The sequence below is a fragment of the Perognathus longimembris genome, chromosome 2 (assembly GCF_023159225.1).
Source record: "Perognathus longimembris pacificus isolate PPM17 chromosome 2, ASM2315922v1, whole genome shotgun sequence".
NCBI lineage: Eukaryota > Metazoa > Chordata > Mammalia > Rodentia > Heteromyidae > Perognathus > Perognathus longimembris.
Window position 1 is genome coordinate 79,426,588 of NC_063162.1, and position 72,089 is coordinate 79,498,676.

Here is a 72,089-nt window from a genome sequence, read left to right on the forward strand (position 1 = left end):
AACTTCAACACAGAAGATAAAATTTAAAGAGAATGTTGATTCTGGCTTTTAAGAAGAAAAGATTATTCAGCTAGGTGCTGGTGGCTTACACCTGTAATCCTAGGTACTCGTGGTTGAGATCTGAGGATCATGGTTCAAAGCCAGCCAAGGCAGGAAAATCTGTGAGGCACTTATCTCCAATTAACCACCAGAAAACTAGAAGTGGTGCTGTGGCTCAAAATGATAGAGCACTAGCTTTTAGTAAAAGAGCTCAGGGACTAAGTCCAAGCCTCAAGTTCAAGCCCCAAGTTCAAGCCCTAAGAGCTCAGGGACAAAGTCCAAGCCTCAAGTTCAAGCCCAATACTGTGTGTGTGTGTGTGTGTGTGTGTGTGTGTGTGTGTGTGTGTGTGAGAGAGAGAGAGAGAGAGAGAGACAGACAGAGACAGAGAGACAGACAGAAAGAGACAGAAAGTCAGACACAGAGAGAGAGAGATTATGAAAAAATATCTTTTCTTTTTTTTCTCTTGCCTGTCCTGGGGCTTGAACTCAGAGCCTAAGCATTGTCCCTAGCTTCTTTTTGCTCAAGACTAGCACTCTCTTAAGCTACCTCTTAAGCCGCCGTGCCACTTCTGGCTGCTGAGGAATCAAACCCAGGGCCTCATGTATATAAGGCAAGCACTCTACCACTAGGCCAGACTTCCAGCCCTCTGAAAAAAGTATCTTATAAAATTAAAATCATGGACGATAGGCAATGTGGTACATGCCTGTAATCCCTCCTCTCAGGAGGCTAAGACATAATGGTAAAACCTTGTCTCCGAAAAAAAAAAAAAAAAAGAAAGAGAGAGAGAAAGAGGGAAGGAAGGAAGGAAGGAATAAAGGGTGAATGCAGTAGTGGTACTCACTAGACTCTGTTAAAAATGAACTGTACAACTTGTGTGTGGGATGAGAGGGAAAAACGGGAGAGAGCAAGGGAGGAAGTGACAGTTTCGAAAAAGAAATATACTTATTACCTGATTTAGATAATTGTAATGCCTCTGTGTATCATCTTTATAATAACAATAAAAGGAAGGAAAAAATTTTAAAAAAGAAAGAAGGAAGAAAGAATAAATAAGACAAAACAAAACAAAATGCCTTTATTATCAATGATATATAACTACACTGGTACTGGGACTTAGCCTTGGATGTCACTCTCTTGCTTAGCTTTCTCCCCTGAAGTCTGGTACTCTAATATTTGAGACATGCTTTCCCTTCAGACTTTTGTTGATTAATTGGATATAAAGTGTCTCACAAACTAGAATTTTCTATCTAGGCTGTCTTCAGACCAAGATCCTCTTTATATATAAATAGATCTACAAGTAAGAATGTAAAAAAGTTTCTGCTTTAAATGAATGTTCTGGTACCAGCAGAGAAATTGTTGATCATGTTTATTACATATTTCTCTCCAAGAATTTTTATTTGATTTTTATTGTTTCTAGTGGCAGCATTTTCTATTGAGTAGATCATTCCTCTTAGATCACCACTTGACCCCTTGTTTCTCTGCTATCCTATGTCACTGATTCTTTGAAAGAGTTGCCGACAACCATTCATTACCTTTTAATTTTCTTCTCTCTGTGTCGCAAACTTCCTGCAATGTGGCATTCATTCCCACCCATAAGAATCATCTAAATCCTAAATGTGCAAATCCAGTCCTTAATTTTCTTGTACAAAGGTCATCACTGGATATAGTTAAAACACTTCCCATGTTGAAATCAATTATTGTATCATTTCTGGGACACCATTATCTACAGACCTTCTCTCGGCCTCACTTACTTCTTTCCCATGGGTATTTTTGTATAGTTTGTTGTTTTATCATCTAACCAAATTCAACATTAGAATTACCCAATTATCCATCCATGGACCCCTGCATTGTGCCAACTCATAGATCAATGACACAACTGATGTCTCCATTTGAGTACATGATAGTGCATTCACCTTACTATGACCAGAAGAAATCACTTCATTTCCTATGCTATACCTGTGCCCTTACTCGTGTGTCCTTCACAGTTAATTAGCAATTTTATTTGATAAGAACAAATATCTTGGGACCATTTTACTTTCCTTTGTCTTCATACTCCATATCTCAACAGAGAGTCCTCTACTCACATATGTCCTAAATCTGGTCATTTCTCCACATATATCCTTACTTCCCTGACACAATGCTGCAATGTAATCTTTCAGCTTGGATGTAACAATAAGCAGTTAATGAACTGGTCCCGCTGTTCTCAAGCTCTGCTTCTATCCTTTTCATCCTCAGCACAATAGCCATTTCATTTCCTATGAAAATGTACTTTAGGCAGTGTAGTCTTTGAGTTCACTTCCAAGGCCTTCCTGCTCTCACTCTGTGGCTTTGGAAGGCTGTTTAGTGAACTAGATGACTCTGGCCTGGCCTCTTCCTGTCTTGCACTAGATCCCTCTTGGTCAATCTCCCCAGCCACAGTGGGCCCTGTGCTGAGAGTGGCAAGTACACTCACTCAGAGCTCAGACCTCTGTTCTACCTTCTCCAGTTATTCTATGTCAAAAAGGACCAGAAGCTGCTCCTTATTATCATTCAGTTCTTCGATGTCTGCTTATGAATGAGGTTTAGTTAAAGCCTACTTAAAACATTGCCACTTCTATTGTGTCTCTTGTATTCAATATTTGTCCTAAGATTAGCCAGCAAATGACATATAGCAGGCACTTGACAAAATTATCAAAAGAATAGAAAACGTTAGATCACCATCTATCATGGCTCGAGCTATGTGACAAAGAACATTGTTCAAAGCTGTCAATAGACAGTTTAACAAAAATGCATGCCTGGGAGATGAAAGTGTCATAATATGGGGATTAAGTGGAGGGAGGTAGACAAATAGAGAGAGGAATGGTGGGCGAATGCAATCATCACACTTGATATACATACTTGAAAATGAAACTAGGAAACTTGAGGGGATGGAAGGGAGGAGGGAAGAAGGGTGAAATGACACAGATCAAGATGTGTTGCGCACATAAATGGACAATAGATTGAAACCCATTTGTACAGTTACTTGAAGATAATAATAAGAGAAAAGAAAAAATAATAAAAGCAAAATTATGAAGTAATCACAGAATTTCACACTTACTTGGAAAGAACAGAAGTCAGATGGACTGATTACAAGAACAGAATTCCATATAACATTTCTGGCTCTTTGTCTCTCCTTTGTTCCCAAGCCTCATCTTACAGGGGAGCTAGGTCACCTTTTCTCCTGTTGTGTCTGTGTGGGTGTGCATATGTCCAGATGCCATGTACTCCATTGTCCTCTGCACATGCCACTTCTTATGTAGAATTACTTGTTGGATAGAACCTCCTGCATACAAATACTTAAACTTGGTGTAAGTATTAAAAAAAAGAATGTGTCCCTCTTTATATTTTAAAGCTTGAAATAGATATGATTTCATGATTATTTCATACAATTTGTTTTTTATCATAAAATGATATTTTTATTTTGGTTATTAGATATTCAAAAGTGAGTGATATATCATGACCTAATAGCCAAATATGATTTTACCTTTTTGTTTTGTAAATAAATTTTTTTTTAGTATTTATTATCAAACTAAATTACAGGGAGGTTACAGTTTCATACATTACACATTGGATACATTTCTTGTTCTGTTTGTTACCTCATCCCTCATTCCCCCTCCCCCTCCCCCTTTCCCTTCCCCCCCATGAGTTGTTCAGTTCATTTACACCAAACAGTTTTGCAAGTATTCCTTTTGTAGTTGTTTGTCTTTTTTTACCCTGTGTCTCTCGATTTTAGTATTTCCTTTCAATTTCCTAGTTCTAATGCCAATATACATGGTTTCCAGTATACTCAGATAAGATACAGAGATAGTGTAGGTACAACCACAGGAAGGGTATACAAGAACAACATCAATAATAGATGCTACAGTTACACATGGCATGTTGAAAGTAGTTATAACTGTGATATAACAATTGTTTCCATAACATAGAGTTCATTTCACTTAGCATCATCTATGTGTTCATAAAGGTACAGCTATTAGGCTCTTGTGATCCTCTGCTGTTACTTGCCTAAACCTGTGCTAATTATTACCAATAAGGGAGACCATAGAGTCCATGTTTCTTTGGGTCTGGCTCACTTCACTTAGTATAACTTTTTCCAAGTCCTTCCATTTCCTTACGAATGGGGCAATGTCATTCTTTTTGATAGAGGCATAAAATTCCATTGTGTATATGTACCACATTTTCCTGATCCATTCATCTACTGAGGGGCATCTGGGTTGGTTCCAAATTCTAGCTAGGACAAATTGCACTGTGACGAACATTGTTGTGCTGGTGGCTTTAGTGTGTTCTTGTTTGTGGTCTTTTGGGTAGATGCCCAAAAGTGGGGCTGCTGGGTCCTAGGGGATCTCTATGTTTAGCCTTCTGAGGAATATCCATACCGCTTTCCAGGGTGGCTGAACCAGTTTACATTCCCACCAGCAATGAAGTAGGGTTCCATTTTGGCCACATCCCCTCCAACAATTGTTATTATTAGTTTTCTTGATATAGGACATTATTACTGGGGTGAGATGGAATCTCAATGTTGTTTTGATTTGCATTTCTTTTATGGCCAGTGATGTAGAGCACTTTTTCATATGTCTCTAGGCCCTTCTCATTTCCTCATCAGAGAAGTCTCTTTGTAATTCTTTAGCCCACTTGATGAGGGGGCTATTGGTTCTTTGTGTTTTTGTTTTGGATGAGGGTAATTCTTTTAGTTCTGCATATATTTTAGATATGAGGCCTTTGCCCGTTAAATGGCCAGTAAAGATGTTCTCCCAATCTGTGGGCTTTCTGTTTATCTTGCGAGCTATGTTTTTTGCCCTGCAGAAGCTCTGCAGTTTGATGCTGTCCCATTTGTCCAACGTTTCTTTGATTTGTAGCCTTTTTGGGTCTTTGTTAAGGATGTTCCATCCTGTGCCAAGGAGCCCAAGTGTTTCTCCTACTCCTTCCTTTAGTGTTTTCAGGGTGTCTGTTTTGATTTCGAGGTCTTTGATCCATTTGGAATTGATTTTGGTGCAGGGTGATATATAAGGTTCTAGTTTTAGTTTGTTGCATGTGTTGAACCAGTTTTGCCAGCACCATTTGTTTCTTCCAAAGTATTGTTTTAGCTCCTTTATCAAAGTAGTTGTGTAGGTTCATTTCTGGGTCTTCAATTCTATTCCATTGGTCTTCAGGCCTGTTCCGGTGCCAATACTAAGCTGTTTTTATTACTATAGCTTTATAATACAGCTTGAAGTTTGGTATTATAATTCCTCCAGCACTGTTCTTTCTGCTTAGGATTGTTTTTGATATTCTGGGTCTTTTATTGTTCCATATGAATTTCTGCTGTTTTTTTTTTTTCTTTCTTTCTTTCTTTCTTTTTTTTTTTTTTTTTTTTTCTGGCAAGTCCTGGGGCTTGGACTCAGGGCCTGAGCACTGTCCCTGGCTTCTTTTTGCTCAAGGCTAGCACTCTGCCACTTGAGCCACAGCGCCACTTCTGGCCATTTTCTGCATATGTGGTGTTGGGGAATTGAACCCAAGGCCTCATGTATACAAGGCAAGCACTCTTGCCACTAGGCCATATCCCCAGCCCCCATATGAATTTCTGGATTGCTTCCTCTATTTCATTAAAAAATGGTGTTGGGATATTAATCTGTTGGGTTCAGCTGTGCCTTTAATGGGCCCACAGCTAACCTTGGCCTGTCCCTCCCCTTCCTGTCTTTAACAGGAAGAGAAGCCCCTGTTCCTGGGGCTAGCACATGTGCTATGCCAGAGGGGTACACCAAGGGCCCATCCTTGGGGGGCTGGACCTCTGCCCACAAAGGAAGTCTCCTGACATCACTTGAGGGACATTCCCTGGGACCAATCAGGGGCCCCTCTCTTGTGCCCGCCTTTGGGGTATATCTGGGGGGCTCCTTATTTGAATAAACAGAAGCCCTAGAGGTTTTCTCCAGGGGCCCACGCATCCGTGTCGTTCTTGGCGGTTTTGGGGCACCCTGCGACCACACGCCACCGAGACTACCTGTGGCCATCACTCCCACATGAGAGCGATAAAGGACCACCCAGGAAGGGGTGGACAAGCCCTTTTGACCCCAAGCGGAGGGGAAGTAGAGAGAGAGAGCCCAACATTAATTGGTATTGCATTGAATTTGTAGATAGCCTTTGGCAACATTGCCATTTTGATTATATTAATCCTCCCAATCCAGGAGCATGGGAGGTTTTTCCATTTCCTTCGTTCTGACTTAATTTCATTTTTCATGATTTTAAAATTCTCATCATAGAAGTCTTTCACTTCATTGGTTAAGGTTATTCCTAGGTTTTTTATGTTTTTTTAGGCTATTGCAAAAGGAGTTATTTTCCTGATTTCAGCCTCGGTCTTAGAGCTTCCTAGAACGTGTCTGGTAGTGAGCGTTCTCTTTCAATTTCTTTGAAGAGTTTGAGAAATACTGGTGTGAGTTCTGCTTTGAAGGCTTTGTAGAATTCTGTTGTGAATCCGTCTGGACCTGGGCTTTTCTTGGATGGGAGATCAGTTATTACCGTTTCTATTTCAATACTGCATATGGGTCTGTTTAGAAGGTTTAAATCTTCATGGTTGAGTTTGGGGATATTAATTTTTTCTAGGAAATCATCCATTTCTTCCAAGTTCTTGAATTTGTTCGCATAAAGGTTTGCAAAATAGTCCCTTATTATGTTCTGAATTTTGGTTGTTTCTGTGGTGATGTTACCTGTTTCATCTCTTATCTTGTTTATTTTAGTGTGCTGCCTCCATTATTTGGTCAGGTTTGCTAGGGGTCTGTCTATCTTGTTGATTTTCTCAAAGAACCAAATATTTGTTTTGTTGATTCTTTGATTTTTTTTTATCTCTAATTGATTTAATTCTGATTTGATTTTAATTATTTGCTTCCATCTACTGACTTGGGGTTTGGCTTGTTGTTCTCTTTCAAGGAAATTAAGGTGCTTCCTTAAATTATTGAGTTGGCGTTTCTCCAGTTTGTTGGCGTATGCATTCAGAGATATAAATTTTCCTCTGAGTACTGCCTTTGCTGTGTCCCAAAGTAGCTGGTACTTTGTGTCTTCATTTTGGTTGAATTCCATAAACATTTGAATTTCCGTTTTAATTTGTTCAATGACCCACTAATGGTTTAGCAGTGTTTAGTGTCCATGAATTGTAGGATTTTCTGTGGTGGCTGTTTGAATTGAGCTCTAATTTTATTCCATTGTGGTCTGAGAGAATGCAGGGAATGTTTTTGATACTTCTGAATTTGTAAAGATTTTCTTTATGCCCTAAGATGTGATCTATTTTGGAGAATGTTGCATGTGCCGCAGAGAAGAATGTTTATTCTGTTGTTGCTGGATGGAATATTCTGTAGATGGCGATTTAGTCTAGTTGGTCTATGCAATTATTGAGTTCTGTGGTTTCTTTGTTCAGTTTTTGGCATGTTGATCTGTCCAGAGGTGATAGTGGAGTGTTAAAGTCCCCAACTATCAATGTGTTTAGGTCTATGAATGTTTTCAGAGTCAGTGCTGTTTGTTTGATGAAGTTGGGTGCTCCTGTATTTGGTGTGTAGATATTTAGGATGGTTATATCTTCCTGTAGGAGAGATCCCTTTATTAGTATGTAGTAACCTTCTTTTTCTCTTCTTACCTTTTTTAATTTGAAGTCAATTTTGTCTGATACTAGGATTGCAACTCCGGCCTGCTTATGGGGCCATTTGCTTGATAGATTTGATTCCAGCCTTTCACTTTTAGAAGATGTTTACTTTTGCTGGATAGATGTGTCTCTTGGAGGCAGCAGAAAGATGGATCTTGATTTTTGATCCAACTTATGAGCCTATGTCGTTTGATTGGTGAATAATGTCCATTAATGTTGAGAGTTAGGATGGAAAGCTGATCATTTGTTCCTTTCATTATCCCTATCTTGTTAAAGGCTGTGTCTTCCCATTTGGTAATCTGATATTCTGATTTACTATTTAGGGTTCATTTCTCTGTCTGCATTGGGATCGTGATCATTTTCCCTGTATAGTACATTTTTGAGGATTTTCTGTAAAGCTGGTTTGCTGGAGATATATTGTTTCAGTTTTTCCTTACTGTGGAAGACTTTTATTTGACCTTTGGCTATGAATGAGAGTTTAGCTGGGTACAGTATTCTTGGTTGGTAGTTATTTTTATTTAGGGTTTGTCATACCTCATTCTAGGCTCTCCTTTTTTTCATGGTCTCTGCTGAGAAGTCTGGGGTTATTCTGATTGCTTTTCCTTTATATGCGATTGTTTTCTTCTCCCTAACAGCTTTAAGGATTCTTTCCTTGGACTCTACTGATCCTGTTTTGATCACAACGTGTTGGTGGGATGTCCTATTCTGGTCTGGTCGGTTTGGGGTTCTAAATGCTTCTTATATCTGTATAGGCCTATCCTTCTAGATATTTGGGAAGTTCTTGGCTAATATTCTGTAAAATAGGTTGCCTATTCCATTAACTTCCTTGTTCAGGTTTTCCTCAATACATATTATCCTTAAATTGGGCTTCCTGATTGTGTCTTGCATCTCCTGGAGTGATCTGTTTTGTCGATAGGATTGGTTTTGTATCAATTTTTGATCTTTCGCCATAGATTATAGGGAATCTTCAGCTCCTGAGATTCTATCCTCTGCTTCAGTTAGTCGGGACTGTAGGCTAGCTACTTGATTTCAAATCTCTTTTCCTTCTGAATGGACTTTCCTGATGTTCTCCAGGTCCTTACTATACTTACCTCTTAGGTCCTGCTTGCACTTCTTTACTTCATTGATTTGGTTTTGAGTGCTGTCTCTCAAATCTTTTAGCTGGGTATCTATCTTTTTGTTTGACTCTTGAAGTTCAATTATCTTTCTATTTGTGAAGGCCATGAAATTCTCCATTACTTTTTGCTTTGCCTCCTCATACTCTAGAATAGTTGACTGAAAAGATTCAAACTTTTCATTTAACATTCTTATCAGTAGACTTTGTAGAGCATTTTGAGGGTTCTCTTCTATGTCTTTGATTGACTGCTCTGCTTCCTGCTTGTTTTGAGTGGGAGATGATACTCCATTGTTTGCCATTTTTCTTGTGTTTCTTCTGCCCATTTGGATTGGTAATGCCAATCTACAAGCACTTGTGAGCACCGTTTAAGACCCAAACCAGACCTTACCAAGCTCTGTTGTGTAAATCTTAGAAATTCACAATTATATACAAATATATATATAAAGTATATAAAGTTAGATAAAGTATATAAGTATTAAAGTATATAAAGTTAGATTTGGTGTTCCTAAAGAATACAATTTTGATATAACAACCACTCCTGAGCCCTGTATTCAGTAGTTATTTATTTAGTGTTACACCCCTATGAGCAATTTTTGTTCTTATATTAAGTTCTTTTTGGACTGTATTTCTTTGTCTTTGAACCCCTTTGATTCACTCTGTTTGAGCAGAGATACCCTCTATCCAATCACCAGGGGTCAATGGAATCTGGAGGTCCTGGAAGTAGGTCAGGAGGGTAAGTTAGAGATAGTAAAGAGAATAGAGTAAAGTCTATGGGGGGTGATGATTTGGGTTAGTTTCAGTGTTGTGGAAATGTGTAGAAGAGTAGAATCAGTAGAAAGAACAAGGTTAAAATGATAGTCAATGGAGTGTTAGCAGAAAAAGGTAGAGATGTTATTCATAGGAAAGTAAAAATTTAAAGTAAAAGAATGTGAAGAGAGAAATAAAGAAAATATACTGGAAGACAAATTCACAAAACAGACAAAACTTATTTAAAAAAAAGAAAAAAAAAACAGTAAAATGAACAAGAACAACAACAAAAAACTTGATATAACAAACAGGTATAAATGGAGAACCGAAAAACCAGTGATGTTTCAGAAATGGAAAAGAAAAAAAAAGCTTAAAAAATGTTTTGAAAAAAAAAAATGAAGTCTTCCTTGTTTTGGTGGGCTTTCTCCAGTCTCTGGTTTCCTTGCGATGGTCTGCAGTCTATTTTGCTGCTTGGCTGGTTTGATTTGCTTTCAGTTTGCAGGGGGTGGATCTGTTCTGACCGTCCTCTCCTGTTAGTGAAATCCTGGGGCTCTGTGGTTCACACAGCTTGCAGGTAGGCCTTGGGCGTCCACTGTAGGTGGGGCACAAGAGCAGACTTGGGAACTGTGGCTCCTCCCGTCTGCTGTGGGGCCACTGCCTTTAACGCCTGGCTTTGAATAGACTGTGGACTCAGCAGGGTGGGGTGCCTCTGGCCTGGTTTACCTGGCTGAGAGTCGCTTGCCTGGGGGAGGTTCCTCCCTCCTGGGCGGGGTGGCCTCCTGGGCGGAGCTGGCTATGGAATTCAGCTCTGTTTCGGGCTGGGAATTGGGCTTCCTCTGTGACAGGACCATTTATCTGTCTCGGGAACTGTTTGTTCTCCCATCTGCTTGCTCTGTGCCGCCGGTAGCTGCTAGCCGCTTTCAGTTTTAATTTAGAAATTCCGGTGGGGAGGGCCAGCACCTCTGGCTGAGTTTACCTGAGTGTGTGAGCTGTAGCCCAGAACAAGCCTCCCGCCAGAGCAGGGGGCGTTCTCCTGGGCGGAGCTGGCTCTCACTGATTGGTCCCTCTTGCCCTTTTCAAAGATGGCCGCTTTGTCCTCGTTTCCCCAGGCCCGCTTTAGTTCCAGTCTGGTCTGGCCCTATGCCAGTGTCAAAGCTGGCACTTGCTCTGGCGGTGGGGGAAGGGAAACTTTCAAGGAGCTGCTCTGTGGGCGCAAGTGAGAATGTCTTTCTTGGGGTGCTCATGCTTTCTCTGAGATTTCTGTCCGTCCATGATCAGCCTGCGATCCGTGTGTGTCTGCCGCTGCCTGGAGGATTCCCCCTGCTTGCCACTGGTGTGGTTTAGGTGCGTGGAGTGCAGGGCGCTGTGCCAGCGCTGGCACTGGCGTGTGGTGGATCACCACCCAGAGCTCAAATCTGTGTTTTCAGGCCAGCAAAGTTGATTTTTCCTTCCTGGCCAGAATCTCTATACTGTTATAACTTGAGCTGTCTTTCTAGGAGTAAAAGTTTCTCTGGGATGGGAAAACTGCGATGTTGGAGGGACCTCAGCTAGGGCTCTGCTGCTCCTCCGCTGTCTTCCCGGAAGTCCTATTTCATATAATTTGAATAACACATTTTATCATATGTATTACGTTTGTTTTTTAATCCTCCTCCATTTTCCAATATTCCTTGAGGCAGATATCCATTCAGTTCAATGCCACTGCCTCAATGGTCACGTTTTCACTTCTGTCCTACTTGTTAATAGAATTCATTTTGAAAATCTCAAGTTGAAATTTGATGGGGAGCCAGATGCCAATTCAAATTCCTGCTTCCTCTCATTTGTTCACTTCATGTAGAATTTAAACTGAGGACAATGCTCCTTTTCTGCTACATAAGGTGATATATTCATTGTTTGAAAATTTGAGAAAAGTTCCTATTTCACTGGAGCAGGAGTAGAGTGAACAGACAAGTATGGTCTTTAAATTGCAAAACTTACTATACTAATCTATCACAGATTATTTTGGGCCTATCTTCTAAACCTTGAAAATAAAGTATTACAATACATTTATTTACACTTCTGAAGTTTTCACATATATTCTATTTTAAATGCAGAACTGATTCATAAAAAAGGGTTTACAGTGTCAGAAAGATACAAGACTAAAAAAAACAGCTCAGCTTTCAATGTGGTTTGATGTGAGAGACTCTGTGTCTGGTTCTGTGCTTTGCAGAGGTGATGAGATGATTAAAATTACCATCTGATGGGAGTGGTTTTGTTCTCCCTCAGTTAGAAAAGTTAAGTAATTCTACAATCCTAGCTATTCTGGAGGGTAAGGTCTGAGGGCAGCAGTTCAAAGCTAGCTCAAGAAAGAAGCCAAATTGTGAGACACTTATCTCCAATTAACCACCAAAAGGCCAGAAGTGAAGGTATGGCTTACTGGTAGAGCATCTGTCTTGAGTAAAATAACTAAGGTACAATGCCCTGGCATACACAAAAAAGTGAATATTAGCTGTGCAAAATAAAAATGATAATGATGTCCATTTCAGCTCCACTCATCCTGGGGTTTGTAGGAGTTTCACATACAATCTAGCAAGAGTCTGGTTATCACTCTTAGTCTTGTTTAAGATTTGGTAATTTGATTAAGAAGACAATTGCTCAATTGTCCAGTTGTATGAAAGTTTGAAACTTATGAATAGGTTTTCTCTTATATAAACTTAAAAACTTAAAACAAGGTTCATAATTAATTGAGATGATGCTGATAACTATTATCTTGTTAAATTACAAGGTGGGAGCTAGTAGGCTTGAAGAATGTGCTGATATTTATGCTATTAAATATATAAATATGCTTTTAAATATGCTAGTTTGGTGAAATCAAAGCAATTGACTACCAAATTTCTATCCAGTTGGTCTGTGGTGTCTACCCCTTCAACTTTTCTTTCTTTTCTCCCTTCCCTCTTCCTCCCTCCTCCTTCCTTCCTTCCTTCCTTCCTTCCTTCCTTCCTTCCTTCCTTCCTTCCTTCCTTCCTCTCTTCTTTCCATCTCTCTCTTGTCTGCTTGTTAGTGAGGTTTAGTTAAAATCCATTTAAAAAGTTGCAGCTGGAAGAACCCAGTTTTAATATTCCAATGAAAGTTCCACAGCTAGAAAATCACTCCAAGTAAGTCATAATAGTATAGAGATTCCGGCCAGAAAGGGAAAATCTAGGCAGCAGGCTTGAGAAAACAGGTTGGACTTCTGGGCAGCAGCTGCGTAGCTGCCTGCTGCCACTTTACTAGAGTGCGTGGCTTTCCACTCACCTACAGAGCGCATCAGTGACGAGGAGAGAAATCCTCTAGGCTGGTGGCAGACAGACACAGATTGCAAGAAGATCGTGGATGGTCTGAAAATCCAGAGAAAGCGTGAGTACCCCACAAAAGACATTCTCACTCTCACTCACACCCACAGAACAGCAATTGGAAGGTAACCCTTCCCAGCTACCAGAGGAAAATGCCATCTTTGACTCTGGCATAGACCTGGCAGAGCAGACAGGAAATAAAGTGGGCCAGGAAAAAGTGAGGATGAAGGGGCTATCTTTCGAAAGGGGAAAGGAATCTGATCAGTAAAAGCCAGCACTGCCCAGGGGAAGGTCTCCACACCCAGGTAGAAGGAACTTCCTGGGGTGCTAGGCTTTCAGCCTCAGGTAAACACAGCCAGAAGTGGCTCTGCCCTTCTGCACATCTGCAGCTTGGCAGGCTGCAGGAGTTTCTAAAATAAAAAGTGGAGAGCAACTACTGGCGGGACAAAAGAGCACCTCAGCAAACAGACTGGGAGAAGCCACAGTCCCCATACAGACTGATTGGCATCTCCCAGCTACAGAGAACACCCAACTCCTACCCTCAAGACACAGGCACTACACGGTGCTAGAAATAAACTATCCAAGGATGAGGGTCTCAGCAGACCTGCTCCCCGCAAACTGTAAGTTACTTAAACCAGCCAGGCAGCAGTAAAATAGACCACCGCAAGGAAACCAAAGGCCACATTCAGACTGGAAAGAGGACACAGGACAGACACAAGACCACCCAAAGGAAGACTTCTTTTTAACAATTATAACTTTTCAAATTTTGTGTAATTTTTCATTGTCATATTTTTATTTCTTTCTATTTTTAAATATTTTTAAAGTGTTAATCTTAAATTTTCATTTTTTAACTTAGTTCTCATATCCCCCCTTTTTCTTCTTTCTTTTCCTTCTCTCACTCTCTCTACTTTTATATTTTCCAATTTGTATTCTTTTTTATTTCATTTGTAACAGATACTTCACTGTTTAAAACTCTTCTCCTTTTTCTTTCTCATCCTTAGTGATAAACACAGAAAACAACAGCATTAAATAGGCTTAATTCCCCATCGCATACAGAAAAAATTCAGCCCCTGGATACCAGAAATCACTACCTTTCAAGCTTACTACCCTCAAATTTAGCAGAGTTCTATACCTACATAGTTCATTTGTTTGTTTGTTTCTTATTTATTTTTTAAGATTTTTTATTGCCTTTTGGATTATTACCTTTTTGTATTTACTGTTGTTCTATTGTTATTTATTGTTATACTATTGTTTTTTCTTACTTTTTTTCCTCTTTTCCATTTTTTTCATTTCTCTGAAGTTAAATCAAAAGAGTGAGGCTGAAATCAGGAAAGCAACTCCTTTTGCAATAGCCTCAAAAACAACAACAAAAAATATGTAGGATTAACTTTAACCAAAGAAGTGAAAGACCTCTATGGTGAGAATTTTGAAAACCTGGAAAAGGAAATTAAAGCAGAACTAAGGAAATGCAAAAACCTCCCATGCTCCTTGGGAGCATTAACATTGGGAGGATTAACATTGTCAAAGGCTATCTATAAGTTCAATGTAATACCCATCAACATCACAATACCATTCTTTCATGAAATAGAGGAAGCAATCCAAAAATTCATATGGAACAATTAAAGACCCTGAATAGCAAAAACAATCGGAAGTATAAAGAACAGTACTGGAGGAATTTCAATACCAAACTTCAAACTCTAATACAAAACTAGAGTCATAAAAACAGCTTGGTATTGGCACAAGAAGAGGCCTGAGGACCAATGGTACAGAACTGAAGACACAGAAATGAACCCGCAGACAAATGGCTACATTATCTTTGATAAAGGAGCTAAAAAAAATAGGATGGAAGAAAGGCAGCCTCTTTAACAAATGATGCAGGTATGGCCAGAAGTGACGCTGTGGCTCAAGTGGCAGAGTGCTTGCCTTGAGCAAAAAGAAGCCAGGGACAGTGCTCAGGCCCAGAGTCCAAGCCCCAGGACTGGCCAAAAAAACAAAAAACAAAAAAAAAAACAAAAAACAAATGATGCTGGTAAGATTGTTTTTGATACCTCTACAAACTAAAACTTATATCCTCATATATCTCCTTCCACCAGATTCAATTCGAAATGGATCAAAGACCTTGAGGTAAAAGCAGATACCACAAAAACACTAGGAGATATACTTGGGCTCCTTGGCACAGGACAAAACTTTCTTAATAAAGGGTCAGAAACACAAGAAATCAAAGAAAGGTTGGACAAATGGGATTGCATCAAGCTGCTGAGCTTCTGCATGGCAAAGAACATAGCTTGCAAGATAAATAGAAAACCCACAGAATGGGAGGAGATCTTCACCGGCCATACAACAGACAAAGACCTTATTTATAATATACATAGAACTCAAAAAATTAAATTCCTTCAAAACAAATCCTCAAAGAACCAACTGCCCCCTCAACAAATGAGCTAAAGATCTAAAAAGAGACTTCTCTGAAGAGGAAATGAGAATGGCCAAGAGACACATGAAGAAGTGCTCAACATCACTGGCTATAAAAGAAATGCAAGTGAAAACATTGTTATTCCACCTCACCTCAGTAAGGATGTCCATTATCAAGAAAACTAATAATAATAGACGCTTGAGGGGATGTGGCCAAAAGGAAACCCTACTGCACTGTTGGTAGGAATGCAAACTTGTTCAACCACTCTGGAAAGCAGTATGGAGGTTCCTCAGAAGGCTAAAGATAGAACTCCTTTATGAACCAGTAGCCCCACTTTTGGTCATCTACCCAAAAGATTACAAGCAAGACCACACTAAAGCCACCAGCGAAAATATGTTCATGGAAGCACAATTTGTCATCGCTAAAATATGGAACCAACTCAGAGGCCCCTCTGTAGATAAGTGAATCAAGAAAATGTGGTACATATACAAAATGGAATTCTATGCATCTTTCAGAAAGAATTACTTTGTCCCATTCAAAAGGAAATGGAATTCCTTCACTGGTGCAGGTAATTCTATTTGTTGGACCATATCTCCAGTCCAGTATCTTGCTGGTTAATTGGGGATGTACTTGCACAGGTTTTTCTTTCTTGGCTGGTATTGAACCATAGACCTCTAGATATCAGTCTTCTAGTAACTAGAGTTATAGGTGTGATCCACAGGTTACCAGCCCTATTAATTTCTTTTAAAGAAATATTTTGTAATGTTGTTAATAGTTGATGTCACTACTGTATCAAGCCCAGCAATGATCTGTTTTAACAGAAATAATTTACTCTCATTCTGAGAGAGAAAAAATGGAAATGGTTAACTGAGTGAGGAGAATTTCTATTTAAGAAGAAAGAAGAAAATTGGAATCAGTATGTTCAATCAAAGTGGATCAACAATTCATCTCCTAGTTCAGAAATTACTTTATATATTTTCAGTACATGAACTATTCCTATCCTAAAATAAAGTGTATAAATGAAGACTTCTGTCATATCAAATGTACATTAGATTTTATACAGAACAAACTTCTCAGCAGTGAACTCAGGGTTAAATGACCATTTTCTCTTGTGTACCAACCACATGTATTCCACACACAGTCTCCAGCTAGTAAATAGACAATGATAGTTCTTTAAACTCTTAGAGGAGAATTTTATAGTCTCATCCCAATTTGAGACAGAACACACACGATGTGTGCTTGGTAGCCTTTGAATTATAACTCACAACAAAGTTGTCATGATCTGTTTAACCCTCCCTGGACCAATGTTAACAACCCATAGTAGATAAACACAGGAGATAGAAACACATTTGAAAAGCAAACTTTGAAAAGCAGAAATGATCCTTGGGACTCAGTTCTCTGGAAAGGGAGATCAAAATGGCACTCTGTGTATCAAAGGAAAGGAAGAGATGAAATTGCCAATCACATGGAGCCACCCAGTTGGGTATTTGCCTTGCATTTATTACCCCACTGCTTTGCAAATGTCAGACTGCAGGGTCATGGATCCGGTTTCAGATAATTCATCAGTATGTCCATGCACAGAGTATTAGAAAGTGATTAACAATATTTTCTGCGTTCATTTCAGCTGCATCCCTTTATTAAGCTGTGTTATAGTTCCTGGGGGTTTTGCCTTCTTAATCTGTCCTTTTTCAACAAAATTAAAATTTCAGAGAAGAAAAGATACACAATCAGGCAATTCCAGACCTATAACATCAAGTAGATAACTTCTGCTAAAGCCTTATTTTAGAAACAACTTGTGAAGACAAAGAATATTTTATTTACACACAGTGTATATATGTGCGATACAGACCCACACTCATAACTGTAGGCAGCTATTTTTGTCTTAGGACACATGCACATACACACACATACACATTCAAAACTTTCTCTGTACACACATGTATTTGTATTTCGTCTAGTATACTGATGTGAAGAAGAAAGAATTAGGGTATATTGTAAATTTATAAACAATATGTCACATTCTTTGATGATGCATTTAAGGGAGTCCAAAGACAAAGAAACAAAGCCAAAAATAAATAAAACAGATAAATGTGTCTAGAGAAAGTATGGTACACTAATGGAGTAACTCTTTTGAACAACTAACTTATAACTTAATAAAATTGATGCCAGAAAGCGGACGCATGTTTTGTTATAAGGGGGTTGGAGATCAAGGAGAAGGGGGTACAGATAAATGGAGAGAAATAGGTAGATGGATATAGTCATAATATTCAATGCACATATGTGCAAATGAAACCAGGTAACTTGAGTTGATATTGGGTTGATATTGGGTTGATGGAGAGAATGAGGAAAGGAGTAATATTGATCAAGGTACATTGTACTGACAAAATGACATGTTGAATTAAAATCTCTTTGTACAACTCCTTAAAGAGAATTAATGAAATAAAATAATGAATAGATACTATTAATAAAAGTTCGTTAACACTGTCCTCCACTCATATTCTAATTTCCAGGAAGGAAAGAAGGCCCAAGAGAGGAGACAAGTCAATATACCATGAATAGCTGTTTAGAACATATTCTTCATGATCTTCCCAGTGTTCTAGACTGTTCACCAGGTCCCTTGAATTTATCCTATTGGTTGAGGAGTTATAATTTTGAGCCAAAGGGCCTTAGTCTACTTATTGGAGAAAAATGGGCAAAGAAATATGTTAGAGAGTTCAACTAAAATGTATATTTCTTCCTATTTGTTTAGTTAAAATTTTAAATCATAGTGGCATGGGAGACAAAGATGTGCAAATATGCTTTAAAGTCTCCCTCCCTCCTTTCCCTATCTATTTTTACTATTTTACCAGCACTTAATGTTGAACAAATTCAAACATGGAAATACTAAAGAACAATAAAATGATCATGTGTACTCATCTATATTCAACAATTGTGGGTCTTTTGTAATAATTGCTCTTTGTATGTGTTTCTGTCAAACAATGTCATCTATTTCTAATGAAAAAGGGGGTTCAGACTCCTTAGAATTTTCCTATCCCATGGATCTAGTTAAACTTTATATATCATATAACATCTTGTTATTAGATTGCTTCTACTATACTTCTTTTAGTGTAGTCACCCTATACTTCTTAATCACAAGCTATTGTAGAACTCTCTGCACCTTAGGTCTATCCAAGTGTTTTCCCCAAAGGATCTTTCCCTTGCTCCTCTATCTTGATGGCTTTTGGTTTATTGTTGCCAATCCTGGGGCTTCAACTCAGGACCTTGACACTGTTCCTGAGCTTTTTTGCTCAACGTGAGGGCTCTAAAACTTGAGTATAGCTCCACTTCCAGCTTTTTTTGTAGTTTATTGGAGATAAGACCTTCACAAACTCTTTCCTGAACTGGCTTTGACTTGTGATCCTAAGATCTCAGCCTCCTGAGTAGTGTCCTTGATAGCTTTTAAGTGTGTTTAACCTACATCATTGGTTGATGAAGATTTAAGTACTAGACAGAGATGCCTCATAGGAATTCTGTGCACATATTGCATGCATTTGGAAGATTTTAATAAACACCTGTTTTTCTTAAGTCAGACTAAGAAAACATACCATGACTCATCTGTGAGTCACAATTCTTGGTGACTTTCAGAAAACATCTGAATAGCACTAACAGTTATTGCACTCCCTACTTGAAAGGAAGGCTTAACAGCAGCCATCTGGGAAAAAGAAGAGAAACATCAAATTTGCTTCTTCCATTGCCAATTTGGTCCTCTGTGGTCCTACTTTGACTAGCCCAAGCAAGACAGGTCATGGTCATTTGCACATAGTGTGATCTGCCAAGGTTTCTGCATCTTAGAGGTAGGACAGGTTTCAAAACGGTAGCCAGATTTTAAACTGCTGAGTCCTAACTCCTTCAGCTACAGGAGAATCTTAACTCTAGAATGATTGAGAGAGAACCTTCTGGAAGCTTTTGATAAAATCAAGTTTCCTCTTAGTAGCCATGATGACACCAGCGTAACTGTTGTGTCTAACAGGCCACCAGGTGAGGCAGGTGTCCAGGGTTCAAGGATCCTTGTTGGAAACCAGAAGCTTAAGGGTACATATTCTTATCCGAGAATTCTCTGAGCATCATCTCTTAAAGCATTTTTCTCTCTTAACATTGAGAATAAGTCAGAAAGGAAAGAAGCTCAGAAATTTGTTCAAAGACCTGTACTTGAGTTTATGAGTTTCTACTCTATATTTGACTTTCTACTTTAGTCTGTACACTCACCTGCTAAATGGAAATGCTAATACTGGATTATCTCATAGGTTTAATCAAGATCAACCAATGTATTGTATGTAAGATGGTTTATAAACTGCAAACACCAAAATTGTTTAAATATCACTGAGGTACTAGCCTCTAAAGCACAAACCCCTGTGGAAACAAACCTGGGGGAAAGACAGAGGACACATTCATTGGGAGAACAGTGTGAGAAGAATATAAAATTAAGCTTTACTTATTTCCCAATGGAAGTGATATAAAATATTAATTAAAGTCAAGAAAAGTAAAGAAAAGGAAGAAGGGGGAAACATTTAAATAACCCTTGGTTAAAGCAGTTAGCAAAGACATTCTTCTCACTACAAAAATTATTCCCTGTATGGAAAGTAGATTCAACTAAAAAAATACATGAAGTCTAGTAACAGGCATTCAAGACATGCCTTTTGCTTTCTAAAATGATGCAAAGCGAGGTCTTAGTACAGTGGAGGCTCAGATTTCGTTACTCTAAACTTCACCATACTTTCCATTACATTTTTCTAATGAAAGCCAAGTAGCTAGTAGAGAATTAACATTGAAAAATACTCCATTGATACGTATTTTTTCTATGGTTTTAGAAGAATAGAAGATATTAGTTCTCTTGGCCACAAGTTCATTTGCATTTTAGACCCTTAGGAGGAGTACCACAAGTGAAGCCTAGTTACTCGCCTTTACATGCCAAGTAAAGGGAAAAAAAATCATTACATGGCAGCCCCTAGGAGGCAGCCCCTAGAAGACAGCCCTTCAAAGCATCTCCACATGACTTGGGAGGAGAATTCTGTACAGACACTTGCTTTAGGTTAAATAGGGAAGACTGGCATGAGGAGGGTGTAGTTAAAACAGCCTCAGGTCACAGGTATGTTCAGAGGTGGTCAGAGGTGATGTCAAGTAGTCAAATTGTCTACTGTCTCAGGACTGGTCAGTGGGGCCTTGCTATAATAAGAATCATTGACATTTTGTCAAGAATGATGGTCAGTTCTTCCTGGATTCCAACATGGCTAAAAAGTGATTGCAGGAGAGATTGGTTCATTATTAAGAGCATAGATACAAAGTGGAGGATTCTGGGATGCAAATATTTGTCCTGCTCCAGTATGTTTGTGGACTCAAGAGCAAAGCAAATACTTCTCAGTACACCGCTCTTAAAATTACATGAAATATAAAAAAGACCCAAAGGGAAATCTAGATGCCAATTATATTTACTGTTTCTTAAGCAGCTATGATATTTCATAAGCATGTGGAATTACTTACCTTACCTGTCCCCTTACCCCAACTTAAACATTTTTCTTTTTAAATGTGCTGGTCCTGGAACTTGAGCTTTGGGCCTGGGCGCTGTCCTTGAGCTTTTATGATTCAGGCTATCACTCTATCACTTGATCCACAGTTCCACTTCTAGCTTTGGTTGGTTAATTTGAATTAAGAGTTTCACAGACTGGGCTTTCTTGCCAAGACTGGCTACAAACTGGCACCCTTAGACCTTAGTGTCTTGACTAGTTAGGATTATAGGTGTGAGTCACTGGCACCCGGCCAAGTTCAATTTTTACAATGTATTGAAAAATGTTGAACATGTTTTTTCATTAAGATATTTTTCAATTTCACTCTGAGCTTCACTCTTCCAAGACTGACAAGGTCATAAAAGCTGGTATTCATTGTCTTTAATTTATCATTCATGCTCTGAATATTCCTCTGTATAAATTAAAGACAATGAATACCAGCTTTTATAGAGGATGATTGGAGCAGGCAAACCACTCTAAAATTTATTCTTATGTAATATACAGCATATCTTTGTCACTAAAAATATTGAAGTACCTCAGCCAGGGGTTATTCTACTAACTTGTTCCATGTGCTAAAGCATGGACAAAAATTTCATATGGAAGAAAATATTTCTTCATGGGTAGGATCATGACAATGTTTATTGACTATTTCTATGGTTTGACATTTAATAACCAAAGAGAGATATTAAGAAGAGGGTATAAGCATAACACAACTGTGATATTTGGATGCGATTAAGGGAGGTAATTAAGGTGAAACTTGTAACAGTGGATCTGAGTTGTAACACTTAAGTATTAACCATTTGATGAGTCCAAGTCAAAAAGAGAACTTAAACCCTAGCTTCCCAACCAGTTCACTAAATATGTTACCTGTGAATTTATGGTAACTAAATATCCTTGATCTATGTGTCTTGTGGGAGAAGAACTCAGGCAAGATGTGAACATTGTAAAGGTGAATGAAATTCCTTAGAAAAAAATATGGTAGAGAAAGAGGACACATGGAACAAATATGCCTTGCAAAAGACAGCACTTCTGTGAAGCTCAGCCATTTCCACTGTCTTCTGTTTATAAAACTTGGCCTTGGGTTAAATGGTGAGAATTACAGTCTTTTGAAGATAGCTTTCTGATGGATGGCTCTCCTTTCTGTTTCCTGTAAGGTTGTGACTTCAAAGATTTAGTGTCCTATCCTTATTTCTTTATTCTTTTGTCCTTCTTAACTTTCTCATTCTTTTGTAGTCCCTGCCCACATTTAGTTTTCAGGCAGATTTTCTTTTATCAGTTTATCTTGTCACTTGCAAGCTGCATAGGCCTGAAATTCTCTGGTTCCCCAATGAGGCCATTGGGATCCAATGGGAATTGGGATCCAATGGGACCTGATCCAATGGGAATGTCATTTTAAGAAGAGAACAGGTTTGAACCAGGACAGTCTCTTCATGTAATGAATGTGCTGTGTCATCATCAGACTTCACAAAATCCCCACCATCAAAGAATGACTTCACCAGCTGTAGCTGGGTTGGAGTTCTGAGCCTTCAGAATACTGTGCTAATTGAATCTTTCCTCTTTAAAAATTACTCAATCTGTGATAATTACTGATAGCAATAGGAATGAACTAAGGCAGCTACTTCTACATTTAGCTTCTATGCCTTATCAAACATTGCATCCTGAAATGACACTACAGATGATGGCAGAAGTAAAAGCCATAAGAAATGAGGATGGAAGAAAGAATAAGTGAAAAAAAAAGAGAGACTTCAGGAAATACCATAATTACAAACAAAAAACCCCACAAAGACCTCTAGATAATTAAATATCAAAATCCCCAAATCAATAACTTAGAGCTTGTCTAAACAAAAGTTAATCCAATTTGGTACCTGTGCCCTTTCTAATAGAAAAATTATGTTTCAGTGTAACATTTCAAAATAGTAGTTTCAAAGCTTTCAGCAAGTCAGCATCAGTTGAAGACAATAACTGAGTAACACTTTAGGTTTAGCTTTGTTTTATTTATGAAATATCTCATCAAGAAATTCCTTCTGAAAAAGCTACTTAGGGAAGAATCAATAGACAAGGCAAGGTACGCAGAATCATGGTGCCTGTAATCTATTTAAGAAAATGGGAAACAAAAAGAACCAAGAAGCTCTTTCAACACAAAGGAAAAAAGTCAGGCATTTTCTCTAGAAATTTTTTAATCAGTGGATAGCCTGTTGGGGAAACCTGAAGGAGGCACCATTTACAGGAGGAGATTTATTGAGCCAGGCGCTGCTGTGTGTGTGTAGGCGCTAATGAAGATGCTAAGGGAAACGAATGAACTTCAGGAGCCCAAAGGAGAGCTCATTTCAGATAAGAAACAGTTCTATTAAATGCAGAAAATGAAAAATAACAGTGAGCAGGGATAATACTGTAACTTTTTCAAAAATTTAGAGCTGATAATAGTTAGAAGTTAAGTCAATTGAGTATCCAAGCTGGAGGTTGACTATAAGTAATCAAAGTTTATGTAAGTGGAATATTTCAGAGGGCTAAGTGGTAGGTTCATATCTGTGATAAAAGGAATAGAAATGCTGAGATCAAGCCAAGTTCTCTTGGCTCATGGAAATGGCTATTCATGTGGATGAGATCTGAGGGTTGTGGTTCAAAACCAGTCCAGGCAGAAAATTCCAGTCTGTGAGATTCTTATCTCCATTTAGCCAGCAAAATGCCAAAAGTTGGTATGTGGCTCAAGTAATAGAGTGCCAGCCCTAAGCAAAGAATCCAAGGCAGAGTGAATGGGAGGCCATAATTTCAGGCCCCTGTGCTAGAACAGAATGAATGAATGAGTAAAATAATATGAATGTCAAGTTCAGAAAACCATTGCTTCTAGGATCCTACCCAAGACTCGTGCAAAATATTAAAGACTACAAATACCTGAATTTTTACAGATGTTTTGTTCTTGTTTTATAGAATTTTAGCCAGTATGTGTGTGTGTGTGTGTGTGTGTGTGTGTGTGTGTGTGTGTTTCTGAAGCCCAATAGTGATTACCTTTTTTAGCTGAATGGTAAGGATCTTGACCTTTTAATTTACTGTTTATTCAGCTAATCTTCCTTTATTTTTCAAATTTAGTAGTCTGGCCAAGCATGCTACAGATAACGTTCTTGGGTGTGCCTGTTTTATAATTAAGATAATTTCTCTTTGGCAATGTCCCTAATTAAATCATTGGAGAGGTAGTCACTAGGAGCTCCTTGTGTGGTCTGGAAATGCTTCTTCCCTTTAGCTGCATTCAAAGCTGGGACTAGGGATGCTGAAGCAGGATTTGAAAGGGATTCACACTGACTCCCAGCCCACCGCTGGTTGTGTTGGTTAATAGGGTACTCTGCCTGAGAGAGGTAAGGGGAAATTATTTTCCTAGGGGAGCTTGGTTTCAATTAATGTCAGAATTGACAACATAATTACTGAGCTCTAGGGGGGGACATCATTTGTTGAATTATTTCTTAGGAGTAAATACCCAGGAGTTGTATGAGTGGGTCAAAGATTAATAAATTTCTTTTAGCTCTTGAAATGCATTCCCATTATGTTTTCCAAAATTGTACTCATTTACAATGTTTCCTGTGAAGGCATTAGTGTGATTCTCTGTGTCTCATTTTGGATGAAGTCCTAACATATATTTAGATTTATGTTAATTTAATAGGGGTAAAATTAATTTCATTGTTGCTTAAATTTCTGTGCTTTTATTACAAATGTTATTGGACATTTTCCACGTGTTTCTTTATTGTTCTGATTACCTAATTTCTGATAGTTTCATTCATAATAACCCATCTATCAGTTGGAATGCTGGTTGGTAATTTTCTTAAAATTTTAGAATCATTATTGTCCTGTGAAAAATATACTAATTGCAAAACAGCAAATATGAATACAGAGCATACGTAAAAGGTATGATGCTATCACTAGACAGAGGCCCAATAATGATTTTTAGGTGGATTAGGGTCACTGACACATTTGCCTTCTCTTCAGTTAGAATTTATGATAGAAGAACAGGTATTAGGATGGCATCTTTTTGAAGTAGTGCATCCTACGGACTCAGTAAGCAGTGGAAAATTGTGTTGTAAATGTTACAAGACTTTGTCCAATTATTGTGTGTGTGTGTGTGTGTGTGTGTGTGTGTGTGTGTGTATGAATATTGGGCTTGAACTTAGGGATGGGTTCTATTCCTTCACTTTTTACCTTAAAGCTGGTTCTCTACCACTTGAGCCATAGCCCCAGTTCTGGCTCTTTGGGTGGTTAATTGGAGATGAGTCTCACATATTTTCTTGCCCCAGCTGGCTTCATACCATGATCCTCAGAAGTCAGCCTTTTGAATAGTTAGGATTACAGGTGTGAGCAATTGGTCCCTGACCTGTTCATTTTTGTGTTATGTACATGGAATTTTTTCTATAGAAAAGTTTATTTTTATTGTAAAATGTGTCAAAGCCATTCTGAATTGAGGTTAGGAATGATGATGGCTTAAAAATCTGTAGAATAGAGACTCGGCTGAGTGGTGTGAAGGGCGCACTAGGGCAGAGGCGGGCTCTTGGCACTGTGGCAAGGGAAAGTGACAATCTGCCTTTCGTTGCCAGCCGGGGACGAGGACACGGCACCGCTCCCACCCAGCCGCCCATGATCGCTAGGTGGCCAAGATGTCAGCCGCCGGCGCCGGAGGCCTGCGGGCCACCTACCACCGGGTCCTCGATAAAGTGGAGCTGATGCTGCCAGAGAAACTGAGGCCTTTGTACAACCACCCGGCAGGTCCCCGGACAGTTTTTTTCTGGGCTCCAATTATGAAATGGGGGTTGGTGTTGGCTGGATTGGCTGACATGGCTAGACCTGCAGATAAACTCAGCACAGCTCAGTCCAGTGTTTTGATGGCTACAGGATTTATTTGGTCAAGATCTTCACTTGTAATTATACCTAAAAATTGGAGTCTGTTTGCCATTAATTTGTTCGTGGGGACAGCAGGAGCCTCTCAGCTCTTTAGAATTTGGAGATATAACCAATAACTGAAATCTAAAGAAATCAATTAAAAGAGTTCCTGATCACCTACAACCTAGATATGGACATAACCACTGGGACCTAGCTTATTACTGATAAGGTGATATTAACCGTGCTAACATTTGGAAGGCACCAGAGAAAAAATAATTAACTGTAACTATAGACTAGTGCTTAATTCCACAGAAAAATAAAGCAAACGTTTAATAACAGTCTCTCTTTACATATAACTTTAAAGGAACCTATCTGTGGATATCATGGTTATCAGTTAAAAATTTTTTCTACCATTTGTCCTTAATAAATCATACTTGATCATTCAAAAACAATCTGTAGAATAATTGTACATTTGCATTCCACTGACATCTGACACAGCCATTTGGAAAAGTGTGATCAAAAGTGCCATTGCCATATTTAAGCAAGAGCTTTAAGACATTGTGTGGTTCAATCATGTCATTTCTCTTTCTATGATACTGGAAGTAGCTCTAGAGTATCTGCTATCACACTGTGTGTGTGTGTGTGTGTGTGTGTGTGTGTGTGTAAACACTGGAGCTTGAATTCAGGGCTCTGTCCCTTTGCTTTTTTTGCTCAACACTGGCACTCTACTACTTAAGCCACAGCTCTGCTTCCAGCTTTCTGGTAGTTAATTAGAGATAAAGAGCATCTTTCTTGCCCTAGCTGTCTTTGAAATGCAATCCTCAGATCTCAGCCTTCTGAGTAGCTAGGATAACAGAAATGAGCCACAGGCACCAGTTAGCCCACTAACCATCATATAAAGATGAAAAGAGCATCATGCTAGCTGTTATGCCATCTACCTATAGCATAAGAGAGAAATCATTGCAGGTTCTGCTTCTATGAGCTACTGAGATTTCAGGACCTGTTTAATACTACCATGTAAGTTGGCTCTCAGCTGCCTGACAAAATCACAGTCCTAAAGGAAATTTTGTAATTCCAGCTGTTTCCTTTTATTACTAGGCATTTTTGTTGCTTTGTAATCAGCACATTTTATTTAGTTGATTTTCTTATTGGGAATCTTTTATACAATAGAAGCTAATTTTTACTTCTTCTTTCTGTATGTTGCTACTAAACATCTGTTCTGTGGCCATTTTCTTTGTTCTTCATTTCTCCACTACCAGGTATGTTTGTGGCTGCCAACATTGTCAGATCTCTTAAAAATTAAGCTATCAGTCCACACAACTCTGTAGGGGTACTTGACAATCTGCTCGTGCCTCAATCCAGATTTTTCTTTTTCCTTTCTTTTTCATTTTTTTTCTCCTTGTAATTTTGTATTTTCTCCTCTTTTTTTCAGAAAACTTATTTTGGGAGCTTAAATTGTAAATTCTTCCACTGCTTTTAAATTATTGTTATTATTATGAAGGTAACATACAGAGAGGAGTTAGAGTTATATAAATTAGTTAATGAGTACATTTCTTTGCAGTGTTAGCCCTTTCCTCACTCTCTCCCAGGTTTTCCCCTCTCACCCCCACCCACATGCTGTATTGTTCATTTTTATCATAGCGTCTTGTGAGTCCCATGGATGCATTTGTTTACTCTTTGTCCCACCATTTCTAAGCCCATTTACCCTCTCAAAGACAGATAAATGAGCAAACAAGGCAAAAGGAAAACAAAAAGCAGCACCAAAGAGGTAAACCTCTTGTTTCATTTCCTAAATCAATCTAGATTTTTCTAAGTTCATTAGTGAACCCACAAGAAATGATTTCCTTATTTTGTTGCTCAATACTATCTTTCCCTCATGATTTTCTTAAAAAAATCATAGCAAGGGCAGTTACCAAGTCTCCAACAGGGGAGCCATTGTTGATTTCCTCTACATTCTGTCTGAGAGTCTCATGAATCTTCCATGTGGCTTTAAAGCATGATATCTTCTATATGGCTACATTATGTTTGTCCTGTTTTAGTCCCTTATCATTGTCCACTTAAGTAGCTTTAGGTTTTCCCAATTACCACAAATTTTTTCTATTTACTTATTAATTTATTTTTATTTTGGCATTGGAACCAAGTAATTTTTCTACAAGTTGTTTTGATTGCTTCTAGCAATTTCAGTAGTTCCCCATTATTTCCAGGGTAACATTATTAAGTGAAACTTTATGCAGATTGACAGTTGCATTTCAATTTTATGATCTCATTATATACTGCTAGTACTTAAGGCCCAAGAAGCTAGTTTTTAACAATAAAAACAGATAAGGTAGGATTTTCCCCTAGCTTCTGGAGTTTGTAATACCATAAAAAGCAGACTAGATTGTCTCAGAACTGCCTAGACAAGGCTGGTAAGACAGTTAATACTGATTTGGCGTCATGAGACTTTTATGGGTCGTTACTTAAAGTCCTTAGTCACAAGAAATTAGTCACAAGAAATTAAGAACCTTGAGACTCTCATTGTTCTCCCAAACTCCCATGGCTCTGCCCTGTGAATCTCAGGAGTTGTTAGAATTTACAATGATTAATCTCTGTTACAAACACACTGGTCAATTGACTGGCCTCTTTCTCCTCACAAAAAGGCATGAGAAGAGTAGATGCAGAAGATGATTTCTGTAACATACAGAAGTTCTTCCATGATACGATTAGTGTTTATACATTCTGCCTATTTCCACACACTATCTTTTCACTCAGTAACTCACTGTTTTCTATTCATTTCTTTTTTCCTGTATCCTTGCTTGGACTTTTTTTTCCTACTGAGAATGTTTTTCTTTTATATCTTGTAAGTACCTAATCATCCAACAAAATGCAGTTCAAGTAAAGGGCATCAGATACCACCCCACCTATTCCTTTGAGATATGCTAATCTCTACTCTCCTTCTGAATTTACATATGATGCATCTGTGGCATTTTGCATATTTATTAATATGCTTATCTCATAAATTATGACATCATTTGGTAAAACCGGTTTTGGTGTTTTTCATATTGTCCATGCAAACACACAAAAAATACTTGCGGGTTGAAAGAAAAATGAAAGCAAAAATAAGAACTGGTGGCCCTCTCTCTGTATATATCTTTATCTGTATCTATATCATCTGTATCTGTATCTCTATCTTTCTGTATATCTACCTACTTATCTATGTATATATATGTACACACACACACACACACACACACACATATATATATATATCACCATGGAGTGGATATACTAAATTAAAATGCTTGAAAAATATCTACAAGATATCCAGAAAATTTAATAATCATAAAAATGTTACCCTAATAAGAACAGATGACTTGTAATAGAAGCTACTTATAAGTTTTTTATTTTGTGATAGTGGGGATTGAACTCAGGGATCTATATAAAAGTACCATTTCCCTTTCTGTATCCATACCCCCTCACCTCTCTGTATATGCTCATATTTGGACTTGAACTCAGGGTCCTCATGTTCTTCTCCCTTAGTTTATTTGCTCAAAGAAGATGGTCTACTTCTTCAGTCATACCTCCATTTCTGAATTTTTGATGGCTAATTGGAGATGAGGATTTTACATTTTTTCTTCCCAAACTGACTGCAAAGTGGTATCCTCAGATCTCAGCCTTCTGAGAAACTAGGATTACAGGCAAAAGCCACTGGCCCCTGACTACAAGTACTCTTGAGTCATACCTCCAGCCCCTTTCTGTGTTGCTGATTTTCAAGGTAGGGTCTCATTTTTTCCCAGGCCATGTCTAAGCTGCAATGCTTCCAGTGTGCTTTCCCATGCTATAGGAGATGACAGGCCTATGCTTCTGCACGCAGCCTCTGTGCTACTCCCATAACTAAGAAGAGGTAAGCACCTATCTATGTGCCCATTGGTTGAACTGGAGCCTTGCAAACCTTTTTATGCCCTAGAGGGCATTGAACTCTAAACTTCAATTACTGCTTTCTGAGTATCAGACTAAAGCCACCATACCTGGAGCAAGAAGCTCCTTTAGCCAGGCATCAGTGGCTCACATCTGTAATCCAACTCAGGAAGCTGAAATTCAGAAGATCCCAGCTTGAAGGCAGCTGAGGGAGAAAATTCTGTCAAGACTACAGGCATGGCTCAAGTGGTAGGGGTGCCAGTTGTGAGCAAATAAGCTGAGAGCAAACGTTTCTAATTTCCAGCTCTGGCAGTTGTAGAAAAAAAGAGAAGTTCCATTTAGTACTTACTTGTTTTTTGACTTTTATAAGGAGAATGTAACCAATAATGAAATTAGACCTTGCTTGACATCACTCCAGTGGGGAAGACATGACAACACCTTATAGCTTCCTCTATAATATTCACTGACATGCTCAGGCCAAGTATCTAGCAATGGGAATGAGAAACTTAACTCCCCAATCTACCCTCTCCGATTCATTCTTGGCTGGTGTTGCATGTTCTTATTGCAGCTTCACTGGGGTGATATCTGAATTTTATACTCAGTCTTTATGGTATGGATGAGAGAGTAGCCACAATTTTTCCCCCCAATTTTTTTGTGCTGTTTTGTTCCCTCCCTGCTTCTTTGGCTACAGAGAGTAGGGTTTTTATCAAAACTTTTCAAATGAGCCTTGAAATCTCTGCCTTACAAATTATTTTTGTACATTTAGGATTTAGAAGGAAAAAGAAAGCCCAGAGACCTAGCCACCATGTAGATGCTTAGATGCTTGGATGTCACGGTCTGTGGAAAGCCTTGTTTAATTCACAGAAACTTTTAGAATCTTCCTAGGTTTTATTTTATGTGTAATGACAAATTAATTTTACTTGCATTTAGGTCAGTTGATTCTAACCTTATTTGTATAGGAAGGATTAGGGAAAGTTAGGTCGGCTTCAGCTTTCTGGAAATGAAAGCTTTGTTTTTCTCTCTTAATTTAAAGAGAATTTTGTTGAGCCTGGAGAGCAAGGGAATCTTCAAAGCTCAATAGGGTCCTCACAAAAGGACATAGGATCAACTTGAAGAAAATTCTACAGTGCAAGGTTGGGACAATGGCAGTTATTTTCTTCCTCCCTCCAAAAAATATGAAGACTACAGTTGGTTGAATCATACTAAAACTTCCCCTCTTTCATATTCTCTTTCCCTTAACACTACAATTATATTTACAAATAAAAAGATACACATGCACCAAGTGAAATTCATAAGCTCATTTACATTCCTGATGGCAATTTTCATATTGACGTTTTTCTTTGAAAACTGACAATATAAGTTAAAGACTGAGTAATAGCCAGGTACACTGGGTGCAGGTTGTGGCTCTGTCTGTAATCCTACTTAACTCAACTCAAGAAGCTGCGGTCTGAGGATTGCAGTTTGAAGTCAGACTAGCAGGAAGTCCCTAAGACTCTTATCTTCAATTAATCACCCAAAAGCCAGAAGTGAAGTTGTGGCTCAAGCCTTCAGATCAAACAATCAAGCAGTGTGGAGGCCCTGAGTTCAAGCCCCAGGACCAGCACACACAGACACAGATAGAGAGCAGACACACACACACACACACACACACACACACACACACACACACACACACACATTAACCTGCATTTCTTTGGATATATTTGGAGAACTTTCAAGTTGCTTGAGTAAGATAAGCATAAAAAGGCATATACCTACCACACATAATCACTGATATATAGAAACAAATTATTTAACTTGTAGATTTACAGAATTGAATAGTAGAATAATGGGAAGGTAAACTGGGGAGGAGGGATTTTTAGGGACTAAGAAGTGTGCTGGAAGGAAAAAGAAAGATGCCTCAGATAGAAGACACATGGAAGGGCTTGATCAAGAATGATGTATAAGGGCTGGGGATATGGCCTAGAGGCAAGAGTGCTTGCCTCATATGCATGAGGCCCTGGGTTCAATTCCCCAGCACCACATATACAGAAAATGGCCAGAAGTGGCGCTGTGGCTCAAGTGGCAGAGTGCTAGCCTTAAGTAAAAAGAAGCCAGGGACAGTGCTCAGGCCCTGAGTCCAAGCCCCAGGACTGGCCAAAAAAAAAAAAAAAAAAAAAAAAAAATGATGTATAAGTGTATGGAAATATTTTTGTTACTCACATATGGTTAAAAATAACAATTACATAAAGGAAATATAAAAGAGTATGCTATTTCTTTAACATAACTTTATTCCAAAGTAACCAAGAAGGTCAATTTCTAAAGCAAAATTTCTTTATATACATAGGAAGGAATTGCAAATGTAGTCAGGACAATTTTATAAATCCTAATGTAATAATGTGTTCTGACAGTCATCATCCAAGGGTGAGGAAATGGCTGGTTGATGTTTGTCATAAAATGAAGTGTGCCAAGTTATCATTTCACATATCGTTTGCTAGTACAGAGTGCCATAAAGCAACTTCAGTGGGAAACTCTGCAAGTGCCTAAACCACAGATTAATCTCAGCATCACTTTTAGTCACTGCTTGTCACTAGAGGGGCCTCCCACTTGGATAGAAATGAGGTATTTAGCACTTTCTGTGAAGGTTTCTTTCTAAACCATGTAACTTGATGTAAGCAACCCTGAAACTTTATCTTCCATATTTATAATATGCATACAAACCAGAGGAGATATGCAACATTAGGAAACTACCAGAGAAGTCTAGAAGGTGGGTGTTAATTAATTTATTATTTTATTTTATTTTGTCCTGAGCTTCCAAAATTGTACAAGAGAATAACAATTGAACATGTCCCACCTTAGTGTTGTTCAATGCTTCCTCTCCAGTCATCTCTTTTATCATTCTACCCTATCCTGTTTGTTCCTACCCTACCAGAGAACTTTTTTGCATTTCCTACTCCCTTGATCTCACATGTACAATGAATATTCTTGGTCATTTTGTAGCATATCTGGTGATCTTATCAGCAAGCCTCTACCTTGGATGAAAGGAGGATGGTGAAGCATGGGAAATTCATAATTCAGAGACCTTGAAGTGGCTTTGACCCCATTTTTACAGTTGTAGATCCTCCCCTACTCAGGGACCAATGATAGATGACACTCAGTATTCCCCAATACACACTATTCCACAGCAGGGATTTGTATAAAGAATGAAGGTGAAGTCACAAATGGTTCACAAGTTCACTCCAGTATAAATCAGAAGATCACATAAGAGCTTTTGTCCCTCTCCACTACCTATCACTGAGAAAATGGCCTCAACAAGTGAATATTATACAAATATTCCACAGGATTTCATTTGTTCTCAGAGATGAGTTTGTTTATCATATAAATGAGATAAAAAGCACATAAACTACCTTGATTTGACCCTAGCTCTGCTGAATGTGCCCTGATGTTTAGCAATTAAAAAATTAATCTGTGTCCTCTTTTCCCACCAAGCATATTTGCCTTACTCTTTCTCCTTGGTAGATTTACCCAGGGCTGTGATGGGGACCATTCTATATAGATAGGAAGTTCTGCTGGAATGAGAGTCTGTCATATTGTGTGGAAAATGCTAACATAAATTCAAGTCCAGTGCTCTGGGGGTCTTGGAATGCAAAGCTGGACTGATTTGTTCTGAGGGTTAAAGTGAAAAGTACAGATGAACACATTCCTTATAAGGTTGGACCCCATCATGTATTATGAATAAAGCAGCTGTATTTTATTGATGCATAAATATTGACTACTACTGTCTGCTGTTTCTATGAGCTAAGTTCAGTATTTGGTATTATGTCTGTCTTTTTTGCTGAATGACTTCACCCATTGCTCTTCATTTGTTAGAAGCTCAGCAACTGAAAGTTGGATGACAGATAGGTAAAATGAATTCTTCTCATAGATTTTTTTTAAGGTCTAATTAGATGGATGCTTTCAGATGTTGTTAGAATCCAAGGACCCTGACCTTTCTTATTGAGAAAGTAAATCAATTGTATCACAAGCATTATCTGGGGTTTTGATAAATTATGGCCTATTCTCAGTTGACAACTACATGCATTAGCAAACTAGGGAAAAACAATTTACTGTTTGAACTGTAATTCATACGAACATCTCTGAGTATTTCTATAAAAACTGTGTTAGAAAGTGTACCGGGGCTTGAATTTTTTTTGCTGATATGTGCTAGGATTGTTTGGGTAATGGAATCTCACATATGGGGTGAATGAGGTTTGCCTGAATTGTGCCTGGAGCCATTCTACCTAGAAAGTTTATGCATGAGAGACAGCATGCTCATGTTCAATTTGGTTGGTGATTGAGTAGCCTTCAGACAACAGTTATTAGTGTTTTAAATAACTAATCTAAGTAGTTTTCCTCTTGGTAAAATGAGTTGTTTGGTTAGAGGCATTATTTCTTCACAGGCAACTATCCCATGGTATCCACAGTGGTCTGATTCTTGGCCGATAAAGTGACAGTATTAACCTGGGTGTCAGTGGTATCACATCTGTAATTCTAGTTATTCAGGAGCTTGAGATCTGAAGATTGTCATTCAAAATCAGCCAGGGCAGGAAAGTTTGTGAGTCTCTTATCTTCAGTTCACTTCCCAAAGCCAGAATTGTATGTGTGGCTCAAAGAGCAGACCATTAACCTTGAGTGAAAAACCTAAGGGTCAGTTCTCAGTAGCTGAGTTCAAATTCTAGTCCTGGTACAATAAAAATTAATAAATAAAATGACAATATTTGCATACAACTTATATATACTCCTTTGATATACTTGAAATCAGCTCTAAATTGCTTCTAATATCCAAAGCAAAATAAAGTTGAGTAACTAGTTGTATACTTGCTCATGGAATAGTGACAAGATGACAGAACTGGGGAAGGGGAACACCAAAATGGAGAGACAGAGTAAAAGGCAAACTAATGCAACAGCAATACTTATAAGACAATATGCTGTAAACCAACTGTACAACTCTGGGGAGGCTGGGAGGGGAAATAGAGAGAAGGGAAGGTGGGAGAAAAAATGAAGGAGGAAGTAAAAAGTTTGATAAGAAATGTATTCACTGCCTTACATATGTAACTGTAACCCCTCTGTACATTTTTTTGACAATAAAAAATTTTAAAAAGATTACAGAGCTTGTTATATACTCAATATAGTCACAGATTTTCTTCCTGTATATTTTTACTTTGTAGTTGGTTGAATTCATGGATATAATAGGGGCCAGATATATTTCTTCTTACCCCTTCATCTGTCATCTGACATTATTGTTATTTATTGGTCCTCTCTAATATAAAGTAGGCAACTCCATCAGTACTCACGATCACTGAAGAATCTACATGATGGTGCCTGGTACATGATATGAGCTCAATACCAACCTTTATTTGGAATCAGTTCATTGATCAGAGTTTCTTACAGGTAGGTTAGTGCCCTGGTTAGAGTCTGAGTGCTACAGGTATATTATTTGCATTGAAATTCTAAGTTGATTCTTTATTACCTATGTGATCTTGGACATGCCATCCCACTTAGATATCAATATTTATTTAGTTAGTTAGTTGGTCAGTCATGGGGTTTGAACTCTGGGTCTGAGTGCTGTCCCTGAGCTCTTCAACTCAAGGCTAGTGCTCTACCACTTGAGCTACAGCACCATTTCCATATTTCTGGGGTTAATTGGAGGTAAAAGTCTCATAGACCTACTTGCCCAGGGTGACTTTGCACCATGATCCTCAGATCTCAGCTTCCTGAGTAGCTAGGATTACAGGCATGAGACACTGGCACCTAGCCTCAAATCTTACATTTAATAAAGTTTAAGTGTGTAATTTTGTGTTGCTGTAATTAATATATGAAAAAGTTTGATGAATGACAGCTTCTTAGAAAATTAAGCTAAATAAACATTAACTATTACAGTTGTCTCTTTAGGTTTTTTTTTCTCAATAGATTTAATAGTAATTTCTTTCCAATTCTAGAAAGTGGAAGTATTTCAAAGATAATTGCACTAAAGAAATGGAGTTGAGTTTGTTCTCTTGTTATATATACATTAAGGGTAATACATCAGCGACACTTCCCAACTTCTTATCTACTGGGGCTCCTAAAAGAAAAGTCTGCTTCACACAAATGATACTTTTGCTCCCAGTTAGGTTCAAGATCACTTTATTTCTCTTGGATTATCATAATTTTCTTTTTGGACACTTCCAGCAACCTGAATGATCTAACTTTTCTTTATTTTTACATCCCTATTCAAGGTCTTTCTTCTTAAAACATAGCCTGTCCTCACATGGAAAAGAATTAGCATAAGCAGGATGATGGATGCACTATTCAGATAACAACTTTATATATCTTTTACTTTTTCTAGTTCTAAGTTAGTTATCCCTTATCAGTCCTATAAAACAGACATGGGGTTACTTTTCACGGTATAGGTGAGGAAACTGAGGAGTTTGGCAAAATTCACAAACAGTCTAACATCAAAGGCTAGATCCAAGGCATCTTCCAATTGGCTTCTCAGGAGTAAGCTGCTCTTCTCTGCTGCTGTGGAGCTTACTGTCTCTTTGTAGTCAGCCAAGCCCCAACTGCTACCTGGATCCTCTTTAAGAGAAAGCTCTTGTGGTCTCATTATGGAGATACTCTTTTTCAGCCATTGCTCTTCAGATAACCTCCTCTGTGCTGAGATGTCAGTGGGTGAAATATGCCTGTGTATGATCATTCTAGAAAGTGCTTTTCCATTTATCGAAGGCTGTGCGGGAAGAGCTTTCTGGCCTGGAAAACCTTTGTCTGTCTCCAAAGGCGCACATTTATTTTGTCTATGTGGTCAAACTGCCTTTCATTTAAAAGAGCAAGTCAAAATAAATCAAATAGAGAACATGACTTAAGATTTGCCTTATTACAGGAAAGTCTTGATTCAAGCATCCCAAAGAGACCAATATGCATCATCATTATAAGCTTTGGATCTCAGTGAAACATTCCAATTTTCCATCAATCTGGGACAAAGTAGAATAAAAATAGTCTTAAATAAATGGCCCCAAACATGTAATCCCAAATAATGATTACTCCAAAAAGCATGCCACCTTCTGTGAAAATGTAAAATTTGACCTTTTTTTAGTTCTGAATTTCAAATGCATGAACTCTTTGAACTTAAAGAAAAGAAACTTGAAATGTGCAAAGGTTTTAGGCTGAATGAATAACCTTGAACTGCAAGCTCAAATGTATTGATTTGTACTGCACTTTAGTTTCAAATGTGTTTAGGGTTTTGCTTTCCTTTGGGGCACTCCTGAGATTCTCAATCTTCTCTCTTCTAATAGTCTTGGTTCTGAGTTTCCTGGAGTGAATATTATAGTCCATCTGGATGCCAGGCTAAAGAAATGGACCCCTGCAGTGCTTTTCACAGGAGTGTCTGGACTTTGTTCCATCTTCCTTGGAGGCCACAGAGTCACAGGGCATTTTGAGAGGATGAAGCTCATATCAGGAAAAAAAGATGAAGGAGCAGATGGATAGAAATAGTGACAAGTCTCTGTGACATCTGTACATAAGAGACATGGAAGAATAGAAGTATTTCTTATATCACATGAAGCAGATTATGATTTTGGAAACAACAACAAAACCCAGACAACCTCCTCGTTAGATTGGAAAGATCTGGAGAAAATGCAAAGGGAAAGTTTTTCATATTCTTACTCCCTTAGGACACTCTTTGTATATTACCGAATTCTAGCATGATAATGGCGGCGTAATGAGCAGAATTGGTGAAGTGCCTCGAGTTTCTGAGAATTAAGCTTATGGGTGGAGGCTATGTTAGGTCATTTCTTTGAGAACCACCTATATACTTTATTTAGCTTTCTGGCCAGTTGTTGGGTCAGTCTGTGCAGCATATCATGCATTCAGGCTCCTCTGCCTACAAAGGCAGAAATTTTCGGGTCATGCATTTTCATGCTCGTGCATTACTTGGTACAGAGAACCAATTTGCTTCCTCCTAGGACTGTGACTTTTGAATACAATCTCTCCCTCTCAGTCCTCAGCCTTGTGGCCCTTTCCATTTATATAAGTTTCCTTTCAGGGTTCTGCTGCTTCTCAGGAGATGGCTTTGCCTCACTGCAAAGTCTGTCACTGTGTAGTTGTACACGTACCCTGCGAGCCCTCAGTAGCATCTGTCTTTTCTCTCTTTTTGTCTAGAATATTGGACATCTTTTATGTCTTATATTTTTGAGAAGATGAAGTCCATTATGTCTGAATTTGTTGCTTTGTTGTGGTTATTTCTCTGTCATCTTCTGAGTCATGTCTTAAATCATTTGATCAGATTAGATGGTCTCAAGCCAGCCCATTTTGCCATATATTTGCAAGATGCCTGCCCAGGAGAGGTCATTTATTCCTGTGACTGAAGCATCCATCAGAACAATAAAGTCTTCAGCAATGCCACAGTATAGTCTTGCTCAATTCCCTCTTCTTCTTTTCTCATCCAACATATAGTTTTAGGGCTTCTTTCCTCTGTCTGCCAGTCCTTCTTTCCATGTATTTTCCCTTGAAATGCTTCCAACAATTGTCATATATGACTCACTGAAGCAAGCTGTACAGGGCAAGTGGGATTTGCTTGATGGTTTCTCTGCACTAGAGCACATCGAAGTTTCTGATTTATCTGGCCTCTCTTACATTAGAGCTTCTTCTTGGCCCAGATTTTGGAAGGGAGCTATGCTCACCACTATACCACCAACGCTTGGCCCAAATGTTGTAAAATTCCATTTTACATTTCATGTTGCATCAGTCTTAAAGAAAGCATTTATGATAGCCTTACAATTCTGTATTACAAGACTCCTTAAGTAGAAAATTAAAGATATTTGTGTTTGGGGCTGGGGATATAGCCTAGTGGAACAGAGTATATTTTGCATAATTTTTTTTCATGTTTATCTATATACTATTAAGATACAATGTTAAGAAAGCTATAATAATGTGGAAGTGGATGAATGGTGTGTGTGTGTGTGTGTGTGTGTGTGTGTGTGTGTGTGTGTATTTGGGGGTTTGATCTCAGGTCCTATGTATTATCCCCTGAACTTCTTTTGCTCAAGGCAAGTACTCTACTGCTGAAGCCACAGTTCTACTTTTGTCTTTTTAGCAGTTTAATGGAGATAAGAATCCCACAAGCTTTTCTATTCAGACTGGCTTTGAGCAGTTATCCTCAGGTCTCAGCCATCTGAGGAACTAGGATTTCAGGCATGTGCCACTGGCACATTCACCCTTGAAAAAATGGTATTGAACTCAATGTAGCATAAGTCATATGGGGAAATAGTTAAAATTTACAAGAATTATCAATGGTCATTCATTTGCAAATTGAAAATCATAATAGTGTTAATCTTAGATACTTTTTATGTGGAAAAATGAGGTAATTTGTGTAAGACTTTTAGAATTGTGCTCAATATAACATATATCAAGTACACATATTAGTTGTTATTCTGTTATTAAAAGAAAATGAAAAGCTATTTAGAAAGCATATACTTTAAAATTTAGGCATTACACTTGCCTCAGAAGATAGAAGAGTTCATAAAATTACAACCAGTCATTTATTTAGATATTAAAAATATATTTGGATTTAGATCTTCTAGATATAAATATTATTGATAAATCACTCAGTAATTCCATATGTTCTTAGAAGTCATTAGCTTAGGGATAAATTGCATCACCTCCCTTGAACTGGAGAAGCTCCACCAATACAAATAGCACAGTCTGACATAGGCACAGACAGAAAGTTTTTGCCTGAAGTGAAACCATGAAAAAAATGTGTGATGCAATTTTTGGACCTTGTGAGGGAAAATAGGAAAACCTAGCAGTCGAGAGTTATTTAGCAGCCATGTGGAATATGAATGAGGGGCGATCATTTCAAGTTATTTAATCTCTGTTTTAAGATTGTCCAAAAAGGCAAGGCTCCTAACCCTAAAGTGAGATCCCTGTTCTTAGAAAAGTCATTGAATATTGGATAAGGAAGTAGGGTACCAGGGCCCCTGGGTTAAGACCAAGACCTGGAGAAGGGTAGAACACCAAGAATGTCCATGAACCAGCTGAGTTCAATCCTATGTCCACAGATTAGAGGCCAAGTTATTCTGCAGCTCAAATGTCTGGAACTTGTTTTATGAGACATTGTAGCTTGATCCTAGTACATAGTGTAGCAACCCCTAAGAACCCTAGGCTGATAGAATAACTCATTCTTCTAGGTCATCCATACTCTATGTCACATGTGGGTTGGCTATGAATATGTTAGTGAATTTTATGTGGTTTGTATGTTGTTTGCACAAGTTGTATTTGTTGTATGTAGTATATGTGGCATCTGTGCTGTTTGTGTTGTGTATCACATGTGTAAGTGTATGCTGTGTATATGTGTGTTGTTCACTGAGTGTGTGTTGTATATGGGGCCATTTAGCAGATAGAAGATAAAGCTGAAATTATTTCGGTACAAATCTAAGGCAAAGCTGAGAGGAACATGATCAACAAAGACAATAGGTGGCATTGTCTGAGGCCCTGAGCCAGCACCATGTGAGAATCTGTATGCAGGCTATGCACTTAGCATATCAAATACAGCTCCTAGGCTCTCACTCATTGTTGAAGAAATAACAATAGAGGGCTTTGACAAGGATGAGAGTCTGCAGTCAGTAGCAGAGCCAGAACTTCTCACTAGGTTTATATAAGTCTAAAGAGAGCATCCTTTTCATTCCAGGTACCAACCCAAATTGGCTCTCTGTATGTCTCTGCAGGCTGAATAATCAGGGCAGCCAAATATAAAAGGTAAGCAAAGGGAGACTTTAGCTCTTGCTCTTCTGTCATGCTGAAACCTGAGGTTGCTCATGTAGAGGTCCAGCTCAATTGCACAGCCACCTGCTGTATTGCATTTTTAGTCCATCACAGGGGAAAATAAATGCCAAGAAGAAACAGCCACATCTATTTCAAAAATATCCTTACAGAGATGATAAGAGTTATCATCATAACAAAAGGGTGTTAATTTCTGTTTAACGAATGTTTATTAAATACCAGTGTATTGGTCTTACTCTTGTAAACTTAACACCATTACTGTGCTTAAAATTTCAAATTAAAATTGAAAGGAAGAATGCCATTCATTGCTTGATTTTTTTTTTTAAAGTTCATCTCTGAGAAGCTAAAGAAATACTCTTGAATATTACATAGCAGAACTGGGTTGAAAGTCCCTGATTTCCTTTTTTTTCCCCTATGATGGAAATAATAATGGCAAATGAAAGGGAAAGAAAGAAAATTATCTAAACAATAACAGCTTTTTTCCCTGAAGTTCTGTTTCTGTTTCATCCTTAGAGACTGAGCTTCAGAAGAAGAAATGGCTCTAATAAGGTGCACTTTGACCATACCTTCTAGAAACCAGGCCCATTGTAGTGATGTTAATCCATTGATAATACTAGAGACAGGAGAGGGCCTCGGGGTCTCTTTGCAGGGCTAACAGCAGTAAAAATAAATATGATTTGTGTTGAGTATTTGGAAGGGCGAGATGCAATCCCATTTATCAAATTAAAAAGAAACAGATAATTAGAAGTGCTTATTTGAAATCTAATGATTTCTTTCTTCTTTTGTGTTGTTCTGGCCACAGCTGTGCCCATTATTGCCAAATATTGCATCTGTTGTCCTCCTCAGCAGTTGTTACTGGGGATAGAGTAATAGACATAGTGTCTTCTTGCTTTTAGAAGTAAGTATGGATGCTTATCTGAGTCTTCATAGTGATCACCTCAAGAAATTATCATATCTGTCTACAAAGTAGTGTCTATAACCTGATTTTTAATATTGCTAAACAAGTTCACTATTGGAGAATTCCCTGTGTAGCTTAGTCTGGTTGGAAATTACATCCCAGGAATGAAGGTCTAAGTGGATTTATCCTTTCCTTTCTGACTGAATCACAAATCTGTGCTTGTTTACTCAGATAGTTAAGTAATATTATGGTGGGTTATTGGAGATGCTAAGGATGAAAAGTACCAGCAAATACAAAAGAGGAAGTGGCGCTGTAGATCAACTGGTAGAGTGCTAGCCTGGAAGACCTCCGGGACAGTGCTCAGGCCCCAAGTTCAAGCCCTAGGACCAAAAAAAAAAAAAAAAAAAAAAAAAAGTAAAAGAACAATGACAAAGCAATTACAATCAAACAAACAAACAAACAAACAAAAAAACCCTCACTTATTTGACAAGGGCCAGTGGCTCATGCTGGTAATCCTAGCTATTCAGGAGGCTGAGATCTAAGGATTTCTGTTTGAAGCCAGTCCAGGAAGGAAAATTCATGAGACTCATCTCCAATTAACCACCAGAAAACTGGAAGTGGCACCATTCAAGACCCACAATTAACAATAAATAAATAAATAAGAAAGAAAGAAAGAAAAAAAAAACTTTTTTCTTATTTTATTGTTGTAGTTACCCTAAGGATAAGTGTAGGAAGTGAAAAATCAATTTTTGATCTTGAAATTAAAGTTTTCCTCAGAGAAGGCTTCAATTTGATATAGAGGTGGGCTGTGTGTGTGTGTCTAAGTGTGAGTGTGTTCTCCCTTTTGGTTTTGGTGTCTACGTTCCTGAGGATGGCAGTATTGGAGAAAGCAACTCAGAATTAATAAGGAAGTAAGAAGCCCTGGGGCTGCCTTGGGAAGATAATCTATAAAACATTTAAACCCTTGGTCACAGCTGGTTCCTAAATACATGCAGACATACATCATTGTAAGAAGGAAAGCATAGGAGACTGAAATTACTTGAATTTCTAAAAGCTGAAAACAGACAATTTTTCTGATGTGCATTCATTATCAAATAGTTTTCTTTCCACAAGTAACTTAATGAGAAGTGTCTTTATTATTTTGGCATCAAAAATAAAAACTTTCCAAGGGTATCAAGTAATTAGGGGTTGCCAACATGCAATTTGGGAGGGTAGATAACTCTGATGCTAAAGGAAGTAGAAGCTGACATAGGTGATGCCCCTGTTTTTCCATGCTGCACTCAGAGCTCAGGTGCATGGAATCTGATGATCCTCTGGGCCACATCACTAATCTGGAATAGTAAGATTTTTAAGAGAACCACTGCTGTTGCCCTGAGGTGATCGTGTCTGTAAGAGATTCTTTACCTTGGATTATATTGTGATTAGACAGAGTATGAGACAACGTGCTGAGTTCAGGTAGCCGCAGAAAGCCCACTTGGCCTCAGCAGAGGTGCTGAGACGTATATGGCACAGCTCAGCTGTCCATTTGTGTTCTCGGGCAGTGTGTTCCATTAGGACAATGGGTCCTAATGGAGAATTTAAGAAAATTGCATTCGGAGTCACAGAAACAGGGCCAATGAGGGAAGACCAGGAATCAAGACTTCCTTTAGCAGAAACAGAAGGCTTATCTGAGGAAGACTGTCAAAAGGTAAGTAATACCCTAGGGTGGGGTGAATGTCCTATTTGATCAAGGCAGATAATTTTCTATTAGTGAACACACATTATTTGACTTGATTCTGTTAATAAAAGTAAAAAGGCAACTTGTGTAAGTGGATTTATTGGCTCAGGCTAAGATGTGGGCAGTAGTGGGAGTAGGTCTGCCTTATTAGCTCTGAGAATTGAGGGAAAGACAGCCAGCAGTCCCCTGGAGAATGGAAAACATTTGTAGGGCTATAGATGCCATGTCTGTCCCTTCTACCTGCAGCCCTCAGGCCCTTCCCATCTGATTACCCAGCAGCACAGCTGACTCTTAATCATTTCTTCTGCATTCTTCTCTTTGACTTGTAACACACTTCCAGAAATTGAGAGCAAAATTTGCTGCCTTGAAGATTTCAGACTGTATCTAGGTATGGAGCGGTTTCAAAGACAGCTGCGCTTACATTAACAGGCATCTGACATGCCTTGGAAAACATTTCATAGCCACATGTGACATTTACACAGAGTTCCACATAAAACACCAACTCTGGAAAGAACCACTTCTGAGCCTCTGGGCCCCAAGTCTGGACACAGGCAAGTTGGCTGGAGTTATTTGCTTTAACTGTTCTATTCAGAGTAGAGAAAAATAAAATCTTCATGGCATACTTTTTGGATAGTTTTAGAAAAATTCTTCTTTAAAAATTAACCAAAATGGATAGAAAACCAAAAACCGATATTTTCATAAATAGTAACAAAATCTAGTGCCAGTGGCATATTCTTGTAATTCTAGCTACTCAGGAGACTGAGATCTGGGGATCAAGGTTCAAAGTCAGCCCGAGCAGGAAAATCCATGATGTGCTTACCTCCATTTAACCACCAGAAAACGGGAAGTAGCACTGTGGCTGGAAGTGGCAGAGTGCTAGCCTTGAATGAAAAAGCTCGGAAAGAGGGCTCAGACCCTGAATTCAAGTCCCACCACTGATAGTAAAAAGGCTAATCCTATACTATAGTTAATGAATTTTCTGTTTCAGAGATGAAATAAACCACAGAACTGCAATGCATGAAAATAATAAGTGGGATTCAGTATCTAGCATTTTATGGTGTTCCTTCTGGAAAATATGAGTTTGTATATAAGGGAACATGGCAGTTCTCTGGAAAATGTGATCATTTTGCAAGAGAGAAGCTGTTTGTGCCACTGTGATGAAATATTTAGAGTGGCAAAGAAACCTTTGAAATACATGTTCACTTTGGTGTACTTATTTTTCCTAAGCTAGATTCTCAATGTGTCTATTTCAATAACCCAAAGGATATTTCTACTTGCTTTTTTTTAATGTGAATTCCTTTATTTACTTATTTCAGTCATTTATTATTTATTTTAATGCTGTCTTGTGAAAAATATTAGCAGGCATTAGGTATCACCTAAAAGTAATGAAGAGCCAACTACAATATTAGAATGACAGAACTGGAAGTAGCCCACTATTTGGAAGCATAAAATAATATTATCTCTGCTGTTTTCTTTTACTACCCAGAGCTTGTAAAAGCTGGTTCTGTTAGCTAATACCTACAAGGATTTTTGTTTTGTTTTTATTTAGAATCCCTGATATGCTGTGCTTCCAGCAGCCTTTGCTTGTCAAGAAATGCTATCCAGAAGAAAATTCAGAAGGCAATATAAAAAGAGAAAGTGTAACATTTATAACAACAGACATATGAACCAATGACACTTACATTTCAAGGCAAGAAACAAAATGTCACCTCTGGATAATGATTTTGGGGGTTCAGGGTGGGAAGGAAAGGATTTGAAAGAGAACATTTCCTCTCAGCTCTTACCCAACTTGGCCCTCTAACTATGTTGTGATCTTTCCTAGAGTTTAGGGCTCATCTCTCTAATTCTTTTTTTTTTTATTTATTGATTAAATTTTGTTGACAAGGTGTTGTGCAAAAGGGGTACAGTTACATAATAGGGCACTGAGTACATTTCTTGTGATATCTTACACACTCGTTTTTCTTGCTTGCCTCTCTAATTCTTTGTTCTGACAAATGTCATTACACAGTACACATGTGAGCTTTCACATGTGATATGAGCCCCAAATAGGCATACACATGTGTATATCCCTAGATGTATGTGGGTATTCTCATTTCTTCCCAATTTCTTCTCCATTAGCACCCATTTGTAAATGCCTAGTCCCAAGCTACTCAGTCTGCTAAATGTACTGATCTCGTAGGTGAAGTAGTGACTTACTTCTAATTGTTTTGTATGTACTTGTATGGATTTGGGCTTTGGATTTCCTTCCCTGCTTTACCCTGTTCTTGCTTAATTTAGAAATATTTCTCTTGATTTTATCTGTAGAAGACCTCATTGTCGCTGTGCCCTTGTGAAGAAGGGTCTATTGGCCATGTGTGAACAAATTCTTCCTGTGTCTCCCATGTCCTTGATTTCTGGGAGTGAAGGGAGGACATGAATCTCTAAATACCTACTGCTGCTTCATTCAAACATAATTAGGCCCAAACCTTGTTGTTCACAGCTTGAGGGGATGAAATTATTTGCATACTCCTCTCCAAATCTTCAGTGTCACAGCTGATATTTTTGTCTCACATTTGACAAGAGAAAAGCAATGGACAGGAACAGTTTCATTTTCCTGGCCTAAATCTACCAAACCCACAGCCTTCATATCAATATCCATGGCTTCTGTCTTATTATTACAGCAAAAGTGGGTTTCTCCATAAATCACCCCTGTATCCAAGCCTTCAGTAACACTACTCACCCTCTTCTTTGAATATTTTGCCTCTCCTATGATCCTTGATTCCTTCAAGAACCTCATTCTTTGTCAGCAAGCTATGCTATTTCCTGGTTCCTTTGCTTCTCCCACATTGAAGCTTTTTTCTTTAAGAGTTGCATATATTTATTAAATCCCTGTCATTATCCTCTATTCCTTCATAGCATCTTTTTCTTTAGGCATAGTCCCCAAGCTCCTATAAATCTTTCTTTCTTTCTCTCTCTCTCTCTGGATTTTTTAATTTATTATTATTTTTAACATTTATTAGAAACAGTGTGTACAAAGGGGGTTTCATTTTTATATGTTTAGATATTTGTGCATCTTACCCAAACAATCCCAACAAATTTTGTGGCTCTATTTTTACACAGGTAAATAACAAATACATTTTTGGTACAAATCCTAATGATGACGCCACTGATTGCTTAGTTCAAAGTCAGCAGCATTTCCGTAGCTGGCTATATTCACTTCTGGATAAGTTTTCCTCCTGACTTTTGTATCTGTTCACATCTTGTTGTCTGGCTGCTTCTATAGAAGTGTGTGTGTATATATGTGTGCCTGCAGCTGCACATGTGTGCTGGTCCTGAAGTTTGAACTCAGAGCCTGAGCATTATCAGAGAGCTGTTTTACTCAAGGCTAGTGCTCTACCACTTGAACCTTACTCCATTTATGGCTTTTTATTTTTTGTAATGTGTTGAAGATAAGATTCTCATGGAGGGCAGAGAATATGGCCTAGTGGCAAGAGTGCTTGCCTTGTATACATGAAGCCCTGGGTTTGAGTCCTCAGCACCACATGTATACAAAAAGACCAGAACTGGCGCTGTGGCTCAAGTTGGCAGAGTGCTATCCCTGAGCAAAAAGAAGCCAGGGACAGTGCTCAAGCCCTGAATCCAAGCCCCAGGACTAGCAAAAAAAAAAAAAAAAAAAAAAAAAAAAAAAAAAAAAAAAAAAAAAAAAAAAGATTCTCATGGACTTCCTTGCCTGGGCTGGCTTCTAGCCATGATCCTCATATCTTAGCCTCCTGAATAGTTAGAATTAAAGGCATGAGTCATTGGCTCCTGGTGCTGGCCGCTTGTTGATGTTTCAGCCCTTTATTATTACCCAGAATCTTTACCTTCTCACAATTATCTAAGCAGGTTAGTTGAAGAGGAAAAGAAGGATATATGTAGACAAGAATCCAATGCATATCTTAAAAAATTAAGAAGGGTAAGAGAAGTGGTAGATAGAAGAGGGATAGGTAAGAATATTGAAAAGGTTGGCATTGATCAAGATATATTGTATTCATAAACTGCTTTGTTAAATGACAACTCCCTTCTACAACTACTTAAATACAATAAGAACAAAATTAAAAAATAAAAGGGAATTATGCTTGAAACTTATTTTCAAATGGTTCACAAAATAATATGAATAATATGTGTAAAATTTTCTAAATAAATCTAATGTATGCCTCATATATGAGTATTTCATACTAAGCAAACACATTAAATATTAACATTTAGGAAAACAGAATGCAGGGAATATTGGAAATATTCATACTGATTTTGAACTTTTCTGAATGTCTAAATCATTCCATAGTAAAAATCTTTCAAAAGTAAAAAAATAATTGTAAAAAAAAAAACTTAGCTGACTTGATTTTCTCTCAATGCAGCGCATATTCTGCTTTGATAGAAACAGTTCTTTTTATTTGCTCTTGATAAATGCCATAATCTTGTTCAACACTGTGTAGAATAAATGCAGTACTAGCAAGTTTCATGTGTTTTAAAATGGAGAAATACAATTTCTCATTGCTATTCCCCTACCATCTTCTATTTTAAATACCTCATGCTATCCATGGTGTTAAATGTGGCTTGGATATATTATTTATAATTTTGCATGGTTTATTCTGTTCTGTAAACATCACATTTCATTTGATTTCTTTCTAAGGATGAACAATCAGCTTGCCTGTAACTTGTAACATGACACATACTGAAGACAAGAAGTGTACTGTGACAGTGATATTATGGTACAGGGAGCACCTCTGTGGCCTACACACAGAAAGGGCCTTACAAAGGATCAGCCAGAAGAACACAGATTTTTACTACTACCCCCAGACTCTTTCTGAAAAGTGACTCACAAATTCACATTATTACCCCCCCCCAAACTTAACTTGGCTCTCTTTAAAAAAATAGAAATTGAAAAAACTTTTCCTTAAGTAGTTGTACAAAGGAGTTGCCACCCCCCTCTCTTCTCTCTTCCTCTCCCTGTCTTTGATTTGCCTTTAACAACGTGATCATTGCAGATTTGTATCTATGCCTAATATCACTTTTTCTTTGAAACCGTTTTTGAATTATGTTGCTCTTTGAGTTTCCCTTTTGTTATTTGCCTCTTTTTTATCATTGCTGAATTGTATATTGTTGGGGATTCAGTTTTGGCCTTAATGGGGGAAGGGCGCCAAGAGCGAGACGCTGCCCTTCCTCCAGCCCTGGGACAGTGTAACAGAGAGTCCCTCCCACCTTCTGGCCTCAACCGGAAGAGAAGACCCCACCCCTGGGGGAGGCAGACACGTTCGTGCCACCATGATGGGGATTGTCCAGCCCACAAAGGATGTTTCGTGACATCACCTGATGGGCAGCCCGGCTTAGCCAATGGCCCAAGTCCTTCCCATTCCTACCATTACCGCTATATAACCCCCCTCCCAATTAAATCCTTTGAGACCCATTCAACCATCATGGTGTCTCCCTGATGCCTTCTTCCACCGCCGCTCCTGACATGTGAGGGGATCGGGGGGGAGGGGAGGCTTCAGCAACCTTTCCTCAACTTAGCGTATTTCCATAAGAGTACGCCTTGGCCTTCTGCTGGCGGAAGGCAAGGCCGAGTGCTCTTTCACAGATTTTGGGGTTCAAGCATTTTCCCTGGGAGATCGGGGAGAAAGGGATCCGTCAGATCCCGACAGTATATATCTAGGTTTCATATAATTGAAATTTTAGAAACCCCTAATGCAGCTTACAAATCTGTGTGTGTATGTGTGCGTGCGTGTGTGCACATGCTACTACCAGGACTATAACTCAGGGCCCTCAGGGCCTCACATTCTTGCTTAGCTGTTTTGCTTATAGCTAGTGCTCTACTACTTGAGCCTTGCTTCTAGTCTGGGTAACTAGAGATGGTAAGTTAGAGTTTACTGCCAGGACTGGCTTTGAACAGTGATCTTTAGATTTCAGCCTCCTGAGTGGCTAAGATTACATGCATGAACCACAGGCTTTCAACCTTGTCAATTTTTATATCTTAATTTTCTTTTTTCCCAGTTTGTTTCCTTTTAGTTAAGTATCTTGAATGAATAGGTATTTCAAATTTTTGATACAGCAAGTTCTAGTAATTTTTTAGACTGTTTTCTGACTGTTTCATGTTGCTTAATAGAGAATTTCCTGCCCCTTCCAAACACAAAGCTCTTGAACTGTGTCTTTATCTCAGTTTATATTATCTTTAATCTTTATGTCTTTAATATTGTACTCAAATTATATTTGATATATGATATAGATCCAGATAATATTCATGTAACATCAAAGCCTCCTGTAAACAATCTATTAAATAATTTCTCCGTTTATTATTGGTTTAGTTTACTTGTTATAGAAAAAATATATGGATTTTATGAGAGCTTATCTATGACTTTGGGATTCTATTCCAAAGAGCTTATATTTTCATCGGCACAATAGCATCATGAAGCTTTAATATTAACATTAGTATTTTTTAATTTTATTTTTATTTTTTATTTTTTTACAGTTTCACATGTTAGGTCATGGGTACATTTCTTGTACTATTTGTTACCTCCTCCCTCATTCCCCCCCTCCTCTCCCCCCAACTCCCCCCGTGAGTTGTTCAGTTGGTTTACACCAAATGATTTTGCAAGTATTGCTTTTGGAGTCTTTTTTTTTTTATCCTTTGTCTCTCGATTTTGATATAGTATATACAGTATCCAGGGTACTCAGATGAGATACAGTGATGGCCTAGTGGCAAGAGTGCTTGCCTCGTATACATGAAGCCCTGGGTTTGATTCCCCAGCAACACATATATAGAAAATGGCCAGAAGTGGTGCTGTGGCTCAAGTGGCAGAGTGCTAGCCTTGAGCAAAGAGAAGCCAGGGACATTGCTCAGGCCCTGAGTTCAAGGCCCAGGACTGGCAAAAAAAAAAAAAAAGTTAACATTAGTATTGTTTCATTGATTTCTGTTTTGTTTTGTTTTGTTTTCCTTTGTGCCAATACTCCGGGCCTTCAGATTTCACTTGGCTTTTTCATTCAGTACACTACTACTTTAGCCACACCTTCACTTCTAGCTTTTTGCTGGTTAATTGAATATATTAGTTCCATTGCCTTTCCTGCTTGGGCTGTCTTTGAACCAAGATCTTCAGATGTCAGCCTCCTAAGTAGCTAAGAGAATAGCTGTGAGCTCCTGTCCTGGGCCTTTCCTCTAAGTTGTTTCCATCAGGTATTTTGTAACAACAGCCAAAAAACTAGTGTATAAAATTTTTTTACATAGCAACAATCAATTCCTAAAAATAAATTAATGGCTCCTAAATAGATGAAAAGTACTGGTCTTCACACATAATTGAAAATATACCAGTTAAATCTCACTTCAATAAATCTTATTTTAACTTTCTGGAACTGACAAAGATGAAAAAAGTTTTGAATTCAGATGCCAGTGTCTTATACTGCAATCCTAATTATTCAGGAGGCTGAGATTTGAGGCTTGAGGTTTGAGGCCAGCCTTGCTAGAAAATGCCTGAGACCCTCATCTATAGAAGAACTAGTAAGAAGTTGGGCTGGAGGCATTGCTCAACTGGTAGAGCAGCAGACAAGAAAGCCAGCCCAGTGAGTTTGAAATCTTGCGTTCCAATCTTGGTAATGACAAAAAAGAATAAGAGAAAGAAAAAGAAAATTGATCTTATTACTTAAGATATGGGACAATGCCTTATTCAACTATGAGTTCCCTATAGAAGGCATCTTGCTAGTATTTGTCAGTGCCAATAAGTCACACGAGCTTCCTGGACTGAGAAATTGAAGACAGAGAAACATATCCTTCATTTGTACTCACTCAAGTATTCACTGAACTCAGTCAATAATAGTATAAGTGTGTTTGTGAGTAGGGGCTGGTGAAATGAGGAGTGGCATGGACACAGTGGAATAGCAGCTAGGATTTTAGATATGAGCCACAGGATCGTCAGACAATCAGAAGTATTCATACTCAACATGACAAGATTCTCTTTCACTTTATGGACACGGATTTAGCTGTTCAGAATTATTCTTTCATGTAAAATTTTTACATCATTTAAAGAAATTCAGCTGAATTTTAAATACCATTGTCTTGTTACAAAGTTATGTATTAATTTGAAGGTAAATAATAATAATGCTTTTTTGGTTTTAAGATTTTTTTTTCCTTTATGGTTAGTGTGCTTTCTGTGCACAAACTTAGTTCTTTATTGTGTGGTTTCTATTTACCATTACTGATGTAGAGGAATTTTTGTATTTTCAAAATCTGTGCTGGAAAACTTGTAATTACCTGATGTTTAGGAGTATATTAAAATCCTGATGTGCTTTTTATACCTGATTTTAAAAGTGCATGAACAGTATTTTGTCTAAAACCTATGTGTTTTATTTCTTTTGCTGGACTCAGTCTACGACTAACAGAGAACCTACTAACCAGCATGCATTCCAGACTTTTACCTACATGTCAATATTTCTGATTACTTGGTTCTACTTGTAAGGAAGATGGACAATATTGCTCTTTTTTCAGTCAACTTTTTTCAGTCCCAATGGCTCTTGCCTATAATCCTAATTACTCAGGTGCTAAGATCTGGAGATCATCATTCTAAGCCAGTTCTTGAGACTCCATCTCCAATTAACCAACTTAATGGTGGACTGGAGTTATGGCTCATGTAGTACAATACCATTCTTGAGCAAGCAATCCAAGCAATAGCCAGAGGCCCCGAGTTCATGTCCTGATACTGACACAAAGAAAATAAGATGATAAAAAGAGAAACATGCTTGGCAAACTGAAAACCAACAGACATTTTAGATCTACTAGAGAACTGTGACAAACTCTCCTGCTGAAGTGACTGACAGGCAGAAAGAGAATCTCAACTTAGCAGAACAAAAGATCTGAAGCAAAAATCTCCACAGGGACAAGGACAACCTGGCTGAGAAAACAAGAAGGCTACTTATGGAATGTTGTTGGGCTCAGTGAGGAATCCCCTAAAAGTGGAAATCAGAAGGAGCTAAGTAGGCATTCATTCACACTTTACTGAGTTTTGCCTCCAGGAGCCCCACCAGATTCTCTCAGTGGATAAGCAAAACACATTCTTAGATTTTGGTCAGGGAAAGGGAAAGTGGCTCTTTTAAACGGTATTGTGTGAATTTAGTTTCTCTTAATAATGTTTGCTTTCAGAGAAACTGTTATCAAAGTTCTATCCTCCTAGTGGAGGATAGAAAAAACAAACAAGTTTAACATGCTCTCACCCCAACTAAGGAGGAAGACACAGGCCAAATCAATCAATCCATCCTTCAATAAATAAAAGCAAAGGACTTTTTTCAAAGTCACAGGCCTGTGGGTGCACACTCATTGAAAGATTGGTGCACAGTTATGGGACTTATAAAAATGTTTGGTTCCCCAAATCAAATACCACACAGTAACATAAATCCAACCTCTGTGTCATAACACATGCCAGCGTCTCTTTAGGAAGTTTCTAAGGGAGACTGTAGATGACAGGAAAAATGAAAACAAGGACCTAGAGGGAACATTTATAGAGACAGTAAGCGGCAAACACAGTCTCACTCCTAGTGATATAAAATAAAACTGCACACTAAAGGCTCTTAGAATTTTATTCATTTTACCCAGTACACCACGTCCAGGTTTCAACCAAAAAAGTTACCAGGCACAATAAAAGACAAAAAGCATATTTTGGAAAAACAGCCTTATAGAAGCTTCTATAATTTGACTATTAAGTGTATCCTCAAAGACTACATGTGCTACTAGTGTGGTAGAGACAGTTGAAAGAGGGATAAAACCTTTAAGATCATTGTAGCTATGATATTGAAGGGGGGAATGGGACTCAGTCATATAACTTGATCCATCCTTAGCTTCCTGGCCACAAGGTGAGTGATTTTGCTCCACCAAATGTTCCAAGCATGGTGACCTGGCTTCCTGCCAGAGGCTCCAATATTACTAAAATTTGCCTAGTCATAAACTAGTACTCCAAACTGGTGAGCCCAAACACACCATAATTTTTCTCTGAAAGTAGATTATCCAAGTGACTTATTACATGGCAAAAGCTTGCTAACTCAATCATGTCAGAGGTTTTAGAATGATTAGATTGGGAATAATATAATGATTCATTGAAAAAGTATGTAAACTAAATATAGCTAGTGTGAGTGAAGAGAGGTAAACTCAAAGAGTGAAAAGGAAATGCTTGAAATTGAAGCATTATCAAAGAAATGAAAAATTCTTTAACTGTGCCCACAAATAAGTTTGAACAAATGCTAGTAGAAAGTTCCAAAACTGAAATGAAAAAAAGAACAAGCAATGAAGAAGACAACACAGAATCTTCCGGATGTATGGAACAACTTCAAAAGGTATTACAAAGATACAGTGGGGATATGAAAAGGCGAAGAGAGATGGGTAGGAAAAGAAGATATATGGGAAAACTTGTAATTTCCCCAAACTAATGAAAGACATCAATGCATAGATACAAAAAACACAGAGAATACCAAGTGAAATATACAGAGGGAATATACTCACACAGGCAGGACATATTGAATCTTCAGACATGAAAGCCAAAGATAACATTAAAAGAGTGCAGGTGGGAGAAACACTTACAGTAGAGCAGAAACACGATTACAGTAAAGCCAGCAGCACAACACTGGTCTTTGCAGCATTGTTTACCAGATCCAAACTATACAATCAGCTCAGATATTCCTCTATGAATGAATGATCAAGAAAATGTGGTATATATACACAATGGAATTCTACTCATCCAACACACAAAAAAAGATATTTTACCATTTGTAAGGAAATGGAAAGACTTAGGAAAAAATTGTATGAAATGAAGAAAGCCAGAGTAACAAAGATTGCATGTTTGCCCTCATTTGTGGTAGTTAGAATGTGCCTATAAATCTACAAGTAATCATACTGGATGGTAAGCAAGGGGTTACAAGTGAATTAACTGAAGTGTACTAGAATACATAGAGAATATCAATAGTGTATTCTTTAAAAAGTTTAAGTCAAAGCCCAACAAAATAAATTCCAAAAAATGAGTACTTATGGAAAGGGTGGGCCTAAGGGGAGAACAGTAGATGAAATAAGGGGGTAATGAGAGAGCACAGTCAAGAATTCACTGTATATACCATAGACTTGAGAAAAATTAGGAAAGGAATGGGCTGAAGGGGGAGTGAAAATGTTGAAAGGATGATACGGATCAAAATGCATTATATACATAAGCTGCTTTGTTAAATGCCAAAAACGTTAATATTTAGCCTAAACAGTGAAGAAAGCTAGGGTAATGTTGGGCTGAGAAGGGTGGGTAAGAATGTTAAAAAGGGTGACGTTGATGAAAATGCTCTGTTTTGTGGAATGGTAACTCTTTTGTACTAATACTAAAAGATAAAAATATTCAAAAATTAAAAAATAAATAAATTTAAAAATGCCAATTTCTGCTTTAAATATTTTTCAGAGATTCATTCTCCAAGTAATGGAGACTTTCGGTCAGAACAGCCTACTTTAAGTGCTCAAAATTAAAATAATTGTAAGCCTTTTAAAGAAGAAAAATGAATTAGATATACACTCACCTAGTATTCTGAATCCATCAAAATTATCCTTCAAATGTGAAGGAGTCATACAGATCTCAGACAAACAAAATTTGAGGGAATTTGTCACAGCAAGGCTAACTTGAAAGAAATGTTTAAAGCAAATATTCAGGAGGAAGTACAGATGGTGTAGGTCAGGAATTCAGATACACGTAAAGAAAGGAGAACATCTGACAAAGAATAAATAAAAATAAAGTAAACAATTTACTTTTTCTTACTCTAACAGCAGTCTTTTCAAAACAATACAAGCAAGCAATAATACGCTTGGTGGTTATAGCGTGTGAGTAAGCACACCGATTACCACTGTTTTATGAGGGACAAGGAGGAGGAAATAAAATGTATTTGCATCTCCCAGGAAATTTGAGAACAAATTTCAAATAATGATAGATACATATGGTGGATTCATGTGTAACCATTTTGAAAAGTTAATGTATGTTTGATAATCTAAGATAGGACAAAAGTGGAATCATTTAAAATGCTTAATTAAAGTCAGAAAGCAAGAAAAGGCAGAAATAGTGGAAAACATACACACAAAAAGAAATGAAGGGCAAATTTTTTATTATTCTTGAGGGAACCAGTATCTCTTTTATTAATAATAGAGCTAAAATACCAGAAAGGATATAGTTAAATTGAATAATTCCTTTAATTAATTGGATTTAATTAACATCTTTAGAATATATCATTCAACAAGAGCAGAATAAACATTATTATGAAGTGCACATGGAACATTTGCTGAATTAGAATATATAATGAGCCACAAAGCCACACCTTAACAATTTAAAAGAATATAAATAATAAAGAATTGCTCCTGAGCCATGGTGGAATTAAATTAGAAAGCAATAACAGAGGATAGAGGTAAAATCCCTATGTAGAGATTAAAATGAATAGTTCTAAATAATGCATGGATTAAAGAAGAAATCATAAATGAAATTAAAAAATATTTTGAGCTAAAAATTGTAGCATGCAACTCTGTGGCAGAGAAAGAAGGGTTCAAAGGAAGACTTACAGTTCATATTCAGTGCACGTAGTAGAAAAGAAAGATCTAAAATCGATACTCTAGGCTTTCATTTTAAGAAACTCATAAGAAAAGAAAAATGAAATGCAACTAAGTAGAAACATAAAAATAATAAAACTGAAAACAGAAATTATTGAATTTGTAAACAGAAAATCGATAGAGAGAATCAATAAAACCAATGACTGGAAAAAATATAAATCTTTATGCAAAAATCCTCAGCAAATTCAAATGTAAGTCTAATACTTCTCAAGCAAAAAATAAATTCAAATAGATCATAGTTCCAACTGTAAAATGCTTAGAATAATTTTCCAGAAGGCAATGTCAAGAAAACCTAGGAAACCTCTGTTTTGTGGCTATCATTTACATTTAATACCAAGTGGATAATCCATGAAAAGAAAAAAATATATGGTGATTTGGATTACTCCAAAATGAAAAACTTCTGGCATGGGGACATGGCTCAAGTGGCAGCATGCCTACCTAGCATTTTCAAGGTCCTGGATTTGATCCCCAGTATCACTTTTACACAAACAACATGGTGACTATTTTCTGCTCTGAGACAGATAGAGTATATTAATTACTTTCTCCATCACTGAAAGTAAATAACCAAGAGAGCAATTTTAAGATTTAACTCATCATTTTAGAAGTTTCAGTGTATCAGGCCAAGGATGTGATGGAGGGGCTCGCATCATTCAAAACAAACTGTTCACTATGAATTCTAGTAAGTGCAAAGAATGTTATTTCAAACATGCAATGATGCAAAGCAAATATTTCCATCCTGAAAGGGAGAAATAAGAGAATAGTAAGAAATCACCAGCTCAAAGGAAGGCCAAAAACCCAGTAGGGCAAACATTAAATCCCATAGCTTCTTATCTAGAATCCAGGGCATGTGGTGCAATGAAGTGGATTCCAATGGGTTTGGGAACATCAGCCTTACTGCCTTGTTTGCAGCACTGTGTCTTCTCTCCTGAGCTGACAGTCCGAATATCTTCTCTCCTGAACTGATCCTTCTTTACTCCTGAAGTTTTCTTAGTAGATGTCTTGCAGGTTTGGTGTTTTCCAATACTATGGGGTTTCAATTGAGACTCTGACTTCACCTTCCTAGCTTTGTGAGTTGTCCTCTCAGAGGCTACCTGTTGGGACTCCAGACTTGTCATCCATTTCCTGGTTTCTTATGTCATCCATTGAAATCTGAGTGAAAGCCTCCTGGACCCCATACCTATTGCAGTTTATATGGTTCAAAAACCCAGCATCATACGGGTGGTGCCAAGGTCCTCCACCATTTCCAGTAGTAGTTTTTCCCTTTGCATCGTTTTTGCATTGATTGCTGAGTGCTTGGGCAACAGAACAAGGTGAGAAGAATCTCAGGGAAACACTTGCCCAAGCTGCCAATTCCCAGAGGGTTGTCCTAGAAATGCTCTCTTCTTGGGGACAGTCTTTCAAATTATTCTGCTCTTACATACTCCAATATGCCATGGAGAGGTCTGGCCAATTCCTGAGATGCCCTCAAAGCATTATTTCTATTGTTCCATGCAATCCCCTCCCTCCCTCCCTTCCTCCCTCCCTCCCTCCCTCTCTCTCTCTCTCTCTCTTTCTTTCTTTCTCTCCCTCCCTCCCTCCCTCCCCTTCCTTCCTTCCTTCCTTCCTTCCTTCCTTCCTTCCTTCCTTCCTTCCTTCCTTCCTTCCTTCCTTCCTCTCTCTCTTTCTCTCTTTCTTTCTTTCTTTCTTTCTTTCTTTCTTTCTTTCTTTCTTTCTTTCTTTCTTTCTTTCTCTCTTTCTTTTGTATTGCTAATATATTCAGAAATCATGCTTTTCTTAGCTTCAACTTCACAATTGCTTTTCTGACAAAGCTTGAAGTTTTTCCACTTTCTTCATCCCATTCTTTGCTCCCAGTCTTCACTGTAATCATGGCTAGATATAGCCAAAGTGCTGGATTTCACAATTTCCTGTGCTAGATCTATCACTTTTTAACTTAGCCTCCCACAAAGGTTCAGGTCACGGACAACATGTGCACAATTTATTTTCCAGAATGCAACATACATAGCTTCTACTCCAGTTCCCAATAGAATTCTTAAGACCACCTGAAACATCATGAACATAGCTTTTTTTTTTTTTTTTTTTTAGTGTTTTTGTTTCTCTTTGCATTCTGGTCTTCTGAGTTTCTACTAGAATCACTCATTACACATTGCTTATGTCATGCTAAGGGTTCCCTAGCTCGATTCTCAAGCCTCTTACACGTATCTGTCCCCAAACCAGTTCCAACAGAATCACAAGATCAGATTTCTTTACAAAACTGACACCACGCCACTTCTCTCTTTAGTTATTTTCACATAGCTATGACAAAACACCCGAGAGAATATCTTTTTTATAATATGTTTTCCCTTTATAGTCAACCAAGAGAATATCTTAAAACAAGAAACTGTTATTGTCCCTCTTGGCTTCAGAGACTACCATTTCAGAGAGTACTGTCCTTGATTTCTTGGCTTCCTATGCTTGGGCAGAACAGGCAGGGGTAGGAGGGAGGGGGGAAGCAATGGAAGGGAAGCAATGGAGGGGAGGTTCATCACCACACAGTGAACAGCAAGCAAAGAGAGAGGGATGGATGGAGGCCAGGCATGGTTCCGTGGGACACACTTCCTCCACCTGGAGCATTTTCCCAAAGTTTCCATGATGTTCCTCCTCTTTAGTTTCAACATGTTTACCATTTTTCTCTTGTTTAACAAAATAAATTGCAGTTTTACATTTTAAATAAAACAAACATAGTCAAAATAGTAAAAACATTTTAATGATTAAAAATTGTGCTTTGATTTAATCATTCCAAAAATAACAAAATACTTTTTGAAAAGTCCTACAACATCAATTCTCAGTGCCTTGATGTTTTTGTGAAGGGTATCTTGGATTCTCATTTTTAAATTGATTTATATTGTGCTATTCGAATTGAAATATCTATGTTTTCCATTAAATTGCCTCTGTATTAATCTTGTTATTCCAAAGAGAGCATTTGGTTTTCTTTCTCAGACAGTTATTCAAATCATGTAGGCTTATATATTTTTATTGTAGATTTGTTTATATATTTTTATAATTGTAGTTGTCATTGTATCTACATTTACATTTCCTCATATTTTATTAGACATTTTATTTAATTGTGAGTTTTTTTAACCTTTGTGGATACATCTTATCCAATTACTGATGAATCTGCTTGTGGATATTTAAATTTTTACTATTAACTTTTGTTTATTATTTCTTATGCTTCAATTTAAACTTATCAATCCTCTTCATGTTTATTTGTTTTCTATGTTAGAGTATAACTTGTATTTCTTACAAATACCTTATACATTGTTTACATTATAACTTATTGAATTGAGAATCTATTTCAGTTGCTTTCAGGAACTTTTATTTTTCAATAAGTGTCACTGAATATTGTGTTACTTTATTGTAAAGGTGATGTACAGGGTTAGTTGCATAAGTAAGGTAATGAGCACTTGTCTTTTTGAACAGTGTTACACCCTCCCTTGTTTTCTTCAACTTTCCCTCTTCCCGATTCCTGTCCCCCTCAAGTTGTAAAGTTCTTTTCCAACATAGTATCTAGTGAGTGTGGCTTTGTTTTGGTTCACCTTTGTCCCACCACCTTGCATTACTCTTAAGTTTCAGGTATTTCTCCATTTCTCCTTCTTTGTCTTGATTTTGTCAATCACTTCTTGGTACTAGGCCATCTTCAAATGTTTGTTTCTGACACTCAGCTGCAAACTATTTGATCAATCCTTATGATCTCCCTTCTAGTAGAAAATAGGACATTGTACATAGCATCACTGGTGTCCAAATTACTTCTCATGATTACCTATTGCTATCTGGTGTGCAGTACTTACCAAGAACAAGATTTTAATATGTCATGTGGGAAGTACATTGCAGCATAATGGTGACTACAAAGCCATAGTTTCACACAAACTCTGAGAAGAACAAGCTTAGAGATAATGTCACCATCAGCAAACTCAGGATTTTAAGTACTCTAAAATGATTTTATTTTCTGGAGTTCTAGAAATATCTGCCTGAACATCTAATTTATAAGACATACTGAGTCCTTGATTTGAATACAGAGGCTTCATTGACTCTTCTGTTAGAAACTAAAAAGATGAAATGAAAGTAGTGTGAATGAGAGATTTGCATGGGGATACTGAGATAGGCCATGATAAATCTGAACAGCTTGAATCCTTACTAATCCCCAAGCTTTGCTGACCAGAGAACTAACTCCTGCTTTTAAGGAACCCTTACCTCTTTTGCTCCAAGGTCTTATGAATACTTCCTTTGTGAATGTTCACTTGTCAAAAAAAATTAATTCCTCCCCCCTATTTTCTTTTCTTTATTGTCAACGTGAAGTACAGAGGGGTTACAGTTTCATATGTAAGGCCGTAAGTATATTTCTTAACCAACTTGCTACCTCCTCCCTCATTCCCCCCTTCTCCATTTCCCTCCCCCCCCACCATGAGTTGTATAGTTGGTTTACACCATATAGTTTTATAAGTATTGCTGTTGCATTGGTTTGTCTTTTTATTCTTTGTCTCTCAATTGTGGTATTTCCTTTCCCTTCCCTAGTTCCAGTACATGTATATACAATATCCAGGGTACTAAAATCAGTTACAGTGATATCAGGGGTAAAACTATGGGAAGGGAATATGAAAAAAAAAGACATTATATTCATTCACATGTAGAAGGATCTTTTAGTGTTTGCAAATAAAGTAACTGCAAAACATGGTATGTAGGTTTCCTGTAAGCATAAACTTTGACATCCCTAGGGTTAATATTTGAGTGATTTCTGGGCCATATTTTGTTGACATAGTTTTAGAAGATGTGGAACTAGATTCTCAAAAAGGTTTTGCTGTATTCTCCCCACCCTCAAGCCTCGAACCCTCATCAGGATGTGGTGTGTCCTTGGTTTAACTTTTCACTGCTTCATGGGTCTTCTATTTTCTCAGGTGATTTTAACAGGCATTACCCTGGTGGCTAATGATCTTGAAGATATTTGCATTTTCTTATTGAAAATGTTTAAATCTTCAAAGAGAAGGGTCAGTTTACATCGTGTCCTCAACTTTAAGTGGCTTTATTTGCCTTCTGTTTAGTTTTACGAGTCCTTTGTAAATTCACACTGCAACTAAAATTTGGATATGTGATTTGTTAATATTTTCTCCAAGTATGTAGTCTAGACATATCTTAGACAGATCAAAAAAACAAACTTTTGATGAGATTCTGTTTTTTCACAGTTTTTCTCTTGTGGCTGTAGGGTTCTGTTTTGGTGGCAGTATTTAATTTTTATTTGTTTTTTTTTTGTTCTGGTACTGGGGACTCATGTTCTCATTTGTTTTTGTTGCTTAAGGCTGGCATTCTATCCCTTCAGCCCTACCTTCTCTTCTGGTCTTCTCCTAACTTGTCTGTGCAGGCTGGCTTTGAACCCATTCCTCACTCTCCAGACCAGCAGGGTTAGAGATGAGAGCCTCTAGTGCAAGGCTGTGATATTTTACACTTAAGCTTGTTTTGCATAAGCCCATATTGTAAAGTTTGTACCCTGAAGTTTTCCTCTGTAACTTTCATATTTTTGAATTTTACATGTAGATGTGGGTTTATTGACTTGCAAAATTTTATTTGAGGCCATGTGTACATAAAGGTCTGTTTTTAGAAATATACACAGGACCAGTTTTTCAGTGCAATTTGTTGACAGAACTATGCTTGCGGTATTGAATCGCATGGACTGTTATCAAAATCAACTGGTCATATTTGTGTGGCGATTTCTGAACACTATTCTGTTTCATTGATCTATTTTTAAACTTCCTTACCAGTTCAACATTGTTGCTTCAGTACTGTAGATTTATAGTAATCTTTGTATTAGGTGATTTGATTTTTCTGTAACTTTTTGTATTTTTTCCTTCTCTACCAATTAATTCATTTACTTATTCTTATTTTGGCTACTGTATATTTCGGTTATAATCTCTTTGTTTTCCCAATTTTTTCTTGAAAGCTTATGTGTCTCTATTGTTTGAAGAATTTTCATGATTGTTTGTTCAATAACTGTAATGTGTGTGTGGTCTGAGTTGTGGTATCTGTAGTCATACTGAAAGTAAGCAGAAGCTTTCTTAATTTATTGTTATGTCAAAGAAGTTTGACTTATTTTCTGGGCAGTTCAGGGTAACTACTATTATGTAAAACCTATTCCAATCTGACCTATTTGGTTTAGAATTGGAAAATTAGTAGCAATTGGAAATTTAAAGTTAAAATCTTGAAGTCTGTATAACAATCATGGGAAGAGATTCTTTCATTGTTAAGTTAGCTTCTTTTTCACATCCTTTAAAAAATATTTTAGCTGAAAAGGTAATTGAGTTAGGTTTATACCATCTGTGTCACCAGAACACACCTTGATGAAATTAGAGATATAGCTGGAAATAGATGTTTTCTTAGCAGGAAATTTATATCTATGTAATTTATTCTTTTTATCTGCTGCAGGCATGGTAGAAACTTGATTATTCTTTCCAGTTCTGTATTTAGACTGAATTTTCCTAGCATAACTGGGGAGATTATCTCTGTATATCAACTCTCTAATGTTTTAGTGAGAAGTCCTATTATGTGACAGCTTCCTAAGTGCAATTAAGGGGCAAACCCTCAGCGGCCGCTTTGAAATTTTCACTCAATATCACGTAGAGTTCTGAATATTTTACAGTCTTTATTTTTCCTTGATCCTATCACCCAAATTGAGATTTTTCTGACTCGAAAGAGAAATAGGCAAGGAAGAATTAGTTGGCTGTGACAAGATGCAATTTCACTTAAGTAATGCTTTATGTTTATTTTATATGACTCTTATTTGTAATTACCTCATAATTATGTTTTGGCCATATAAATTGTAGTCCCATAAAATTATAATGAAGTTAAAATAAGCCTACATTCTTTCAACATTCTAACTATGCTGTGTGTAGGGGGAGGGGCATTTTTTCTGCCCAAGGGCCATTTAGATATTTATAACATAATTTGTGGGGCACACAAAATTATTGATACAGGTAGATTGAGCAGCCAGTGAGGAATATACCAGAAACATATTTGTCTATTCTGTCATAGAACAAAATGATTTTCAGAGCCTTATACAGCTTGAGAACCAGACATTCCCACTCTTGAGGTAGTAAAAAATTACTCATGGGTTTGTGGTAATGCTGATGTAAACAACCCAGCTGTGCTGTCAATCATATGAAAGTTCAACATATCCATGATATGACTATGTATGTAGTAGGCTTGTGTGTACAAGGCCCTGATTGTCTAATGATGCACTTAGGGAACATCTTCTGTCCTTCAGTGATGCATGGCTGTGTACAACATTACACACAGGTTATAAACAGAGTATTCTGAATACAGATGTATTTCCCCCTACATTTTTGATTCTTCATGTATCACATGCCCTGGGTCCTGATAACCAAAAGTCAGCCTGGGCTCACTAATGGAATGAGTTTAAGAGCAACCTAAGCTATGAGGTGATATTCTGTCTCACATAGGAAGTACTGGAGATGAAAGGCTTTCCTAGTTTCCTTTTAAGTGAGTCAGTCAGTCCCTCAGAAAATTTATTTCTGTCTTACTCCTGTGTTTAAGCACAGTTTCGAAGCTCATTCTGTGTACTTGGGTGTGGTTTTTCTCAATAATATCAAATAGTCAGACTAATAACTTAGGTAAGGGAATGTGCTTTGCCCAAACAACAGCCTAGTCCCATGCTAACTATCCAAGCACCTGCCATAACGTCATTGCTCTGTGGGAAATCCTAGGCTGCCCCCATGTTCCTGGGCCTTGAGGATCTTGCTCATCAGGAAGTCACCCCTCCCTTTACCTTCTCAGGACATGTATCTAGGGCTGATGCCTCTTCTCAAAGTGACCGGCAGACTTCTGCCTCATGCAGTGCCTGGCCTCCCCTCACAGGAGATGCATCCATTTCTATGCTTCACATTTCTGGTTTCTTTCATGAGCCATTCTTGTAATCCCTGTAGCACTGATGGGGATGTAAGTTCAAATTCAGCCTTTGTTCAGTGGGGTTGAACTTTCCTAATTCTTGACTAATAATGTGGTGATTTTGCTAGCTTTCTCAAGATTACTTGATATTCCATAACCCTGTTGTGCTTACGAAACAAGCAGCCTATTTCTGCTTCAATAACTGGCTTGGAAAATGAGAGTTCTGAGCACATCATTTTTTATAAGTAGGGCAGATTTCCTTCTTAGATGCATTGGCTTCCCTTTCTTCATAGACGAGATTGTCTGTCAGCTTTCTGCTCATTCACTGAGCCCTCTGAGTTTTCTTTTTCCTGGAATCTCTCCTTTTCAGCTTTGCATTTCACTACCTCAGAGATCTACAAAACAGAATATTTTATGGCTTATTCCATTCCTCCTTCCTTTCTAATACTGTTCAAACTAGGTCTAGCAAGTAGCATGTGTGGACCTATCAGTTTGCTTTCGTTTACCACATTCTTCCAAGAATGTTTCTTCCAAGAAACACTGATGAAAAATGTAAAAATTTTATATGAGATGCTAAAATGATACAGAGATCTGCATCTTCTCAAAGAGAAAACAAGTGTATATGTAGAATATGACTGTGACGTTAAGGAGGCTAGAAGAGAGAGCTCTCATAGCCCTGCACTTCAGAGGGGGCCACCTGGCTGTGCAAGTTGATGCTTGAAATGCAGGGTCTCCAGGATTAGGATCCAGGAGTACAATGGAGCACGATACAGAGAAAATCATTGCAAAGTAGGCCTCATAATTTCTGGCTACTACTGACCTATCAGTGGGACCATAGACATTGTGGATGAAGGATTTCTAGTGAGCAAATATGTGGAAAGGAGTAGAAACCAAACAGCTTTGGTTAGGAAATTTCGAAAAAAAAAATGAGATGTAAGAAAATTGAGAATATCCAGAGTCCAACTGTGTGAAACTGAGGTTGAGTGTGAATTGATGATGCCATCAGCTCAGCAGGATTCAGGGGAATAGCTGACCAGAGGAGTCAGCGGCTTGAAACCTGGGAATGAGTGTGGCCATTGGGATGGACCCAGCACTGCAGAGCATGGAGGGGAGCATGGTGACAGAGGTTTGGTAGTCAACAGGCTTACCTGCATTTGCCCAGGTCAGCATTAAAGCTCCTGTGCATACTATGTACCTTGAAACATGGCTCACCCCAACTGAGGTGTACCAGCCGTGAAAAGTACATGATGGACAATAAAAGCAGAACAAACCCCAAAGAGGAGTATGAAGGGCTGTGATTACTTTTTTCTAAAGTTGATCAAGTTTGAAGCAATAAGATTGTGGCTATATTAAATTAAAATGCATTCCATCTATTTCTTTTTTGTGTGGCTACTAGATCAAGAAACACTGCAAATATGATGCATATTCTATTTCCATTGGACAGTGATGACCAGAGCATGAGGTAATTGCAAGAAGACAGGAAAAAGTTACAGTAAGTGAGTCAAGGGCATTAAATAACTGACTAAGTAATTCATATAGTATTTGCCAGGTGGTGGAAATTCATTGATTTTTGAGTAGATGAATAAAATAGAATACCAAGGGAAGATTAATCTAGTGGCAGGGGCATATTTCAATTTCTAGTTCCTTATTCATGATAAAACATTGCTCCAAACCTTAATGATAATTCATTTTAGAGCTTTTCAGTTGAAATTTTGCCAAGGGGGGGAACATGATTTGTATCACCGCGCTTATTTACTCATTTGCAGATAGATGGTAGGGCAGATTAATGGACCACATTTCCCCTTATAGAAACCTTATTACCTTTGTGCAATTCACTTATATTGATATAATTGCAGAGTGAATTCCTTTGGATAAATCTTATCCAGTTTTATAAAAAGTGCTTTGAATTCCTTGACCACTATCATAAATTTCCCTGGCATCTTGCTTGCTATATACAGTAGTCTGTATATAGAAGGCAGACAAGAAATTGTGCAAGAAAATATATTTGCATTTTATTCTCTACATTCATAATCTTTTTAATTAATTCTGCAAAAAATTAATTAAAAAATTAATTCTGCAGCTTCTCTTAACTGAGCTCTTTTTTTTTAGATGCCGTGCCATACACTGAAAAATTGTTTCATCCAAATTTTAATATCCAATGACAAATTAAAATGGGCACATTTGCCAGGCTTAATTTAATTGTCCTACATTTTGAGTTTAAATAAATAATTCAGGTGTTTTCATCACTTTTTGTCATTTGTTTCTTTGCTGTCATTTTGTCGTTGCTTTTGTGTTGCTTGAAGTCATGAATTCCGTGCATACCTGGATGTATTCAGTGCAAGTGAAACCTAATTGTCATTCCACTCTTACAATTCTCCTGCCAGATAAATGAAGCCACCGTGGCAAATTCCAGAACAATGTCAAAGTGATTTTCTCAAAACTGATTTTTATCAAAATCAATTGAAATTATAGCATTTGTAATCAGCAAGATTTAAATTAAAAGTCCATGAACAGAGCTCTTTAGAAACACAATATGTCTGTTAGTTCAATCTACTTTAATTTCTATCAACAATATTGTCTAAATTTACTCACATAGGATATACTGTATCCTATTGAATTCTGTTTGTTACATAAGTATTTTATACTTCTGAAAACTTTTGGAGAGATACTTTTCCCATTATGTATGCTACAGATAATATATTAAAATGTGTATTATACATATATGAATGTAATGAAAATGTTTTAGTTTTGTTTATTTTAGCAATTTTATTTATTTATTTATTTTTAGATCATTGAACTTGTGTTATTTTTAAGAGCTTTTCTGTTTGCTTTTCTACTGTGCCTTCATAAATCTCTAAGTGGTGATAATGTTTTATTCTTTCCAAGATTTATGCTTCTTCTTTATATTGATTTCTACATAATAGAAGGACACTGTTGATAAAGCCTGTTTTGCTGTTTTCTATGGATATAGATAAAGCCTCTGTTAATGATAATTACTGCTGTTTGTATGAATTTTTGTTTATCATGTTAAGGGTGCATGTTACATTACTGGTTTAGTAGCAATAGTTATCAACTGGTACAGAATTTTATGAGATGTTTTTAAGAATTATTCAAAACAGTGATAGGGTTTTCTTCTTGTTAGCATTAAAAGATTCATGTTATTAGTATTTTGCTAATATAAATCACTTTGCAACATAATGTCATGATCACATTATTCTAATATGCTACAAAAGAACTCTATTTAAATTATATTTAGTATATCTGCATATATGTTTGAAGATATTGTGGTATCTTAATCAAACTATGTTTGATGGCAACTGTTGTTTAGATTTGTAAAAGAGAATGGAATATATCTAATCACTAATTTCTTATTTCATTCCCTATTTGGAATTATAATTACTCTTTGTATATTTTAAAATACCATGTTTGACTTTACACTAGACGTATTGCCTTTTGTCATATATTAGCATCAAAATTTTCCTTGTAAGTGATTTTCACATATTTTCTAGGTCCAAGAGTGTGAATTTGATTTTAAAGTAGAGTTTTTCAATTAAAAATGAATTACATTCTCACTTTTCTTGCTACTACTTTGTTTATAATGTTTTAATTATATTTAACTTGATATTTAATGAATTCTTTTGACTAAAATAAATTCTTAGCTCTATGTAAAATATTTTCTTCCACTGAGTATTTTTTATTTTCTTATCTTGAAGTAGTTTAACAAAGAGCTTTCAATTCAACTTACCAGTTTATGAGTGAAATGCATATTGAACCATGTCATCCTTCGATCATTCTCCTGCATTCCTTTGAGTCTTATAATGGTGTTTCTCTCCATTTGTGACATTCATTTTTTAAGAACCCTCTGAGAATGTATAATTCTGATATCAGAACTCTCTTTCCTTCTTCCTTTTTATTTTATTTATTTATTTATTTATTTATTTATTTATTTATTTATTTATTTATATCTCTCCCTGTCTTCACTTCCATGAATCTTCATACTTGGCTACCTCAGACTCAGCTGTTTCTATTATCAATTATAACCTGCACTATTATCATTAGATAAATTTATTTTCAATATGGTAATACCTCTTTTTCTTTAAGTCAGTTTATACTTTATAAATCTCTTGACTTAAAACATCATCATTCATCAGTTTCTACTTTCAAGGTATCTATTTTTTATTTATATCCCTTCATCTATTTTTATTCTCTAGGGACACATATTTTCTTTATGTTCCTTGAGAGATCAAGTCGATGTTTTCCATGAGTTATTTCTTATAATAAATTCTTTCTAAAATTTCACTTTCAATTTCTTTGTGTCATGGCATATTAATGGCAAAACTGGCTCCATTTTCCCATACTTTCCTGTATTTGTACTCTGTGCAAAATTAACCTTCAAACTTCTTCCTCTGAGACATGAAATTTATTTCTGCTCTCAAATCTGGGCTGGGCTTGTCAATTTCTTTGGTCAATAAAAGTGATAGCAGAAATTAGGTGTGATATTCTGTGTTTTGAGTCCACCAGAACACCAGAAACTAAGCCTTACTTTCCTTCACTCATAAACTGAAACATTTCTGACTGTCTTAAGGTGCTAAAGTTTGGAGTAGTTCCATTCTGCTTCTTTTTATACCATGTACTAATATATAATAATGATATATTTGCATTCTTTCTTTTTGTGCCAATCCGGGGGTTTGAACTCAGGGCCTGGGCACTGTCCCTTAGGCATTTTTCTCAAGGCTAGAACCCTACCACTTAAGCCATAGGTCCACTCTTGGCTTTTGGTGGTTATTTGGAGGTAAGAGCCTCATGGACTTTTTTGTGGGCTGGCTTTGAAGCATGATCCTCAAATCTCAGCCTGCAGAGTAGCTAGGATTGCAGTTGAAAGCCAGCAGCACCCTGCACACATCTCTATTGAATCACAGTTTTTATAGCTACTATTGGAAAATGATTTCCCAGGTAATAATCTGGAAACAAAGACATAAGTCCAGCTCATTGATCTAAAAATTAGAAAGTGACTGGAGGCAATTAAAAAATAAAATTAGAAAGTGACTGGAGGTAATTAAAAAATAAAATCAAGAGTATGGCCAGAAGGAAAACTTTCATTTGGGGGTCTTCTGAAGGTCCCATTTTCTATTTGCTGTGTTTTTACCTAGAGTCTTCCATATGTCTGTTTCAGCCTCCTTCCTCTTCCATTGGCTGTGGAGTCATGTGGGTTGTTCTTGCAATTAGAGGAGAAAAAAATTTCACCAGTACTGGAAAGATGTGTGTGTATGTGCCTATGGGTACCAGTGCTGTAGGACATATGCTTATAATTAGAATGTCTCTGCCACATCTTGTAGCTGGGGATATTAAGTTTCTCTCCCAAAGGCTTGTGTTGGAGGCTGAAGTTCCTGCTGATGGTGTCCTTCTGGGAGGTCCTGGACATTTTACAGGGTAGAACCAACTTGGAGAAAGCAGGTCATCTGGGTACGTTTTAGGGGAGTGTCTTGTACCTGCCCATTTCCTGTTTTGCTCTGTTACTGCTTGTCTGCCATGAGGTGAACAGCTCTCTCCCATTGTAGGCTCCTGTCCCAGAACGGTCTGCTTAAATGCATAGGACCAAGTGGCCAGAGATGGAATCCTCCAAGCTAAAGTTTTCTTTTTGTAAATCGTTATCTTGGGTATTTTGTTTGAAAACAAAATAATATTAACCCAGCAGGTTAACAGCTCATTTGTGGGCTAGCTATTTATTGGCTTATTTATTGGTTCTGGGGATTGAACTCGGGGTTTTATATGCTTGATTATATGAGCCATACTTCCAGCCTGTTTTTGAAGTGGTTATTGCTGAGGTAGGGTAAGTCTTTCTTTCCTAAACCAACATGGGTTATAATCCTCCAGCTCATGCTTCTTTGACTTACTGGGGATGACAGGAAAGTGACGCTGGGCCTAACCATTGGTTGACAGGGAGTCTCACATATTTTTTTTTGTCTGTGCTGACCTCAATCTTTAAACCCACAACCCCTGCTTCCCAAATACTGAAAATTACAGTTTTGAGCCACCATGCTCATCTCTGGGTTTTCTTCTATTTCTAATTATTTTTGTCTCTGAAAGTACAGGCTGGGTTCATAAAGAGCTGGAGAATTGGCACCAAATGAAATTCTACTCATTTAACATCCATGTTCTCAGTGATTTGACTTCCATGGAGATCTCCTCTATCCAACAGTTAATTATCTCTGGTCACTCTGTCCTGGAAATTTCTGGCAACTGAAGGATCTATGAAAATATTAATGCAATGAAACCATAATTCAATGTGAAATACCACTCTGAGGCATAAAGCATTGTGAAAATTCATGAAATAATTACCTCCATAAAAAGTCAATACCTCCCTAAAGACTATTTCAGTGCACTAAGATTTATATGTTTTCCACATGACAAGTAAAGTTAGCTCACTGGTGGTGCATATGCATCTCCAGAAGGGGTAAGGGTAGAAATGAGGTCTGAAGTACCTTTTAGCTATTAGCCCTTCTGCTAAGTACCTTAAAAGATTTATATACAAAAATTGACTATACTATTGGAATGGTATTTCATAACTTGCTGGTTGACCTGTACTTTAAGAAAATATATGTCAATAGTTCTGATTCTTGGACCTAACAAGTTCCAACTCCTCTTAATGTTGGAAAATGAAAAGTCTCGGTTTCATTTCTTTATTTCTCTTACTTACTTATCATATGATTTTTAGAAGAAGTATAATAAGTGTCCCTTTGTTACAAATATTAAACATTAGCTTTCCTTCTCTTCTACCTCATTCAAAAATTCAGAATTACAGCATTCTAGTCATTAACTTAGCAAGATATAATAATGGTAATAATAATGATAATATAAAATAATAATTTCTGTGATGGTCCTGGGGTGTGAACTCAGGACCTGGAAAGTGCACCTGAGCTTTTCTGTTCAAGGCTAGCATTCTACTACTTGAGCCAAAACTCTACTTTTGGCTTTTTCTAGTAAATTGGAGATTTGAGTCTCTCTGACTTTCCTGCCCAGGCTGTCCTTGAACTGTGATCCTCGGATCTCTACTTCCTGAGTAGCTAGGATTACAAGTGTGAGCCACCAGTGCCTGGCCAGATATAATTATGAAGATAAATTTTAAGACACTAAGTCCTATTTGGGGGCTGGGGATATGGCCTAGTGGCTAGAGTACTTGCCTCGTATACATGAGGCCCTAGGTTCGATTCCCCAGCACCACATATACAGAAAATGGCCAGAAGTGGCGCTGTGGCTCAAGTGGCAGAGTGCTAGCCTTGAGCAAGAAGAAGCCAGGGACAGTGCTCAGGCCCTGAGTCCAAGCCCCAGGACTGGCCAAAAAAAAAAAAAAAAAAGACAGTCCTATTTGGGATGTTGGGAATAACATAAATTCTTCTATAGTATTATTAAGAATATTAGATGAACTTACTGCATAAATATAAGTGTTCAGTTTTGAAAGTCAACTACTTGTCTGAAGTTGCCAGTTTGCATTGTTGGTTGTAAAGACCCAAAGTTACCATATCATGGCCCAGCTAGGTACTTGCCATGCTTCCTGAAGAACACTTTTGGACTTCAAGGGCAATGGATTTTTTTTAAATAATAAAAACAAAACAAGGCTTGGTGGTGGTGGCTCACACTTATAATCTTAACTACTCAGGAGGCTGAGATCTGAGGATTACAGTTCAAAGCCAGCTGGGGCAGGAAAGCCCATGAGATTCTTACCTCCAATAAATTGCTCAAAAAAAGCTGGAAGTGGCTCTGTAGTTCAAGTGGTAAAGCACTAGTCTTGAGCACAAAGAGGTTCAGGGACAGGGCCCAATCAAGCCCAGAACTGGCAAAACAAACAAACAAAGACACAACAAAACAGAGGTCAGAGTCATGAACATCATTTTATTTCAATTAATGTTTGTGAAAGGCTGGGTTGATTACATTTCAAATTAGAGTGTGACAGCTTGCCTTAGGAGAGCTCAATCAAACCTTAGTTTGTACTCTGCTTTGGGTGAGAAATTTATTTGATGATCAATGGTGGAGAGGACTGAGCTTATGTTTAGAGCTCCATATAATCTTGTTTGGCTAAGTTTGCATTGTGTCATTTAGGCATCTTTCTATAAAAGAGTTACTAGTTGTTTCTTCATGATCTGTCATAATAGATCACAATTGCTTAGAAGTTATCTTATCAAATACTACTTATGGGGAATTGGAAATTGATCTGGAAAAGTGCTTTTACTATCTGATGATTTTCAAACCCATTTTTCAAGACTACACTCAAAGCCCACTCAGTTTTCCTCAACAATGGAACAAAAAGGTAACAAGAAGGGATGGCAACTCTCTTATTTTTCAGGATAACAGGTAAGATGTTGATTATCTCAATGGTCTGGCTCTATTATAACAATTGTTATAGTCCTACTTATAGGATGACCATTTTCTATTGGATCTGACTATTTTATTTACTTTCAATCAGGGACTTAGCAAAGGTCTCTGGGGTCAGAGAGTAAAGACATCAATTTGAACATTTCATCACCACAATGCTTATCGATCTCTTCACTTAATGTTTATATAACATTGACCAACCCTTTCTTCACACTTTATGTAGCACAGAGCATGGCAGTGTCATTTGTCATACACTCT

General features: G+C 37.6%; 1 protein-coding gene across 1 annotated transcript; it reads left to right on the forward strand.

Moving 5' to 3' along the window:
- The first annotated feature begins 25,405 nt into the window (after window positions 1–25,405).
- On the forward strand, window positions 25,406–26,092 carry LOC125345763 (mitochondrial pyruvate carrier 2-like). The gene has a single exon (XM_048337802.1). It carries the CDS (start codon window positions 25,421–25,423, stop codon window positions 25,778–25,780), a length of 360 nt encoding a protein of 119 aa, XP_048193759.1. The 5' UTR covers window positions 25,406–25,420; the 3' UTR covers window positions 25,781–26,092.
- Window positions 26,093–72,089: the final 45,997 nt, after the last annotated feature.

What these genes read in the sequence shown, in the direction of transcription:
- LOC125345763 (XM_048337802.1), top strand. Translation starts at nt 25,421, where the DNA reads ATGTCAGCCGCCGGCGCCGGAGGCCTGCGGGCCACCTACCACCGGGTC.